The sequence below is a fragment of the Salvelinus namaycush genome, chromosome 6 (genome assembly GCF_016432855.1).
Source record: "Salvelinus namaycush isolate Seneca chromosome 6, SaNama_1.0, whole genome shotgun sequence".
Classification (NCBI taxonomy): domain Eukaryota; kingdom Metazoa; phylum Chordata; class Actinopteri; order Salmoniformes; family Salmonidae; genus Salvelinus; species Salvelinus namaycush.
Genome location: NC_052312.1, coordinates 2,472,039 through 2,544,127, shown reverse-complemented (window position 1 = coordinate 2,544,127; position 72,089 = coordinate 2,472,039). Strand labels below are relative to the sequence as shown.

At 43.7% G+C, this 72,089-nt stretch overlaps 3 protein-coding genes across 3 annotated transcripts; 2 read left to right on the top strand and 1 right to left on the bottom strand.

Moving 5' to 3' along the window:
• Positions 1 to 14,829: 14,829 nt before the first annotated feature.
• LOC120049195 (inhibitor of growth protein 2-like) lies at positions 14,830 to 17,890 on the bottom strand. Its single transcript, XM_038995430.1, has 2 exons — positions 17,620 to 17,890; positions 14,830 to 16,377 (listed from the first exon to the last, which is right to left on the bottom strand). Exons 1-2 carry the CDS (start codon positions 17,762 to 17,764, stop codon positions 15,659 to 15,661), a joined length of 864 nt encoding a protein of 287 aa, XP_038851358.1. The 5' UTR covers positions 17,765 to 17,890; the 3' UTR covers positions 14,830 to 15,658.
• Positions 17,891 to 31,454: 13,564 nt separating this feature from the next.
• On the top strand, positions 31,455 to 38,766 carry si:ch211-212k18.7 (macrosialin). The gene is made up of 6 exons (XM_038995826.1): positions 31,455 to 31,773; positions 33,266 to 33,798; positions 34,188 to 34,304; positions 35,563 to 35,632; positions 36,403 to 36,588; positions 36,935 to 38,766. Exons 1-6 carry the CDS (start codon positions 31,725 to 31,727, stop codon positions 37,075 to 37,077), a joined length of 1,098 nt encoding a protein of 365 aa, XP_038851754.1. The 5' UTR covers positions 31,455 to 31,724; the 3' UTR covers positions 37,078 to 38,766.
• A 16,493-nt stretch (positions 38,767 to 55,259) lies between these two features.
• Positions 55,260 to 56,555, top strand: LOC120049194 (bolA-like protein 2). Its single transcript, XM_038995429.1, has 3 exons — positions 55,260 to 55,436; positions 56,062 to 56,159; positions 56,283 to 56,555. Exons 1-3 carry the CDS (start codon positions 55,374 to 55,376, stop codon positions 56,380 to 56,382), a joined length of 261 nt encoding a protein of 86 aa, XP_038851357.1. The 5' UTR covers positions 55,260 to 55,373; the 3' UTR covers positions 56,383 to 56,555.
• Positions 56,556 to 72,089: the final 15,534 nt, after the last annotated feature.

Here is a 72,089-nt window from a genome sequence, read left to right as displayed (position 1 = left end):
GACTCCCTCACTCTCTGTCTGGAGGACAGGGTCCTGGTGGTTCGCATGGGACAGAGTCTGCAGGTCAGAGAGGTGGATTCTGGGAAAGTGATCTACTCCGAGAGTGACTCTTTGGACGTTCCTGTGGTAACCACCGCCTGTGACGGACAGCTGCTGGTAGCCTTCTATGATGGAAGTCACCTGGTGAAGGTATTGCAATAGTCCAATATATTATCACATCAGCATAAGCAACATAAACGCTAATTGTTTATGTTCAGGGCCTTGACATCGGATATTTGTTACCGTGGTGATTGATTGACCTCTCTGTAACCTCTCAGGTGTTCGACCTGGTCTCGTCCTGCTCTCTACTGTGCTGTGTCAACATTACCCTGGACTGTGACCCCATCCATAAAGACCATTCCGTACTGGTCTCCCACAACTCCATCAAAGACTATGTGCTTTTCGCCTACAGGTCAGAGTTTAGTCCTTGATTCAGGTCCCTGATAGTCTGTGACAACAGCTAGTCTGTCTGTGACAACAGCTAGTCTGTCTGTGACAACAGCTAGTCCGTAACAACAGCTAGTCTGTAACTGGTCCACACAAAAAACTAAACACTTAACAAACCAATTATACACATAGGGAGATTCAAGGACATTGAGACTCAGTGTTTTACACTCAACCTTGAATATTGAAGGAAAAAAAATCCATGGTCGATGTTTTTTTCCCCACATTATTCATGATATTTTGTTTGCTTTCGGTCTTTCTTATTCGTTTTTGTTTATTTTTCTTTGGGGCTAATGGTGATTGTCTCTTAGTGCCATAGAGTAATAATCAATTAGTGACAGGTGTCACTTCTCCTGGTCTGGCTCTTAAATAATATCACGTGTCCTCATTGTTAACACGCTGTGAAATCAGGCGAGCGTAGTACCTTGACAGATTTCACGGCTGCCATTTGAAAAGACCGTTGAATTATTCAAACAGACTACTTCTCAGGTGCCTATTAAAATGTAATCCGGTATGTTAGAGAACCTTTTCACACATAAGCCCCTGTCGAATAGACAGATAACGTTGGACATCAGGATATGTGTACATGACACATGAAACAATACATTTTCCAGGCAGTGTTAAATCTTAATCTTATTTCATGACTTGATTAAATGGGAGGATGGAGGAGGAGGTCGTGGATAATGTGATTGGCTGGTGGAATCCATCCTCTCACACCTGAGTGGTGTAGATGTAAAAGGAATGACAAATTGGGTCGTTGAGGTAGTTAGTAATACAAGCTGTCTGTGGATGGTTACAGTATAATAAATTGGGCTTCGGTTTCTGGTGATTACCATCTATATAGCCTGCTGCACTGCTGCTTGGATTCCACCTGGCGATCTGTTCACCGTCTGCCCTGGCCTGTTCCCCCCCCCCCCCTCTCCCGGGCCCCCTCTCTCTCTTGCTCGCCTCCAGCACACATGCACTGTTGGGGCGAGTGACTGTGAACTTACTATTTGCTAGCCCCAAGTCATTATATACAGATGAAGTCGGAAGTTTACATACACCTTAGCCAAATACATTTAAATTCAGTTTTTCACAATTCCTGACATTTAATCCAAGTAAACATTCCCTGTCTTAGGTCAGTTAGGATCACCACTTTATTTTAAGAATGTGAAATGTCTGAATAATAGTAGAGAGAATTATTATTTCTTTCAGCTTTTATTTCTTTCATCACATTCCCAGTGGGTCAGAAGTTGCCTTTAAATTGTTTAGCTTGGGTCAAACGTTTCGGGTAGCCTTCCACAAACTTCCCACAATAAGTTGGGTTAATTTTGGTCCATTCCTTCTGACAGAGCTGGTGTAACAGTCAGGTATGTAGGCCCACGCTTTTTCAGTTCTGCCCACAAATTTTCTATAGGATTGAGGTCAGGGCTTTGTGTGATGGCCACTCCAATACCTTGACTTTGTTGTCCTTAAGCCATTTTGTCACAACTTTGGAAGTATGCTTGGGGTCCTTGGCCATTTGGAAGGCCCATTTGCGACCAAGCTTTAACTTCCTGACTGATGTCTTGAGATGTTGCTTCAATATATCCACATCATTTTCCTGCCTCATGATGCCATCTTTTTTGTGACGTGTACCAGTCCCTCCTGCAGCAAAGCACCCCCACAACATGATGCTGCCACCCCCGTGCTTCACGGTTGGGATGGTGTGCTTCGGCATGCAAGCATCCCCCTTTTTCCTCCAAACATAACGATGGTCATTATGGCCAAACAGCTCTATTTTTGTTTCATCAGACCAGAGGACATTTCTCCAAAAAGTACAATCTTTGTCCCCATGTGCAGTTGCACACCGTAGTCTGGCTTTTTATGGCAGTTTTGGAGCAGTGGCTTCTTCCTTGCTGAGCAGCCTTTCAGGTTATGTCGATATAGGACTCGTTTTACTGTGGATATATATACTTTTGTACCTGTTTCCTCCAGCATCTTCACAAGGTCCTTTGCTGTTGTTCTGGGATTGATTTGAACTTTTCGCACCAAAGTACGTTCATCTCTAGGAGACAGAACGCATCTCCTTCCTGAGTGGTATGACGGCTGCATGGTCCCATGGTGTTTATACTTGCGTACTATTGTTTGTACAGATGAACGTGGTACCTTCATGTGTTTGGAAATTGCTCCCAAGGGTGAACCTGACTTGTGGAGGTCTACAATTTTTTTTAATGAGGTTTTGGCTGATTTCTTTTGATTTTCCCGTGATGTCAAGCAAAGAGGCACTGAGTTTGAAGGTAGGCCTTGAAATACATCCACAGGGACACCTTGTGTCATGCACAGAGTAAATGTCCTAACTGACTTGCCAAAAGTATAGTTTGTTAAACAAGACATTTGTGGAGTGGTTGAAAAACGAGTTTTAATGACTCCAACCTAAGTGTATGTAAACTTCCGACTTCAACTGTATTTTTTTTCTTGTGCATTTTGCTATTTTGCCTCATGACTCCTGCATGCTTTGTTGACGACGAACTTTCTTTACCCAACCGTGGAACAGACTATATTTGTTCCCACACTCAGGACTCTGACTCTCTATTGGTTACACAGACTTTTGGCCTCCCGTAATATTCTAACCACCTCTCGCCGGCTTTGTATTCATGTTACCTGATGAAATGGCTGTACAACATGATCTTGTTTCCATCTGACGCACATTCAGATGTCATAAATCAACACTGCAGAGCTCTCCCTGTCCTCTGCCGTGCCCTGATTGTATTACTGCTGATGATATCTGGAAATGTGCATGTACACCCTGGCCCATCTACTGTTGCTAGCCCCAATTCTGACTTGTGCTGTTATATCTTCCCTGATTTCTGCTCCCGTAAAAGCCTGGGTTTTCTGCATGTTAACACTAGAGACTTGTTACCTAAAATGGATCAATTGAAAGTGTGGGTTCATGTTAGTGTGGGTTCATGTAGAAAGTGTGGGTTCACCTTCCACATCTCCAGACTCAAACCTGTGGTATCCAGTCCTCTGGTTCCGGCCACTCGGCCTCCACCTCTGCCTTGCATGATAGCGCGACAGCCAGCCTACACGGTGCGACGCGTCAGATCTGGCGGAGGTCTCAGTATCTCGTGGACTGGGAGGGTTACGGTCCTGAGAAACGGTCCTGGCTTCCGGTCCGGGACATTTTGGACCCCGGACTCATTCGGGACTTCTGTCGATGTCCAGCTACCCCTGGTGGAACGTCGGGAGATGTTCCTTGAGGGGGTAGGGGGGTCCTGTCACAGGTTACAGGTCGTCATGGAGTGTTATACCTGAGGGTGCCACTGGAGGGCACCCTTATGTTTCTAGTGTACAGGTGAGCCTGATTGGGATTATTGGGTTCACCTGGTTTAGGGCTATTTAGGTTCCTCTATGGAACTGGGCCGGTTGCTCAGGTCTCTAGTCTTGTTTTGTGTTGTACTCATGTGCACTTGCTTTGTTGTTTTTCCTGTGAATACTTCAGTAAACATTCTGGATTTGCCCTCACCTCTGCCTGCTGTTTTTCTCTGCGCCTGGGTCCGAGTTCGTATTAGAGTTATTGTCACAGTTCACAGCTCCAATCCAGATGTGTTGGTCATTACTGAGACATGGTTAAGGAAGAGTGTTTTGAATACTGATGTTAACCTTTCTGGTAATAACCTTTTTCGGCAAGACAGATCTTCCAAGAGTGGGGGAGTGGCAATCTTTACCAAGGATCACCTTCAGTGCTCGGGTTGTCTCCACCAAGTCTGTCCCCAAACAATTTGATTTGCTGGTTTTAAGTATTACACTTTCAAATAGCTCTTTGTTGACTGTTGCTGGGTGCTAACGACCACCATCAGCACCGGCCTTTAGCCTACCTGCCCGAAGCTCTCTCCTGGCCCCCTATACCAAGTCTGAATTTGTCCTGCTCGGTGACCTAAACTGTGACATGCTTAAACCACTTGACCAAGTCCTAAAGAAATGGGACTCCCTAAATCTTTATCAGATTGTTACCAATCAAACAAGGTATGACTCCAAACACCCAGAAAAGGCTACTCTTCTTGATGTTATCCTCACAAATTATCCTGATAGGTATCAGTCTGGTGTTTTCTGTAATGGCCTTAGTGATCATTGTTTTACAGCCTGTGTTTGTAATGGCTGCTCAGTGAAATGATCTGTCCTGATTTGTCATATTCACTTGCTAAAAAACTAAGAAATGAGCAAGCCTTCCTTCATGAACTGGCCTCTGTAAAATGGTATAGAATCAGCTTGGACCTTCTTTTTTGATATTTTCAGTGGTATTGTTAACAAACACGCCCCCGTAAAGAAAATGAGAATAAAACCAGGTTCAGCCCCTGGTTTGACTGTGATCTTGCAAAGTTACTCCACCTCAAGACTTTCATTTGGCGAAAGGCTCGGCATGCGCATACTCAGGCTGACTGGCTCTCGTTCTGGCAAATGAGAAATAAGTGCACTCAGGCTATCCGGAAGGCCAAAGTTAGTTACTTTAAGGAGCAGTTCTCTCTCTGTGGGTCTAACCCCAAGAAGTTCTGGAAAATGGTTAAAGACCTGGAGAATAAACCCTCACAGCTGCCTATGTCCCTTAAAGTTTTTGATATGGTTGTTACTGACAAGAAGCACATGGCTAAGCTCTTTAATCGCCACTTCATTAAGTCAGGGTTCCTATTTGACTCAGCCATGCCTCCTTGCCCGTCCGACATTTCCTCATCTCCCACCCCTTCTAATGCGACTGTCCCCGATGCTTCTCCCTCTTTTTCCTCTGTCCTGCTACAAAGTTTCTCCCTGCAGGCAGTCACTGAGTCCAAGGTGCTAAAGGAGCTCCTGAAACTTGACACCCAAAAAACATCTGCGTCAGATGGTTTTGATCCTTTCATCTTTAAGTTTGCTGCCCCTATCATCGCCAAGCCTATCTCCGACCTTTTAACCTGTCTCTCCTTCCTGGGGAGGTTCCCATTGCTTGGAAGGCAGCCACGGTTCGTCCTTTATTTAAAGGGGGAGATCAAGCTGATCCTAACTGTTATAGGCCTATTTCTATTTTTGCCCTGTTTCTATTTTGCCCTATTTTGCCCAACACAAAAGTGTTGCAAAAACTTGTCAATAATCAACTGACTGGCTTTCTTGATGTCTATAGTATTCTCTCTGGTATGCAATCTGGTTTCTGCTCAGGTTATGGATGTGTCACTGTAACCTTAAAGGTCCTCAATGATGTCACCATTGCCCTTGATTCTAAGCAATATTGTGCTGTTATTTTTATTGACTTGGCCAAACCATTCCATTCTTGTGGGCCGGCTAAACAGTATTGGTGTCTCTGAGGGGTCTTTGGCCTGGTTTGCTAACTACCTCTCTCAAAAAGTGCAGTGTATAAAGTCAGAACATCTGCTGTCTCAGCCACTGCCTGTCACCAAGGGAGTCCCCTAAGGCTCAATCCTAGGCCCCACGCTCTTCTCAATTTACATCAACAACATAGCTCAGGCAGTAGGAAGCTCTCAACCATTTATATGCAAATGATACAGTCTTATGCTCAGCTGGCCCCTCCCCGGATTTTGTGTTAAATGCTCTATAACAAAGCTTTCTTTGTGTCCAACAAGCTTTCTCTACCCTTAACCTTGTTCCGAACACATCCAAAACAAAGGTCATGTGGTTTGGTAAGAAGAATGGCCCTCTCCCCACAGGTGTGATTACTACCTCTGAGGGTTTAGAGCTTGAGGTAGTCACCTCATACAAGTACTTGGGAGTATGGCTAGACGGTACACTGTCCTTCTCTCAGCACATATCAAAGCTGCAGGCTAAAGTTAAATCTAGACTTGGGTTTCCTCTATCGTAATTGCTCCTCTTTCACCCCAGCTGCCAAACTAACCCTGATTCTGATGACCATCCTACCCATGCTAGATTACGGAGACGTAATTTATAGATCGGCAGGTAAGGGTGCTCTCGAGTGGCTAGATGTTCATTACCATTCTGATATCAGATTTGCCACCAATGCTCCTTATAGGACACATCACTGCACTCTATACTCCTCTGTAAACTGGTCATCTCTGTATACCCATCGCAAGACCCACTGGTTGATGCTTATTTATAAAAGCCTCTTAGGCCTCACTCCCCCTTATCTGAGATATCTACCGCAGCCCTCATCCTCCACATACAACACCCGTTCTGCCAGTCACATTCTGTTAAAGGTCCCCAAAGCACACACATCCCTGGGTCGCTTGTCTTTTCAGTTCGCTGCAGCTAGCGACTGGAACGAGCTGCAACAAACACTCAAAGACTCAATCATGGACACTCTTACTGACAGTTGTGGCTGCTTTGCGTGATGTATTGTTGTCTCTACCTTCTTGCCCTTTGTGCTGTTGTCTGTGCCCAATAATGTTTGTACCATGTTTTGTGCTGCTACCATGTTGTTGTCATGTTGTGTTGATACCATGCTGTGTTGTCATGTGTTGCTGCCTTGCTATGTTGTTGTCTTAGGTCTCTCTTTATGTAGTGTTGTCTCTCTTGTCGTGATGTGTGTTTTGTCCTATATTTAAATGTTATATTTATATGTTATATATTCCCTGTCCCTGCATGAGGTTTTTTGCCTTTTGGTAGGCCGTCATTGTAAATAAGAATATGTTCTTAACTGACTTGCCTAGTTAAATAAAATAAATATATGGCAGGTTGCTGTATCAGGGAAAGAGTTTGACAGCTGTGTGTGCAGACCACATTTAAATTAGTGCTTCCAGATATTATTTTAGAAATACTGTCAGTGGATTGTATTTTAAATAAATACAAAATTCTTACAAATGTATGTATTTCAATATAGGAATTTGAGTACTTGAGATTACATTAAGACCATTCAGAGGTCCATATGTAGTCATGACTAACTCTACAAAGCTACCGCTGTGTTCTCACAGGACTGGCATTGTTAAGAAAAATAGCTAACAATAGCACATTTTTAAAAATAGCACATTTAAAAAAAAAAAACTGTGAAACCTCAAATAAACCCTGTTACTGTGTTTACAACCGTACAGCTCTTTGAAGTGGAGACGTGGCCAGTATCTGGAAAGCTTTATAAGGTCTGTTGGCTCTTTGAGTTAGGTGCTGGGTCTGGCTGGGTCTGGTTGAGTCTGAGTCTGGCTGGGTCTGGCTGAGTAGCCAAGGCAGTGTGTTGATGGACCTTTAATAGTCTGTGGGTTCCTCTGTGTTTTCTCACTCGCTTTTTCTGGCTTCTCTCCCTCTCTCTTTCTGTGTGCACGTGCATGTGTGTGCGTCTCGCGTTCTCTCTCTCTCTCTCTCTCTCTCTCTCTCTCTCTCTCTCTCTCTCTCTCTCTGTCTCTCTGTCTCTCTGTCTCTCTGTCTCTCTGTCTCTGTCTCTCTCTGTCTCTCTGTCTCTCTCTGTCTCCCTCTGTCTCTCTCTGTCTCCCTCTGTCTCTCTCTGTCTCTCTCTCTCTCTGTCTGTCTCTCTGTCTCTCTGTCTCTCTGTCTCTGTCTCTCTCTGTCTCTCTGTCTCCCTCTGTCTCTCTCTGTCTCTCTCTGTCTCTCTCTGTCTCTCAGGTCTGGAGGTCAGGCAGCGGTGCTTAGTGCCAGAGGAGGGGCTGTGTTGTCTGTCTTCAGAGCCCAGCATGGTGCTGCCTCCATACAAGCAGTGGAGATGACCAATCAGTACCTACTGCTCTTCTGCAGGTATCTGTTTTATATATTTAGAATGGTGTGGGCGTACCCCAAAAACAGAATGGTGTGGGCGTACCCCAAAAGCAGAATGGTGTGGGCGTACCCCAAAAGCAGAATGGTGTGGGCGTACCCCAAAAGCAGAATGGTGTGGGTGTATACTGGTCATTAAAAATATTCATAGGAGTAGACAGCTGATTGGCCAGCTCAGGCAATGAGCCAACATGTTATGTCATGAGGAAATAGCAACCAGCTTTTTTAAAAGGTCTGCTTGAGATACAAGATTGAGGTGGTTTTTTTCTTCTCTAATTTATGCTTTGGCCACAAATACGAGTAGGCCTATAGGTATGAGTTAACAGAATATCAACTTTTATATCAACCCTCCCTCCCTCCCAGGTACCCTTACAAGCGGGACAGTGAGATCATTCATATTGAGCTGTACAGCACAGCCAGTTTCAAGTACCAGCGCTCCATCCTGGGCTGCAGCCAGGACTACATCTCCCAGGTCACCGTCAACCGGATGGGGACGCACGCAGTGGCCTTCTGTCCCTCCCCCCGCACCGGCATCACTCAGGTCGTGACATGGAACCTGGAGACAGAGGACCACAAACACATCGCCCGCTTCCCCGGGATACTGACTGCAGGTTAGTAAGAGTGGTTAGGTGGAGACTTACAGGCATTGGTTGCTCTCTTGGTTGACTGATTGGAAATCGGTTAGAATGTGGTGGAGTCTGAGACTGTTCAGAAAAGGGCTTCAAGTTCATCCTGCATTATCTTGCAGTGTTTGTGTCTAACGGTGGAGAGACTCCTGTGGATTCATAAAGTAAAGCCCAGAGGATAAACATACGACCATTTAATTCACATGACATGACCTATCAATGAACTCCGAGACTAACATTGACCGATACAAAACCGTTTTACTTTTGATGCTAAATTGACATGGAGTTTCGTTCAGGAAAACCATTTCCTGTTCGTCCTCTCCCCTCCGCTGTCTATAGGTGTGTGCTTGGAACTGCGGTTCTGTGTGGGGGTGTGCAGTGGGGAGAGGTACCCAAGGCTGTGGGACCTGTCCTCCAGGGTCAACGACCAGACCCTCACCTACAATGTCCACAAGGTGAAGAGCGACGGCACAGAAGAGGTCATCCTCATGGGGAAACACCCACGGTAGGTATCTATCAGCAATCTACTATTTACCGTACTATTATCTCAATAATATTAGGATTAGTATTCTCTGTACTATTTGCTGTATTGCTTAAATAGTACTGATAGTAGTATTTTAAACATTCAGACGTTATTGGTTTCTTTTACGAAGTCATCTCAATAGGCTACATTGCGATCCTCCTCTCCTTCATATTCACTGTTCTATTTACACAGCATAGTTGAGAAGTGTACATACCCACTGGGGATTTGCTCCTCCTGCCCAGCTCTTTCACATCATTGCCAGTTGAAAGAGATGAGACAAGGAGGAAGGATGCCGCTTTAGATTATTGAGATGCACCCTCATGCATCTGCTTTGATGTCTTGCTCTTTCCTGTGTCTCATCTCCCTCTGGTGACAGCTACGCGGTGTGCAGGTCCCTACGGCCTGGCACGGTACGGGTCTGGAACCTGGCCAGATCAAGGTTCACAGGTCGACCTGTCAGAGTGGAGCACGGTCTCTATGGCAACACCGACGTGGCCTTGGCCCACGACCTGAAGCTGTACATCCTGACAGACAGAGGGACGGCCACCTTCACAGACACCCCCTCACCCATATTCCAGGTCACCAGCTTCCCTATTTCATGTATCAGTTAGCCTGGTATCCAAACTGAATCCACTCTGATCTACGCTGTTCTTTCACTTCACGGTTACACTTGAAGTCACCTCATTAGTTGACAGTAGCATACTTGTAGTGACATATGTGCTCTGCATGTTACTGCTTATAGCAGGGTTCCCCAAATGGTGTGTGGTTTTATTTGGCCCCCCAAGATTTCTGAGCAAAAAAAAAAAATATATATACAGTGGGGAGAACAAGTATTTGATACACTGCCGATTTTGCAGGTTTTCCTACTTACAAAGCATGTAGAGGTCTGTCATTTTTATCATAGGTACACTTCAACTACGAGAGACGGAATCTAAAACAAAAATCCAGAAAATCACATTGTATGATTTTTAAGTAATTAATTTGCATTTTATTGCAAGTATTTGATACATCAGAAAAGCAGAACTTAATATTTGGTACAGAAACCTTTGTTTGCAATTACAGAGATCATATGTTTCCTGTAGTTCTTGACCAGGTTTGCACACACTGCAGCAGGGATTTTGGCCCACTCCTCCATACAGATCTTCTCCAGATCCTTCAGACTTTCAGCTCCCTCCAAAGATTTTCTATTGGGTTCAGGTCTGGAGACTGGCTAGGCCACTCCAGGACCTTGAGATGCTTCTTACGGAGCCACTCCTTAGTTGCCCTGGCTGTGTGTTTCGGGTCGTTGTCATGCTGGAAGACCCAGCCACGACCCATCTTCAATGCTCTTACTGAGGGAAAGAGGTTGTTGGCCAAGATCTCGCGATACATGGCCCCATCCATCCTCCCCTCAATACGGTGCAGTCGTCCTGTCCCCTTTGCAGAAAAGCATCCCCAAAGAATTATGTTTCCACCTCCATGCTTCACGGTTGGGATGGTGTTCTTGGTGTTGTACTCATCCTTCTTCTTCCTCCAAACACGGCAAGTAGAGTTTAGACCAAAAAGCTCTATTTTTGTCTCATCAGACCACATGACCTTCTCCCATTCCTCCTCTGGATCATCCAGATGGTCATTGGGAAACTTCAGACGGGCCTGGACATGCGCTGGCTTGAGCAGGGGGACCTTGCGTTCGCTGCAGGATTTTAATCCATGACGGCGTAGTGTGTTACTAATGGTTTTCTTTGAGACTGTGGTCCCAGCTCTCTTCAGGTCATTGACCAGGTCCTGCCGTGTATTTCTGGGCTGATCCCTCACCTTCCTCATGATCATTGATGAGGTGAGATCTTGCATGGAGCCCCAGACCGAGGGTGATTGACCGTCATCTTGAACTTCTTCCATTTTCTAATAATTGCGCCAACAGTTGTTGCCTTCTCACCAAGCTGCTTGCCTATTGTCCTGTAGCCCATCCCAGCCTTGTGCAGGTCTACAATTTTATCCCTGATGTCCTTACACAGCTCTCTGGTCTTGGCCATTGTGGAGAGGTTGGAATCTGTTTGATTGAGTGTGTGGACAGGTGTCTTTTATACAGGTAACGAGTTCAAACAGGTGCAGTTAATACAGGTAATGAGTGGAGAATAGGAGGGCTTCTTAAAGAAAAACTAACAGGTCTGTGAGAGCTGGAATTCTTACTGGTTGGTAGGTGATCAAATACTTATGTCATGCAATAAAATGCAAATTAATTACTTAAAAATCATACAATGTGATTTTCTGGAAATCTGGAATTCTCTACATGCTTTGTAAGTAGGAAAACCTGCAAAATCGGCAGGTTATCAAATACTTGTTCTCCCCACTGTATATAGTTTTTTATTGTTGGACATAATAGACTATAAAGACTAGGAAATGAGCTCCAAATTATTTTAATTTAAGAAATCTGTTCCCAAGTATTCCCATGCATAAGAGAGAAACATGTGATCGTATACAAATGTAATCAAGATTTGAAATTATTATGTTTTAGTCAAACATTAAATCTGTTTGGGCTTCAATTTGCCGTCTACAAATGATTTGTAATTATGTTCCGGCCCCTCGTCCATCCGCTCTAGAAACAAATCGGCCCGTGGCTGAATCTAGTGGATGATACCTGGCCTATAGATTCTAGCCCGGGTCTCCTACATGCAACAAAACTGTGTTAGCCCACTGAGCTAAAGCCTAGTCATTCATCTTCTGTTTCACTTGACACCATAGACTCTACTGGTCTATGACCTGATCAAGAGAAGCTACGTGAGGAGACAGTCTGGTCTCTACATCGTCCCCTGTCCCCAACACGAATACAGGCTTCTGAAGGGACAGCTACTCCTGGGTTTGTCTGAGACGAGGTGAGAGCGATTCGGTTACTTGAAACAAGCACCCGCTAACTTAGTCCACTACCTGAAACACCACACCCCAAATAAAGTCCCTCTGAGCCAGTTACTCCAGATAAATAATACCTTCTAGCATCCTAATTGTCTCATAGCTTAACGTTGTTGTGTTCATTGTTGCCCCTAATAGGTTTTGCCTCATTGTTGTGAACTGCTTTTGGGATGTGGAAGGCTAGAGCTTTTTCATTGTCCATACCCTGTTTTATTTGGACTGTTGGGAGTTACAGGGATCATGACCTGTTTCATTTGGACTGTTGGGAGTTACAGGGATCATGACCTGTTTTATTTGAACTGTTGGGAGTTACAGGGATCATGACCTGTTTCACTTGGACTGTTGGGAGTTACAGGGGTCATGACCTGTTTCATTTGGACTCTTGGGATCATTTGGACAGGGATCATAACCTGTTTCATTTGGACTGTTGGGAGTTACAGGAACCATCTGATTTTGTGGGACCTGGAGTCTGGGTATATCAAAGGGAGGATGAAAGCAACCCACACAGATTCTCTCCTGTCCAGCAGCACCGTCAGAGACAGACAGTCCCAGAAACCACCACATGAGACCACAGGTAACAGTACCAGAGACCATACCAGAAAAGTTGTGCACGGGGGATCTAGCTAAGCTATTTGACTACTATTTGGTGACTATTTCCTCTAGCTCTAGTGATGCCCTGGGACAGACGGACAGAGAGCCACTCTGCTAAGTGTAGGAGGCTGGAGAAGGAGGATCAGAGGGAGGAGGAGGAGCAGCGCAGTCTAGACAGGGAGAAATACAACTCCATAGACCAGTACCTTCTCAGTGGGGACCAACAGGTAAAATGTGTGTGTGTGTGTGATGTGATGTATCTTCATTCCCCTGATCCCCTCACTACCAGGTGGTGGTGTGTTCCTATTTCTCCCACCACCTCAACGTTTTCAGCGTGGGGTCCCAGGACCACCTCCACACCCTGGAGGACAGGACGTCCCTGCTGATCCTCCACACCGCCGCCCTCACCCACCCCGGGGGACACCTGGTGCTGGCCAACTACAGCCAAGCTCAGCACATACCCTACCTCACCCTCTGGGACCTTCAGAAAGGCACGGTATGTACACTCTTAGAGAAAAGGGTTCATTGGCTGTCCCCATAGGAGAACCCTTTTATTCTAGGTAGAACCCTTTTGAGTTCCATGTTCAACCATCTGTAGAAAGGGTTGTACGTGGAACCGAAAAGGGTTCTTCAACGGGTTCTAGATATAACCTTTTCTTCTGGGTGTACAGTATAAAGCCATATTCAAATAGCTTTATTGTCCATCTGGGATCAGTGACACTATTTTACAGTACACTGGCTAAATTATTTGACCCCCCCCCCCCTAATTATTGTATTTTTTACACTTGTGAAAGGTGAGGAAAAGATTGAAGAACGAGCCAGGAGTCTGTTGTGTGGCAATCACAGATGATGCCAGCAGAGTCGCCTTTGGGGTCAGCGGATGTAACAAGTAATACGTTTCCAAATGACACGTAACTCATAACATCTCAGAGTCATCACGTTCCATATCTAAACATATGGCTCATCCCTTATGGGCTGTCACAATGACACAGCTCATGCTTACCTCTTCTCCTGATTAGGCTTAAAGTGTGGGATCCCTTCAGGAGGAATCACAAGACTATCTCTGGCTACGCCAGCCTGAGGCTAGGAGGGTCCAACCAGCTTTATATCACTGAGGGAGGAGCCAAAGCCATTCTACTAGCAGGTAGGACAGAGATCACTTTAGATTTTCAGCCGTCTTTCCCTTTGTAGAAAAGTGAGATGATTAGGTTTCTCTGTGCACAAAGATATTGGCAACCTTGCACAAGTCACTATTTCTTCTCAAAAATAGATGTGGGGGGAAAAAATACGGTTTTCAAACATGCACGGGACTCTAAACACAAAAATCTAAACTCACTTCAGTCAAAAATGATCTGGACTAAATTATTCCAAATTCAGATACATTTGGCTGGAGGAAAGTCATTCTCGACAAGTGTAATTTATCCTACTTGTGGTAAGTTGCAGGGGCCATTCAACCAGTTTTGAAAAGAGAAAACAACTTTCTTCTCCATTGACAAGTGCAAGGGTGCCACTATATTTGAGCGCATCTGTAAGGGATAGTGGTGAGTGGAACAGGGTGTTTACACTCAGGTGAAAGTTATATAGTGTTTATGTAGTGTCACACAGGTTATAGTAAAGTGACAATTCATGCTGTTTTATTCACACAGGTGAGCTGAGCGTATGGGACCTGGAGGCCTGCAACGTCCTGTCTGTCCTTTCCCCTGATGCCCACGTCCAGTGCCTGACCCTCCTTGGAGGAGACAACAGTAGCACCCTACTGTTGGGCCTTAGCCACAGCCCTGCCCTCATCGCCGTCAGGCTGACGTCACAATCACAGGGGGTCGCCGTGGCAACCAGCGCCAGAGGCGAAGACGTGTTCTCGGAGTCCAGTAGTAGCGAGGATGAAGACGAAAAGGACAGTCAGACACATGTAGGCCTGGAGTAGAGTTTGTTCAGGAACTTCATATCACGTTATGAGTATTTGGAAATATCCTGACTTAGTGAGACACCAGTCTTCGAACAGGATGACCTGATGAGTGGAAGAAGGAATGTGTATATATATTTAAGAAAAGACAAGGATTGGTCTCCGATAACTGTTTTAATGGATAAAATAAATTTTACATTCTATTACACTAGTTTGTCAAAGAATATGTAGAATGTCTTCACAAACATGAAATACCATTCTGATAGTGCCCCTGATTATCATCATTATATAGCAAATCAAAGTGCTGCACCTGAGGATGGTCAGTTGGGAACAAAATCATAAACACATTTTAGGTTAAGTATTGTGTCAAATCCAAACTCAGGTAAGCACCTCACATAAGGCAGAAACAGAGCAATCTAACCCCTCCGTCTGCAATACAAAATAAAACGTAGCACAATTAACTATTTAGCCCCACCTGGTAGTGACCAAATCAATGAATCGAGACTTGTTGATTTGGAACACATTTATTTTTTTAAACTGCATAAGAATTTAAACTTACTGAATTGAAAGAAGGGGCGAACAGAATGCATTCATTTTCACAAAAAGAGGACATCATTCAGGTACATTACATCAAGTCAAAATGGCTAGTAAGCCAAAATATGCTTTTTGAGTTACTTTAAATCCATTCCGCCAAGTGTTGAGTAACACGATAGAACCAGTAGATGGCAGCTTTAGGCTTCTTAAAGTCAACATCTGGCTTCCCAGAATAACCTTTAGGCTTCAGAGTGGGTCACCAGTATGGTAGCAGCACCAGTTCAGTATTGGTCAAATCCTTTACTCAAGAGTAGACGCTGCAGGAAATAGTGTTCCGATTTGTGCTCTCAAAACTTCACAACATTTTGTCATACCTTGAATGACTTACTTTGACAAACTCAACCCTCAGTTCGGCAATGTTCCCGAGAGGAAAGGGAGGACATGTCACTACTACCTGGACCTCCTGTCCTTTTTGTTCTTATCCAGGCTTTTGTCCATAGTCTTTTCGTTGTCCCCTCTACACTTGGGACAGAACCACTTCCCCTTGGGCTTGTAGGTGAGCCCCACGCAGGAGAAGTGGAACCACTCGATGGGGCACGCGTCGTTGTCGCAGCCAATCATCTCACCGTAGGACACCTGCTCGCACAGGCAGTAGGTGGGCTCGTTGGGGTCGATGGTGAACTCCACGGGCGAGGCGTCGCGCTCCTGCTTGGCCTTGCGCTTCTTCTTCTTGGCCGACTTTGACCTCTTCTCCCGCGGCTGCATAGGCAGCTCGTCCGCCGGGTCTTCCATCACTGTTCCGTTCCCCGAGGCGTGGTTGGCGTCACGGCTCTCGCTGTTGCGCTGGCGTCTCGGCCGGCGGGCGGAGGAGCGCTCGGCAGGTGTGGACACCGCCGCCTCCTGAACGGAACCGGAGCGCCGCTCGGTGACGACCCGCTCCCGCTCGCTGGCCTCACTGGGCTCCTGGAGACAGAGGGAGTGGGAGTCCATCTGGCGGGAACGGTTCTCTACCAGCTCAGTCATCTGGGTGACCACATGGATCTTCTCGTCGCCCAGCTCCTGGCTGCTGATGAGGGCCCGCTGCAGCTGGATCTGAAGCCTCTTACGCTGTGCCACATCCCGCTCGCCCTGGTAGCGCTCATAGACATCATCAACCTCCTTCAGGACCTCTGCGAATGACAAGAGTTCAATGTTAGGATGGGTGTCTTATGCAATTGTGGAGTTACTATTGTGTTGAGAAATTTGCATTGGGAATACAATCATATCGGACGCTGTGTCAGTCAGAGGAAACTTTTACATACTCAATGAAGCTCCTGGTAGGAACGGGGAAATTCATTACGAATTTCCCTGGTGTGCACAATTGCATGCATATTTTATTGTTACTGCAAACTGTAGGAGCACTGAAATCAGCTAATGACAATCTGACAAACTAGTGATAAGATGGAAGATTTGAATTTATAGATTCTTTACTACTTCCGCATTGGTTTTTATTCAGGAAGTGATGCCACTTTCTGCCTGATCAGGGGTCGTCACTAGCTGCCACAAAGTCATAAACCCCGCCTGTTTCTACATTGGTCTTGAAACCTAACCACGCTGCTAACATTATGCCTAACCTTAAATACTAAAAAGCGAATTTTATTTTTTATGAATTTGTACGATATTGACAATTGGCTGTGGTAACTAGTGACAGCCCTGGTCAGTGGGTTGTCCCTCTTTTCTTACTAAGTGGCTCACACACAAACGACTACAACAACACTTGGGCGTACAACTGTCAGACGAAGTAACGTTACTGGCAAAAATCACCTCGTAAATCGTAAATGGCACATTTTCATCACCGGCGGATTGCAACCACGACCATTTCGCTACTTCTCTGGCAAGCAATGATCAGTTTACTGAGCTAAGCTTGATAGCTAACGTTACGGCGCTTTGTAACGTTACTACGAATATAACATTTGCTAGCAAGCAACACCGTCGACAATAAGTCAACATCCCTTGCATAATAAACATAACGCATGCAAATGAAAAGGTTTACTAACTCTTAAGTAAGCCACTAAACGCCACAATAACACCCCTCTTGCCAAAATGGCTGATCTGTGGCTATCAATCTCATTGCTATCGAGCCAACTCGGACCTCACTTCGGAGACGTTGTTATGGATAACAAATTGAAGGCATACATAGCTACTCGATAGAAGAACCAAACGTTATATTTCAGCAAGAAAAAAAATCGCGTTCAATACTAGCTAGCTAACGTTAGCTAGCTGCTAATGTATGGAGCATTAACGTCAGCTAGTTACTGTAGCTGCCTAAAGTGACTCCGGCACTGGTCAATACAGCGCACTCATTTTTTAAACGATTTTTATCGTCAAACTCCTAAGTAAAACCACCAAAACAACGAAAGGATAAACAATACCTTGATACTTTGAGTCAATTTCTCGTAGCAGAGAGACGTTTCTTTGTATATCCAAAGGCAGGGATTCAACACATTCCAAATAATCCTCCACATAGCTGACCAGTTGTGACTTTTCTACGTTTGGGTAATGATTATGACCTAACATTGTTCCACCGATGCATCGAGACAAGAAAACATGTACATAGATTTGAGATCATAAATTTAGCTAGCTAGTATGGTTTGTAATGGGCAGTTCCATCCGCAAGCGAACTGCAGCAGTTCACTTCAAACAAAAAACTGCACCCACTGCGCATGAGCGAGTGTATTCCTTTTATGGCAATGCATCGCATTTTCACATTTTTTACTTGACGGGATGGGCCATTCATATTTCTAGCTTTTGGATTGGCTGTGAACAAGATACTGATTTTGTCGCCGCAGTGTTTTAGGCTGCAATGTTACGTTTGTCAACAACTGCTGTCACCGACGTAACCACTAGATAGAGCTATAGGCTTACTCTATCCAGCTACAACGGTAGTTTGAAACGTAAACAAATCATCTGTGGCGACAAATGAAGGATATAATCCTAACTCTTTTCCTAACGTTAACCTCATGCTCCAAACCTGCTATGTTAGTTCTCATAATCCGCCACGTTATTTCACCCAACCTGCCACGTTAATTATGCTAACCTGTCCGTTAATGATCCTAACCTGCTATGTAAACAAAAATATCTGTGGCAACAAATCAACAATATCACCACATTTGTATTATGAACTTTTCCCGAGAAAGTAAGCCATTAATTTATATTTTATTAGGATACCCATTAGCTGTTGTGAAAGCAGCAGCTACTTTTACTGGGGTCCACATGAAACATGACATAACACAGAACATAAATAGACAAGAACAGCTCAAGGACAGAACTACATACATTTTAAAATGGCACACAGTCTACAGTCGTGGCCAAAAGTTTTGAGAATGACACAAATATTAATTTTCACAAAGTCTGCTGCCTCAGTTTGCATATACTCCAGAATGTTATGAAGAGTGATCAGATGAATTGCAATTAATTGCAAAGTCCATCTTTGCTATGCAAATGCACTGAATCCCCCAAAAAAACATTTCCACTGCATTTCAGCCCTGCCACAAAAGGACCAGCTGACATCATGTCAGTGATTCTCTCGTAAACACAGGTGTGAGTGTTGACGAGATCAAGGCTGGAGATCACTCTGTCATGCTGATTGAGTTCGAATAACAGACGGGAAGCTTCAAAAGGAGGGTGGTGCTTGGAATCATTGTTCTTCCTCTGTCAAACATGGTTACCTGCAAGGAAACACATGTCGTCATCATTGCTTTGCACAAAAAGGGCTTCACAGGCAAGTATATTGCTGCCAGTAAGATTGCACCCAAATCAAACATTTATCGGATCATCAAGAACCTTAAGGAGAGCGGTTCAATTGTTGTGAAGAAGGCTTCAGAGCGCCCAAGAAAATCCAGCAAGCGCCAGGACCGTCTCCTAAAGTTGATTCAGCTGTGGGATCGGGGCACCACCAGTACAGAGCTTGCTCAGGAATGGCAGCAGGCAGGTGTGAGTTTCTCCAGGAAAAACATCAGGGACAGACTGATATTCTGCAAAAGGTACAGGGATTGGACTGTAGAGGACTGGGGTAAAGTCATTTTCTCTGATGAATCCCCTTTCCGATTGTTTGGGGCATCCGGAAAAAAGCTTGTCCGGAGAAGACAAGGTGAGTGCTACCATCAGTCCTGTGTCATGCCAACAGTAAAGCATCCTGAGACCATTCATGTGTGGGGTTGCTTCTCAGCCAAGGGAGTGGGCTCACTCACAATTTTGCCTAAGAACACAGCCATGAATAAAGAATGGTACCAACACATCCTCCGAGAGCAACTTCTCCCAACCATCCAGGAACAGTTTGGTGACAAACAATGCCTTTTCCAGCATGATGGAGCACCTTAAGGTAAAAGTGATAACTAAAACATCGATATTTTGGGTCCATGGCCAGGAAACTCCCCAGACCTTAATCCCATTGAGAACTTGTGGTCAATCCTCAAGAGGCGGGTGGACAAACAAAAACCCACAAATTCTGACAAACTCCAAGCATTGATTATGCAAGAATGGGCTGCCATCAGTCAGGATGTGGCCCAGAAGTTAATTGACAGCATGCCAGGGCGGACTGCAGAGGTCTTGAAAAAGAAGGGTCAACACTGCAAATATTGACTCTGCATCAACTTCATGTAATTGTCAATAAAAGCCTTTGACACTTATGAAGTGCTTGTAATTATACTTCAGTATTCCATAGTAATATCTGACAAAAATATCTAAAGACACTGAAGCAGCAAACTTTGTGAAAATACATTTTTGTCTCATTCTCAAAACTTTTGGCCACGACTGTACATATCAATACATACACACAAAATATCTAGGTCAAATAGGGGAGAGGCTTTGCTTTGTGCAGTGAGGTGTTGCTTTATCTGTTTTTTAAAACCAGGTTTGCTGTTCATTTAAGCAATATGAGATGGAAGGGAGTTCCAAGCAATAAGGGCTCTATAGAATACTGTACGCTTTCTTGAATTTGTTCTGTATTTGGGGACTGTGAAAAGATCCCTGGTGGCATGTCTGGTGGGCTAAGTGTGTGTGTCAGAGCTGAGCGTAAACTTAACTATGCAAACTATTTCTATTTCTTATAAAAAGAAAAAGTGACGCAGTCAGTCTCTACTCAATTCTTAGCTAAGAGACACTGGCATGCATAGTATTTATATTATCCCTCTGATTACAATGAAGAGAAAGACGTGCCTTTCTGTTCTGGGCAAGCTGCAGCTTAACTAGGTCTTTCTTTGCAGCACTTGACAACATGACTAGACAATCAAGCTAAGACTAAACTAGAGACTGCAGGACTTGCTTTTTGGAGTGTGTTGTCAAAAAAGCAGAGCATCTTATTATGGACAGACCTCTCCCCATCTTTAAAACCATTGAATCTATATCTTTTGACCATGGCAGTTTACAATCTAAGGTAACACCAAGTAATTTAGTCTCCTCAACTTGTTCAACAGCCACATCATTCATTACGAGATTCAGCTGAGGTCTAGAGCTTTGGGAATGATTTGTACCAAATACAATGCTCTTAGTTTTAGAGATGTTCAGGACCAGTTTATTTTACTGGCAACCCATTGCCAAAACAGACTGCAACTACTTGTTAATGGTTTCAGTGACTTCATAAGCTGTTGTTACTGACACGTCAGCATACATGGACACACAGGTTTTGTTTAATGCCAGTGGCATGTCCTTGGTAAAAATAGAAAAGAGTAGACAGCCTTGAGAGCTGCCCTGTGGGATGCCACACCCTGCATGTGTGACATTAGAGAAACGTCCATTAAAGAATCCACAATTCAGAGCTATCTATCTATCTAAAAAAAAACATAAAACCATTTTTTTGGTCTATAATATCAAAGGCTACACTGAAATATTTTTATTTCTTTAACCCTTATTTTACCAGGTAAGTTGACAGAGAACACATTCTCATTTACAACAACCTGGGGAGAGGAATGAGCCAATCGGAAGCTGATTAGGTGCCTGTGATGGTATGAGTTGTCACGTTCTGACCTTAGTTCCTTTTTTATGTCTTTATTTTAGTTTGGTCAGGGCGTGAGTTGGGGTGGGCATTCTATGTTGTTTTTCTATGTTTTGTTCTGTTGTTATATTTCTATGTGTTTGGCCTAGTATGGTTCTCAATCAGAGGCAGGTGTCAGTCGTTGTCTCTGATTGGGAGCCATATTTAGGTAGCCTGTTTTCTATTGTGTTTTGTGGGTGATTGTTTCCTGTTTCCTGTGTTAGTGTTTGCACCATACGGGACTGTTTCGGTTGTTTGTTTGTACTTTTGTTATTTTGTTCAGTGTTCTGTGGATTTATTAAATATCTCATTATGGACACTTACCACGCTGCACATTGGTCCGATCCTTGCTACTCCTCTTCAGATGAAGAGGAGAACCGTTACATGAGTGCCGGCAGTTCTCTAGGCCAAGTCATGCATTCTAAGAGCAAGTCAAGTCCAGTCACAAGTTTTCAAGTTTCAAGTCAAGTAAAAAAAAATATATATATATATATACATGCAACCACTTGTTCAACTACAAATCTTTGTCTATTTATTGAGGCTACCAGACAGTTATTTTCATTATTTTGTCTACAACATATTTTTATTAGCCTATGTAATAGTAAAATAGGGACCTTGTAAATGTTGTGTGCATAAGTTCAGTAGAAGCCAAGGCAGGTTGACGTGCTCAGAGTGTAGATTTATTTACAGGTCTTGGTGATCCAATGTGGAAAGCACCATATCATACAAAATATACATGTAGATTTACCAAATATACATAGGCAATAGCCCCAAAAGCAATAGCCTCTGTATCAGGCTTAACCTGTTCTATCTGAACGGACACTGGTAGAGGACAAGACCAAAGAACGTCCCATTGAGAAACCACATCTAATCTGTCTAACAGGAGCTCAAACAGGTAGGCCTACATAAGAACCTGGCCCTCAGGACCATACAATTAGCCTGCCCAATTGGCAATTACAACCGATAAACTGATTCTACAATGTTAAAAACATTTTCCATTGTTACATCGGTACATTCGTCTTAAATCAGACGTAATAATTATGAATGATATTTCAACACAATGAATACATGGAACAATAATTTTCTCTTATCCAACGTTCTGACTCCAAAGCGTGGAGCGCAGGCTACCTAGCCTATGCGCTCCTATTACAGACAACAAAAATGACAGATATCACGACACACGGAACTCGGACATAACCCGTGAAATATGAACAAAGGAACCCATACATTGAATTAAATAAACAGAATTTCTGAGTCTTGCAAACGTTCATGTGCACTATAAACATCGCTCCCGTTCAGAGCAGGGTAAGAAATAGTTGGCTATAAAATTAAAATGTATCGAAGACCTATCAAACATGAAGAAACAGAAATATCTACGTGTTGCTATAAACGGTACTGGGATGAAATGATGAAACGCTAGCAATTATTGTAGTATTAGATGGAATATAGATTTACCACATAGGGCCTATGCATTGAAATGTGTGAAAGCAACAGCAAACATTTTTGCAAGATTTTTTTAAAGGAGTCTCCACTGGCGGGAGCCGAGCCTACGGTGTAACTTCGCCACAGTAATAATTCATTAGAATAACAAATTTCAAATGCACGCTTCATAAGTAAATGATCAATGTCAAGCAATTGTTAAATGCCAAAAGACCAGTAGGGCTATGCTAGTAATTGTTGCTCCGTTGCTGGTAAGCTTGCGGAGTAAACAGTTCATATTCTTAATCTGCACATTGTTTTTGGAGCTGCATATTTTTTTTTCATGGCAATCAAGGGCGCAACTTTGGTTTTAGAAGTGAGGGGACATTATATATAATATTATTATTATTTTCCCCAGTTGGATAAACACTCCAAATAGCCTACCCGACCGCTCGGAGGCGTCCGCAGGGTCCTAAAACACAACGTTACCTCATTTTGTATCACATTCCAACGATAAAACTGGGGGTGACAAAATGTTTATTTCAGAATGTGGGGGACATGTCCCCCCTGTCCCCAGTGAAAGTTGCGCCCCTGATGGAAATCCTCTCTCCCTACAATTTGACGTATGCATTGCACCGGATACCATCTGTACAGCAAATCATCAATCTGTTCGCTAGCTCACCCAGCCTGTGTTGATTGACAGTTTGCTGGTCAAATCAGAGTGCCGAGAGTGGTGGTTTCACTTGCAATTATTTTTTTGCAAGGGCGATGCTGCGGATACTGTCTCTGGCTGTGTGTAGAGTAATCCGGTAGACTCCTGTGCCACAAAATGAGTGACAAAACATTTCAAACACTGACAATTTCAAGTCATCAGTCTCAAATCAAAGTCGAGTTTTCAGACTCCAAGTCGAAGTCAAGTCTCAAGTTATTTTATTTTCTATCAAGTCGAGTCTCAAATCATCAAATTCGTAACTTGAGTCAGTCCAGTCCGAGTCATGTGACTCGAGTCCACAACTGCTATTTTCAGCCCTTTCCTGGGTAGCTTCTCAGAGTACTTTTAACTCGTTATTAGAAGATGTTACTCCTTTGTTCCACAATAGTTAATCACTGGTCTTTTCTGGTATAATGCTTTTTAATGAAAGAGTTGTATAGAAAAGGATTGCCATTCACAGTGTAGCAGCACCCAAAGTGCTCATTTCCCTAACTTCCCTTTCCATTATAATACAAAAGATGTGGGTTTGTCCAGTCAAAATGTAGCACATTGTGTGTGTGTGTGTGTGTGTGTGTGTGTGTGTGTGTGTGTGTGTGTGTGTGTGTGTGTGTGTGTGTGTGTGTGTGTGTGTGTGTGTGTGTGTGTGTGTGTGTGTGTAGTAGTAGTAGTAGTAGTAGTGAGTTCTGCCGAGGCACATTAAAACACTTGATATCATCTTGTGACCATTTTCAGCAAACCCTGTGTGTTTTTATCACCTCTCTTCCTCATAACCTAGAGAACAAGATATACAAGTTCTGACAGGAAACAGCAAAAAGCTAAATCCCTCCCTCTCAATTCAATTTGTAGGGCTTTATTGGCGTGTGAAACGTATGTTTACATTGGCAAAGCAAGTGAAATAGATAATAAACAAAAGTGAAATAAACAATAAAAAATAAACAGTAAATATTACACTCACAAAAGTTTTAAAGGAATAGAGACATTTCAAATGTCATTATAGGGTTATGTACAGTGTTATAATGATGTTAAACAGTTAAAGTACAAAAGGGAAAATAAAGAAACAAAAATATGGGTCGTATTTACAATGGTGTTTGTTACTCAATGATTGCCCTTTTCTTGTGTCACACATCTTGCTGCTGTGATGGCACACTGTGGTATTTCACCCAATAGATATGGGAGTTTATCAAAATGTGATTTGTTTTCAAATTCTTTGTGGGTCTGTGTAATCTGAGGGAGAAATGTGTGTAAAATGGCCATACATTTGGCAGGAGGTTAGGAAGTGCAGCTCAGATTCCACCTCATTTTCTGGGCAGTGTGCACATAGCCTGTCAATCTTGAGAGCCAAGTCTGCCTACGGCGGCCTCTCTGAGTAGCAAGTCACAGTGCTCAGGTATTCTGCCACGGTGTACTCTCTGTTTAGGGCCAAATAGCATTCCAGTTTGCTCTTTGTTTGGTAAATTCTTTCCAATGTGTCAAGTGATTAACTTTTTGTTTTCTCATGATTTGGTTGGGTCTAATTGTGTTGCTGTCCTGGGGCTCTGTGGGGACTGTTTGTGTTTGTGAACAGAGCTCCAGAACCTGTTTGCTTAGGTTAATCTCTATGTAGGTGATGGCTTTGTTATGGAAGGTTTGGGAATCGCTTCCTTTTAGGTGGTTTTATAATTGAACAGCTCTTTTCAGGATTTTGATCATTCCCGGGTATTGGCCTAATTCTGCTCTGCATACATTATTTGGTGTTCTACGTTATACACAGGATTTTTTTTGCAGAATTCTGCATGCAGAGTCTCAATTTGGTGTTTGTCCCATTTTGTGAGTTCTTGGTTGGTGAGCGGACCCCAGACCTCACAACAAGAAAGGTGTAACGATCGTCGTCATATTCCTCCTCCTCGGATGAGGAGGAGCATGGATCAGACCAACACGCAGCGAGGTATGTAGACATAATGAATTTATTAGACACGACGAACACTGACACGAACTATACTTGAATATTTACAAAATAACAAACAAACAACGTAGACTGACCTGAACATGCAAACTACATATAACGAATCACGCATGAACAGGAAAGAACGAACGAGACGAGACAGTACCGTGTGGTGCAATAAACACAGACACAGCGACAATCACCCACAAACAAACAGTGTGAACACACCTACCTTAATATGGCTCTCAATCAGAGGAAATGAAAACCACCTGCCTCTAATTGAGAGCCATATCAGGTCACCCTATTAACCAACATAGAAACACATAACATAGACTACCCACCCAAACTCACGCCCTGACCGTCAAACACATACAAAATAACAGAAAACAGGTCAGGAACGTGACAGAACCCCCCCCCTCAAGGTGCGAACTCCGGGCGCACCCCTAAAACTCAAGGGGAGGGTCTGGGTGGGCATCTGTCCGCGGTGGCGGCTCCGGCGGTGGACGAGGACACCACTCCACCACTGTCTTTGTCCCCCTCCTTAGCGTCCTTTGAGTGGCGACCCTCACCCCCGACCATGGTCCAGGAACCTTCACTAAGGCCCCTCCAACATAGAGGAGACAACTCAGGAACGAGAGGTAGCTCAGGCCAGAGAGGTAGCTCAGGACAGAGAGGTAGCTCAGGACAGAGAGGTAGCTCCGGACAGAGAGGTAGCTCCGGACAGAGAGGTAGCTCCGGACAGAGAGGTAGCTCCGGACAGAGGGACAACTCTGTACTAATGGCAGCTCCGGACTGGGTGGCAGCTCCGGACTGGGTGGCAGCTCCGGACTGGGTGGCAGCTCCGGACTGGGTGGCAGCTCCGGACTGGGTGGCAGCTCATGACTGTAGGGCAGCTCATGACTGTAGGGCAGCTCATGACTGTAGGGCAGCTCATGACTGGAGGGCAGCTCATGACTGGAGGGCAGCTCATGACTGGAGGGCAGCTCATGACTGGAGGGCAGCTCATGACTGTAGGGCAGCTCATGACTGTAGGGCAGCTCATGACTGTAGGGCAGCTCATGACTGTAGGGCAGCTCTGGCAGCTCCTGACTGGCTGGCGGTTCTGGCAGCTCCTGACTGGCTGGCGGCTCTGGCAGCTCCTGACTGGCTGGCGGCTCTGGCAGCTCCTGACTGGCTGGCTCTAGCGGCTCCTGACTGACGGACGGCTCTAATGGCTCGGGACAGACGGGCGGCTCTAATGGCTCGTGGCAGACGGATGGCTCAGAAGGCGCTGGGCAGACGGATGGCTCAGAAGGCGCTGGGCAGACGGATGGCTCAGAAGGCGCTGGGCAGACGGATGGCTCAGAAGGCGCTGGGCAGACGGATGGCTCAGAAGGCGCTGGGCAGACGGATGGCTCAGACGGCGCTGGACAGACGGATGGTTCAGACGGCGCTGGGCAGACAGATGGCTCAGACGGCGCTGGGCAGACAGATGGCTCAGACGGCGCTGGGCAGACAGATGGCTCAGACGGCGCTGGGCAGACAGATGGCTCAGACGGCGCTGGGCAGACAGATGGCTCAGACGGCGCTGGGCAGACAGATGGCTCAGACGGCGCTGGGCAGACAGATGGCTCAGACGGCGCTGAGCTTGAGACACGCACCACAGGGAGAGTGCGTGGAGGAGGAACAGGGCTCTGGAGACGCACTGGAAGCCTGATGCGTGGTGTAGGCACTGGTGGTACTGAGCTGGGGCGGGAAGGTGGCGCCGGATATACCGGACCGTGCAGGCGTACTGGCTCCTTTGAGCACTGAGCCTGCCCAACCTTACCTGGTTGCATGCTCCCCGTAGCCCGTCCAGTGCGGGGAGGTGGAATAACCCGCACTGGGCTGTGTTGGCGAACCGGGGACACCATGCGTAAGGCTGGTGCCATGTACACCGGCCCGAGGAGACGTACTGGAGGCCAGATATGTTGAGCCGGCTTCATGGCACTTGGCTCAATGCTCACTCTAGCCCGGCTAGTGCGGGGAGGTGGAATAACCCGCACCGGGCTATGAACACGTACAGGAGACACCATGCGCTCTACTGCGTAACACGGTGTCTGCCCGTACTCTCGCTCTCCACGGTAAGCCCGGGAAGTTGGCGCAGGTCTCCTACCTGACTTCGCCACACTACCCTTTAGCCCCCCCCCCCCCCAAGAAATTTTTGGGTTGTACTTGCGGGCTTCCAGCCTTGCTTCCGTGCTGCCTCCTCATATCGTCGCCTCTCCGCTTTAGATGCCTCCAGCTCCGCCTTGGGACGGCGACACTCCTCTGGCTCTGCCCAGGGTCCTTCTCCGTCCAGAATCTCTTCCCATGTCCAATCCTCCTTGACCCACTGCTGCTGTCGTTGCTGTCCGTTAACCCGCTGCTTGATCTGGGTTTGGTGGGTGGTTCTGTAACGATCGTCGTCATATTCCTCCTCCTCGGATGAGGAGGAGCATGGATCAGACCAACACGCAGCGAGGTATGTAGACATAATGAATTTATTAGACACGACGAACACTGACACGAACTATACTTGAATATTTACAAAATAACAAACAAACAACGTAGACTGACCTGAACATGCAAACTACATATAACGAATCACGCATGAACAGGAAAGAACGAACGAGACGAGACAGTACCGTGTGGTGCAATAAACACAGACACAGCGACAATCACCCACAAACAAACAGTGTGAACACACCTACCTTAATATGGCTCTCAATCAGAGGAAATGAAAACCACCTGCCTCTAATTGAGAGCCATATCAGGTCACCCTATTAACCAACATAGAAACACATAACATAGACTACCCACCCAAACTCACGCCCTGACCGTCAAACACATACAAAATAACAGAAAACAGGTCAGGAACGTGACAAAAGGGCAATAGGTTTTATAACCAATTCAAGTATTTTTAGCCAGATCCTAATTGGGATGTTGAATTTTATGTTCCTTTTGATGGTGTAGAAGACCCTGCTGCGTTGCTGTACAGCTTTTTTCAGGTCTCTCCAGAGATGTTCGATCGGGTTCAAATCTGGGCTCTGGCTGGGCCACTCAAGAACATTCAGAGACTTGTCCCGAAGCCATTTCTGCTTTGTCTTGGCTGTGTGCTTAGGGTTGTTGTCCTGTTTGAATGTGAACCTTCGTCCCAGTCTGAGGTCCTGAGCATTCTGGAGCAGGTTTTCATTAAGGATCTCTCTGTACTCTGCTCCGTTTATCTTTTCCTCGATCCTGACTAGTCTCCCAGTCCCTGCAGCTGAAAAACAAACAGGCAAAGAGTTTAATCTTGGTTTTATCAGACCAGAGAATCTTGTTTCTCATGGTATGAGAGTCCTTTAGTTGCTTTTTGGCAAACTCCAAGCGGGCTGTCATGTGCCTTTATCCAGGAGTAGCTTCCGTCTGGCCATTGATTGGTGGAGTGCTGCAGAGATGGTTGTCCTTCTGGAAGGTTCTCCCATCTCCACAGAGGAACTCTGGAGCTCAGTCAGAGTGACCATTGGGTTCTTGGTCACCTCCCTGACCAAGGCCCTTCTCCGTCAATTGCTCAGTTTGGACAGGCAGACAGCTCTAGGAAGAGTCTTGGTGGTTCCAAACTTCTTCCATTTAAGAATGATGGAGGCCACTGTGTTCTTAAGACCGTCAATGCTGCAGACATTTTTTGGTACCTTTCCCTAGGTCTGTGCGTCGACACAATCCTGTCTCTGAGCGCTACGGACAATTCCTTCAAACTCATGGCTTGGTTTTTGCTCTGACATGCACTGTCAACTGTGGGACCTTATATGGACAGGTGTGTGCCTTTCCAAATCATGTCCAATCAATTAGGTTTTCTGACTTTACAACAGGTGGACTCCAATCAAGTTGTAGAAACATCTAAAGGATGATCAATGGAAACAGGATGCACCTGATCCCAATTTCAAATCTCAAAGCAAAGGGTCTGAATACTTCTGTAAATAATGTATTTCTGTGTTTTTATTTTGAGTAAATTTGCACAAAAAAAAATCTATAAACCTGTTTTCCCTTTGTCATTATGGGGTATGGTGTATAGATTAATGAGGAGGAAAAATATGTAATCCATTTTAGAATAAGGCTGTAACGTAACAAAATGTGGAAAAGAGGAAGTGGTCTGAATACTTGCCGAATGCCCTGTATATGTTGAAGAGGATGGGGCTCAAGCTGTGTCCCTGTCTCACACCACAGCCCTATGCACACTTGTCGTTTGTGTACATGGATTTTATGTCGTATATTTTCACCCCAACACCGCTTTCCATCAATTTGTATAGCGGACCCTTATGCCAAATTGAGTCAAAAGCTTTTTTGAAATCAACAAAGCATGAGAAGACATTGACTTTGATTTGTTTTGTTTGTTTGTTAATTAGGGTGTGCAGAGTGACTACGTGGTATGTCATACGGTAATTTGGTAAAAAGCCAATTTGACATTTGCTCAGGATTTTCCAAAGGTTGCTGTTGACGCATATCCAACTGTAGTCATTGGGGTAAAATTTGTCTCCACATTTGTGGATTGGGGTGATCAGTCCTTAGTTCCAAATATTGGGGAAGATGCCAGAGCTGAGGATGATGTTAAAGAGTTTAAGTATAGCGAATTGGATATTGTGGTCTGCATATTTTATAATTTCATTTGGGATACTATCAACACCACAGGCCTTTTTGGGTTGGAGGGTTTGTATTTGCAGTGTATTTGTAATGTATTTCAATGTATTGCAGAATCCAGTGGGTTCTGGTAGTCTTTAATAGCTGATTCTAAGATTTGTAATTGATCAAGTATATGTTTTAGCTGTTTGTCCTTTGTTATAGAGCCAAAAAGATTGGAGAATTTGTTTATCCATACATCTCTGTTTTGGATAGATAACTCTTTGTGTCCTTGTTTGTTTAGTGTGTTCTATGGATTCTTCAATTACATTGAGCTGATTTCTGAGGTGCTGTTCCTTTTTTTCCAATAGTGTATTTAATCATTGTTTAAGTGATTCACTTTAGTGAAGGCTCAGGTTTTCTGGGCTTCTATGTTTTTGGTTGTATTGGTTTCTCAATTTCTTTCTTAGGTTTTTGGATTCTTCCTCAAACCGTTTGTCAATATTTTTGTCACGACTTCTACCGAAGTCGTTGCCTCTCCTTGTTCGGGCGGTGCTCGGCGGTCGACGTCACCGGTCTTCTAGCCATCATCGATCCATTTTTCATTTTCCATTGGTTTTGCCTTGTCTTCCCACACACCTGTTTTCAATCCCATCCATTACCTCTTGTGTATTTAACCCTCTGTTTCCCCTCATGTCTTTGTCAGGGATTGTTTGTTGTCAGTGTAGTGTTTATTTTTGTATAGGTGCGCGACGGGTCTTCGTACCCATATTTGTTTATTATTCAGTTTCTTATTAGTGTTATGGAGCATGTTTCTTGGACATTTATTAAAAGACTCCATTTTACACTCCGTTTGACTCTCCTGCGCCTGACTTCCCTGCCACCTATACACACGTCTCTGACAATTTTTAAGTTTCTTAGGTTGTCTGCTCTACATTTTTAGATTTGGTAGAGTAGTTGAAAGGTCAAATATACTGTTTAGACTTTCTACTGCCAAGTTTACACGTTCACTATTACAGCGAAATGTTTTCTCCAGGAAGTTATCCAAAAGGGATTTAGTTTGTAGTTGCCTAATTGTTTTTTTTGTAGTTTTCTACACTACTCCCCCCCCCCCCTCTCTCTCTGTGTGCGTGTGTGCGCGCGCCATTTAGAGGTGTGACTTATTTCCTGTTTTTTTGTCACATGATTTTGACCCCAGCAGCTGTAAAACTCAAGACCATTGCATGATTTGTGGTTGAGACTTTCCAAACCTAATGCCTATTGAAGTCCCCGAAATTATAGATTTGTTTCTGTCTAACATAACGCAATCCAAATTCAGAACTCAATGTCATATCGTCTTCATCAAAACACGAGCCAAGGACTGTTTGTTCTTAACACAATTAAAGGAAATAGTTATAATGTTAGCCCAACTTTCGTCTTCTTGCTTTCTGCTTCATATCCTATTCCTACTGTATCAGTTTGATCACTGCTATCTGGGATCCTTGGGACGTCCCTCCCCTAACCCGAACCCGTATTTAACCCCTACCCGAACCCTTACCATTTTACATTTCAACTTCAATAGGAGTAGGGACGTCCCATGGTTTCCGGTTAGCACGGACCCTATCAGTTTATTGAGCAATATCTACGTCAACCTCAACGCTCGTGGTCTGACTGTGCAGTGACTGTGGAATAGTTCCAACTTCCTCGAACTTGTTGGTTTAGTTTCGTTTCCTTCGTATAACGCAGCTGCTGATCGACACATTTCTCCATTTTGCTGGAGTCGTTTGTCTGGCTAGCTTACATCTCCGGGATAAAGAGTTTGGGTCAGACACATTGTAGGCTATTATATTGGTTTGAACGGCGAATAGTAGAATCAGTCAAAATGAAGAAGGTACTTCTGTTCGTGTTTATACTCTGCGCTATTGTCTCAGGTAAGTTCCCCCGATTTTCCTAAATAGAATAGATTTGTTGGTCAATCTGCTACTCATCTCAAACGGAATGTTTTCAGGTTAAAAAAAACTAAAATATTCCCCAAAATGTCATGATATGGTTTAGATAATTTTGATTATGTAAGAAGGGATCCACCTATTTTTCTGTTTCAGAGGTTGAAAAAGCTTTCATTTCTCTGATGTTAAATTCCCTGCAAATCAATAACCATGTGTTATTTCTCATCATTATATTACATGACTATAATAGCCTATTTCTTTCCATATATTTTTTCATATTCCATACCCCTAATCACGTTACGGAGTAGTAGCCTATGTGTTTTGTTTTCCACGAGTTAGTCGAGGTATGGTCATGTGAGTTTCGATTTGTTGTCTAATAAATCATTATGAAATGTTCATTCTGATTAGCTTTTTTTTATTTTTATTGTTTTATTCTTTCTGATGATCGTTCTGTTACGGCCGCGTTAGGACAGAGATTTCACAGAATTTTTTTTATTTTTTTTATAAAATATATATATATATATATTATATATATATATATAATAATACATATGGGGGAGGGACAGAATTTGTTTTCATGCATTCTGGTATGATGTTAGCTATATATTTATTAGTTTTTATCAACTTTATCGTTCACCTTTTATTATTTGATTGGCTAAATATATACCACGTTCAAGTTGTCGTCGGAACTAGGAAACTCGGAAATGTCCGACTTGCTAGCTGGTTGAACGCGGCACGTGTATAACTACAACCAGTTAGCAAGTCTGACATTTCCGAGTTTCTTATAGTTCCGACTACAAAGCGAACGCGGTATATATTTAGCCAATCAAATAATAAAAAGTGAACGATAAAGTTGATTAAAACGAACACATACATGGCTAACATCATACCAGAATGCATGAATACTAATTCTGTCCCTCCCCCAAATGTATTATAGCACGTGAATGCGGCATTAAGTCGAGGTTGTTGTTGCAGCCTACACGGAAAGCGTTGAAATATTTTATTCTGCACTTCCGGATAAACCCATACCAAGTTGCAGGTTTCATGTTTCAGGCTACATGCTTAGAAAAAACGGTTCCAAAAGGGTTCTTCAGCTGTCCTCATGGTAGAACCCTTTTGGCTTCCAGGTAGAACCCTCGGTGAAACGGGTTCTCCAAAGAACCCCAAAAGGTTCTACCTGGAACCAAAAAGGTTATTCAAAGGGTTATCCTATAGGGACAGCTGAAGAACCTGTTTAAGTTTTAGATAGCAAGATTTTTCTAAGATTGTAGTCACATGTATTTTAGGGCAGGGTTCATGGACTAAAGCCAACACCTAATTCTCCAAATCAAGATTTGAAAAAGTTACTTCACCATTCGTCCTGGTTTATGGAATCCTCAATTCAAAAGATTTGATTTACATCTAATGATAATGCTGGAGAATATCTAATTATCAAACAAGAATAAAGTTTAACTATTGGTTCTTTCTCCCCCTGAAGCGCTGGCATCTGCTCAAGAGGACACCAAAAGAACCAAACCGTCTGCAACTGTCTTCCCACCCTCTGAGTTTGACGCCACGTCCAACACTGCCAATACCACAACCTCTACTACAACTTCGCCTGCATTATCCACCACAGAACCCCCGACTAATACCACCACAGCTGCCTCCACAACAGCCAATACCACCACAGCTGCCTCCACAACAGCCAATACCACCACAGCTGCCTCCACAACAGCCAATACCACCACAGCTGCCTCCACAACAGCCAATACCACCACAGCTGCCGCCACAACAGCCAATGCCACCACAGCTGCCTCCACAACAGCCAATGCCACCACAGCTGCCTCCACAACAGCCAATGCCACCACAGCCAATGCCACCACACATGCTCCCACCACTACTGCCACTACAAAACCGGAGCCCACCCCTGCTGCTAACCTGACCGTGGGAAACTACACTCTCAAGTCGGACAAGAGTCTGTGTGTGATGGCTCAGCTGGCCCTACAGATCAGAGTGGAAGACACTGGAAAGGTACAGCACCGTGTGAGCCTCATGACAAACACCAAGAACACCTTGGCTGATTATGTGACGGTCAAATTGGGGCCAACTAAGACTTACTGAAAGTGCGTTGCCCATGAGAGTGCATCATACGAGGCTTGCAAAACAGGGAAAAATGCCCAGTGTCACCGTAGTTATTACATGTTTATTACATGTTTATTACATGTATTGAGCCACTGAGTTACCGAATCTTTCAGTTGATGTTTTGTAGGTCCAGGATATTTTTACCATCCTCCATCTTATTGACACGTGGTAGGCCATAAGCCACCTCTGTGTTTTAATGTTCTGTTTCCTCAACATTACATCGATTGGGTGTGTATGACATGTGTACGTACAACTAATGTCATCTGTTCATTTTCCAGACGGGAGTATTCATCGTTCAACCGTTGAAGACAAGTGTTGCGGGGGGTTGTGAGAAATCCACGGCCAACTTAACCCTCACGTTCAAGGAGGGCTTCATCACCTTCATATTTAATAAGGTAAGAAAGGCTTCGACACTCCTATCACCACTATCCACTGAGAAAAAGAACAACCATCCCAGGGTATTATTCATTAGGCACCAAACAGAAGAAAATGTACTGAAACAGAGAGAGACTACCTGAACTTGTCCAATAAGAATCGTTCATTTTTTGCTTTCTGTTGGAAAACGTTTTTTTTCTTTCTACTGTGAGCCTTAATGAATATGACCCGGGTTTACAACATGTTTAGAGATTAGCCTGCTGTTTGTTGACCCTTTATTACATTTATGGAGATCTATAATGATTAATCGAACACTGTTTGTAAAATGTTGAATAATAGTTATTTGTATATGGGGAGACAAGACATGCATGGAAATAAGGTTATTCTACATGTGCCAGTGTTTTTAAGAAATTGGATCAAAGGGCCAGGAGGTTTTCCTTGCATTGGGACCTGGACAAACTCCGGGCCCTATATCTCTATATGCCACATATGGTCCCAAGTTTTTCCTAGTCAGGTCACATGGCCCTGACCTTAGATAAAGCTCACCTTTTCACATCACTTTGACGTCCTGTGTATCAAGCTCCACAGTAACTATCCTGGGCTGTATCAAAACCGGCCGTGATCGGGTGTCCCATAGGGCGGCACACAATATGCATTTCGCTGTAAGGTCTACCTACACCTGTTGTATTCGGCTCATGTGACAAATACAATTTGATTTGGCCCAGTGTCATCCTGGTTAGGGGAGGGTTTGGCCGGGGTAGGCCATCATTGTAAATAAGAATTTGTTCTTAACTGACTTGCCTAGTTAAATAAAGTTTAAATAAAAAAATATTTCAATCTACACAGTTATGATCAATTGCAGAATTGTTTGACTGTGTTCAAAAGGGAACATTGGCTTGTAAAGGGGAACTAGGGTGGCAGAAGACATGTTTTTTACATCCTGTTAGGGAAACTTTAGCAACCTTGTGTGGAAAAAGTGATGAATTAGTGGACTGGGTTAGATTGCAACGTTGTAATTTCTCTAGCCACTGTCTAGTGGTACTGTGAAATCATCATATTGTCATATTGTTTTAGCGTTGATGTTACTAGGAGAGTCATAAAATATATGATGGTAGAGTAAACATTGCTTTAATGCCATTGTGACACAATACAAACTTTTGACTAGGTGATTCCTTTGTGTGTGTGTGTGTGTGTGTGTGTGTGTGTGTGTGTGTGTGTGTGTGTGTGTGTGTGTGTGTGTGTGTGTGTGAAAATAAATCCTTCTCTTGTCTTTTTCAGAACACCACCCAAAACGCTGTCTATGTCGACACTGTTTCTTTCTATCTTTCCTACCCGTTAACATCTGGAGGTAAAGTTATATGTCATCTGGTCACAGAGATTCTTATTCCCAACCTGTCTGTCAGTGCAGTGGACCACATATTATAGAACGATGAACGTATTAGCCCTAGCCAGTGTTATTCATGCAGTAAATGTGTTCTCCACCAAAAGTTCCTGTTGTGGGTTGACACTTTGGACTTTTTCAATAGGCCCACATCAGTTGCTCGTTTGCATTGATATGTCAGTCTCTGGAAGAGATTGTGTAATATAAGGGTAAATATTAACACGGCTTTGCTTAACAACCAACCACCAACACATCTACAGATGTAGGATCTTGATTTGATCGCTCTTTTGTTACGGATAATTTTCCTGCATGCAGGAAATGCAAACTTGTAGTGTATTTGACATTTAAAAATGCTTCTACCGTTTGTAATTTCCACTTTGAAATTTCATGCTTGATTTGCACTAAAGAAAAATGTATCAACCCTTTACAAAAATGTCCATTAATTATAATCCACATAAGAATTCACATTTCCTGTTGCTGCGGGATTATTTTCCTGCTGAAGCAAACTGGCTCAAATTAAGATCCAACATCTGTATGTGTGTCTGCATCATATGATTGAAACAAAGCCTTATCTTTGAATAGGGAATTTACAGTAGCGCACCTGTTCCCAGAATAAACAAACACCTTTTAATGCCATGTAGACTAACAAGTTTTAATGTTTTTTTCACCAACACTTCCCCGTGGTCAGAGACAAAAATGCTACATTTGTGATGGTGATATTGGTTTTTATGCTGCAGACAACGGCAAAATGTCTCCATCCTACGCCGCCAAAAACGGGTCACTGGATCTCTTCCTCGCTAAGGTTGGCCACTCCTACTCCTGCAAGAGCGAATCAGTTTTCATGGGAAACGGGCTCTATCTGGATGTCACCCAGGACAGGATACAGGCCTTCAACATCACCAAGGAGTGGGACTTTGGCACATGTATGTATCCCATTACATTGTAATGTTGAACATACTAAACTTCAGGGCAAACGTGTTAAATGTCTTCTGACATTTTGCATTGCCAGTATGTGTTCACAGGTTTTAGATTACTACAAAAATAAAACAAACATGTTTCATCTGTTCATGTCATTGTTCCTACCTGGTCCTCGGTGGTTGATTCACCGAACCGATCCAAACCAAATACTCTTAACAATTGAGTAATAGCTTCAATTGTCTAGATTAGATATGTAGACTAACTAGTATAGTTAGTGAATGCGGAAAATGTCCCCCTGCAGATTCCATCCAGCCTTAGCTCTGACCCTAAACCCATTTGTCTGTGTTCCAGCTGACCCCTGCTCAGCCGACAGACCTGCCGACTACCGCGTGGCCATTGCTGTGGGGATTGTCCTCCTTATCCTCATCATCATCGTGGTGGTGGCCTATCTCCTGAGCAGGCGAAAAAGATCAGATGGCTACCAGTCCCTCTAAAGAGCCACTCAGGTGTCAAAGGGCACACTGTATCAACTCACAGTCTCAATCCACCCACCATTGTGTTTTTATCACTTACTGTTAACACTGCTGTAACCCCAACTGCTCACAAACTAACTAATTGTACCGCTCACACACAAACTAACTAACTCTACCGCTCACACACAAACTAACTATATGGATAAGATGAGGGAATATTTCAGCGTTGTAGACCGGCAGTTCCATTTCAGTTGATTTATACATTCATTAATTGAGGTGGATAAAATGTATTGGATCAGATACTAGGATTAAAATATACTGACTTTGAATTGACTCACTCTGAACTCTTTGGCTGCTGAACATTTTAGATTGTGTTGTTTGTGCTACTGTGACCAGTGCTACTGTGACATCCAGTGCTACTGTGACATCCAGTGCTACTGTGACATCCAGTGCTACTGTGACATCCAGTGCTACTGTGACATCTAGTGCTACTGTGACATCTAGTGCTACTGTGACATCCAGTGCTACTGTGACATCCAGTGCTACTGTGACATCTAGTGCTACTGTGACATCCAGTGCTACTGTGACATCCAGTGCTACTGTGACATCTAGTGCTACTGTGACATCCAGTGCTACTGTGACATCCAGTGCTACTGTGACATCCAGTGCTACTGTGACATCTAGTGCTAGTGTGACATCCAGTGCTACTGTGACATCCAGTGCTACTGTGACATCCAGTGCTACTGTGACATCCAGTGCTACTGTGACATCCAGTGCTACTGTGACATCCAGTGCTACTGTGACATCCAGTGCTCGACAAACCATGAACTATTGTGTCTGTATTTGTGTTACCTTCTATTGCAGAAACTTTCAGTGCAGTATTTCACAATGTGCTTTCTACTATAGCTGAATTTTGAATCTATGCTGTTTTGATTTCTTCTTATTAATTTCTTTGTGTTTGTACCACTGCCCTCAACCCTTTAGAACGGCCTATTAGGCTGTTTGATTTCTGAATCGTAATCTAGATGATGTTATCATGGGCCTTTTTTATGTATTCCACTCAGTTAATTAAAGGGAATGTTTCAGGTTTTAAATGTAAAGTTTTGTAAAAGGGAGGCATACTTTTGAATGTAAACCGCAATTTGTGTTTTCAATTTCTTTTGTCTTATTTGTCTCAAGTGTTTTGTTAACCATTATTTGCTATTACACACTCTTTCCCTTATGATGTGGTAATAATTTGGTATGTAAACATGTTTGAGAACATTTTATTAGTCGAATGTGACAACCATAAGTAATTGCAGGACCACTGATTGTTTATCTTGTCAACTTTGACAGTGGTCAAATAGCTTGAGGTAGAAGTTGCCTTTAACCACAGATATAGAATCAGATGACCTAAACCTGCCAATCATAAGGAGGAAAAAAGGAATACAGATATTTGACTCTGGGGCAAATTGCATTATAAGGGATTACATTTGGGATCAGAAAGCACATTGAACAAGTTCTGACTCATGTAAACATGAGGTAACGTTACTGTTCTATGTTGCCACAGTTACAGGTTCCTAATGTTGATTATGGCCTATATTACTATTCTTTAAATTTAATTTAGGAAAAATTTATTTTGATTTGTTTACATGTTGTTATGTGCCATGTATCATCTTGAAAAAAATGTTGAAAATGAAAACATCCCAAATAAAGTTGTATTAATTTGTATAATGTGGTTTTGGAGTTTATTTGGAGTATTGAATCTGGCAAAACACTAAAGATCAGGGTTGGGGAGTAACGGATTACATGTAATCTGTTACATGTAAGGGATTACAAAAAACGGTACCTGTAATCCGTTAAATTACCAGCTAAAATATTGTAATCGGACTACAGATACTTTTGAAAAACTAGATGATTGCTTTGAGAATTACTTTTTAAATTCAGAAAGGATGTTTGCGGAAAAAAAAAAATCTTTGATCCTTGTCTGTTTTCACAATGACATTCAAATCAGCATTGAAAAAAGGCGCAAGTTTAAACATTGTTCCACCTGAGGAAGCCTACATAACCAACCCATAAAGTAACATTTATCATCCATATATGTCCAGCTATGTAAACTTTAACATTGATTTATCCTGCAATAGATGTCGTTCAATTGGTAACATATATTTTTGTCTTCTTCTAATGTCTCTTAAGGGGAAAGTAATCTAAAAGTAACGGAATGTAATCAGATTACGTTACTGAGTTCAGGTAATCCAAAAGTTACATTACTGATTACAATTTTGGACAGTAACTGTAACGGATTACATTTAGGAAGTAACCTATCCAACCCTGCCAAAGATATACTGTAGGGGCTTTTAATTGAGCCAAGTTATTTGGAATACATTAATTGTGGGAATGTCTTATTGTATAAACACTGATATAGTTATTGATGTTCATCGTATTCTCCCATAATGTAGATCAGGGATGGACCACTGGCTGTCTGCGACCCCCCTATTTGAAGGCCCTCGGATCAATTTCCACCCTTTTTTTAACGAACTCAGCAAGGGTCTCAACCTATTGTTTCGAGTTTGAATAGTAGAATACACAAAACGCAATTTCGAAATTCAGTTTTGCATCTGCAGTTTCTCTCTTGTGATGTCAGTCACTGATAGTCAGTCAATTAGCCCATGTCAGCTAACATTTTTAAGATTTGCAAAGTTAGTTTAGCGGCCAGCTATCTAAACTTGTTATCAACTGCGGCCCCTCATGATGAGTTTAGATTTGTTGTTGCCCATCCCAGTTTGTAGCCTATGACACAACACACAGATCAATATCATAGGGCAACCTGGTCCCAGCGAAAAACGTATTATATTTTTTACAAAATTCCACAACACTCCATTTGGTATGATATGTTACTTTAAGTTAGGTTACATTACATTGGCCTAACGATATAATAGCAGTCATACAATATAAAACTAATTGTAGGACATATATATCATCCTATTATCCTCTGGGACGACAGGAAGCCTAGTGGTTAGAGTGTTGGGCCAGTAACCGAAAGGTTGCTAGATTGAATCCCCGAGCTAATAAGGTAAAAATCTGTCTTTCTGCCCCTGAACAAGGCAGTTAACCCACTGTTCCTAGGATGTCATTGTAAATAAGAATTTGTTCTTAACCTTAACCCTAACCCTTATGTAATGTAACCTAACCTAATGTAGCATATCGTACTAAAGCAGTTGAAAGTAATGTATCATACTAAATGGATTAAAGCAAACTGGTGCGATTAAGACATATTGAAAACAAATGTTTAACCTTTATTTAACTTGGCAAGTCAGTTAACATCTACAGGATCGGTGTTTCCCCCACAGGACAGTTAAGCTAACGTAGGCTAATGTGATTAGCATGAGGTTGTGAGTAACATGAACATTTCCCAGGACATAGACATATCTGATATGGGCAGAAAGCTTAAATTCTTGTTAATCTAACTGCACTGTCCAATTTAAGGTAGCTATTACAGTGAAATAATACAATGCTAATGTTTGAGGAGAGTGCACAATTACAGACTTGAAAATGTATTAATAAACTAATTAGTTACATTTGGGAAGTCTTGATACAATATTTTGAACAGATATGCAATCGTTCATTGGATCAGTCTAAAATTTCATACATAAACTGCTAAATTGCACCTAGTCTAAATTGCACCTGGGCTAGAATAATACATTATGGCCTTTCTCTTGCATTTCAAAGATGATGAATTAAAAAAACAAAAACAAACATGTTTTTTTCATTGTATTATCTTTTACCATATCTAATGTGTTGTATTCTCCTACATTAATTTCACATTTCCACAAACTTCAAAGTGTTTCCTTTCAAATGGTATCAATAATTTGCATATCCTTGCTTCAAGGTCCTGAGTTACAGGCAGTTATATTTGGGTATGTAATTTTAGACGAAAATTGGGGGGAAAAAGGGGCGGATCCTTAATTAAGAGTTCTAAAGTTAGGGGGAAGGATTTACCTAACATGTTAAATAGTTGCGAAGTAGCTTTAAGTTGTCCATGATGAGATTGAAACACTGCAACCAGGGGTGAAAGTAAGGCGGTACGACAAAATAAATAGCAGGGGTACGCTGTACAGGTAAAACATGAGGCTTTCGCAATAATTCAAACAACATGTCCAGAGAACTGTAGGCTATTACACCACTATTACTCATTACCACATGTCAGAGGCATGAACAAATCGGCCGGTACAGCCTACGCTCCAAAATGCGCTGTGGTTCAACGAGAACATAGCCATTTTGTCAAGATGTGTAGCCCGAGACGAGCGGGGACACCAGTGGACGCATATATTCTGGCCTAATGACAATTGACAAATTAGACTTTTGTTTGAACGAATGTCTCTTTCCACTGTTTGGAGGCTGGAAACGGGTTGTGAGTGGATGAACGTGTGCGGGTAGCCTAGGAAAGGAGCCCTTTGAAGCGATTGTTTGACAAGCACTTGCACACATAGGTCCCGTACCAGGAATAAATCAATTCTACTTTCCCCCCTGCACGGAACTTTTGGGTTGCTAGATGTTCGAGTTAATAAGTAGTTTGTGAAGTTGCTAATTTGGTAAAATGCTAAAGTTGTCAGTGATGAGATTCGTGTCATAGGCCCAGCCATCCAACCCAACCAACCACCCTCCTTTCATTTTGACGTTAAGTAACCTATTGTCTTATGTAACCATCCTAAACGTAACATATCATACTAATTTGAGTGTCCCAGATATACATTTACTATGTTATGTCTAGTAATGTAACCTTATGTAAAGTAACACATCATACTAAATGGAGTGGTGTGAATTTGCGGTCAAATATAATACGTTTTGCTCTGAGACCATGCTGTGCAAACGGGTCTTTAGGTATTTCCATGACTAGCGAATCAATCCAGTTGTTTGCAGAAAGATCAGAAGTTGGTCTATTGTATGTTTAGCATTTCTTCATAGAAAATATTTTGTTGGTCAAGGGTTTCTCTTAAGGTAACATAGTCCTCCTCAGATCAATGCTGGGCGACGACATAGTGATGATAGGAATGGAATACACGTTATCTCACTTATGTCGCAATCACACATACACACAGTAGCCTACCTTTATATACTATCTGGAGAAAAAAGCAACACGGTAGTAAATACTGCGGTAAAGTCTGCAAAATCACAACAGTTTTTTAAGTATAGTAAATACCACAGAATTCAATTTGTATACTTTTTTGTATTTATTTAACCTTTATTTAACTAGGCAAGTCAGTTAAGAACAAATTCTTATTTACAATGACGGCCTACCCCGGACGACCCTGGACCAATTGTGTGCCGCCCTACGGGACTCCCAATCACGGCTGGATGTGATACAGCCTGGATTCAAACCAGGGACTGTAGTGACGCCGCTTACACTGAGATGCAGTGCCTTAGACCGCTGCGCCACTCGGGAGTATATACCCTGACCATTCCCCTCCCCATATTACAGTAAATACCCTGACCATTCCCCTCCCCATATTACAGTAAATACCCTGACCATTCCCCTCCCCATATTACAGTAAATACCCTGACCATTCCTCTCCCCATATTACAGTAAATACCCTGACCATTCCCCTCCCCATATTACAGTAAATACCCTGACCATTTCCCTCCCCATATTACAGTAAATACCCTGACCATTCCCCTCCCCATATTACAGTAAATAGCCTGACTATTCCCCTCCCCCATATTACAGTAAATACCCTGACCATTCCCCTCCCCCATATTACAGTAAATACCCTGACCATTCCCCTCCCCATATTACAGTAAATACCCTGACCATTCCCCTCCCCATATTACAGTAAATACCCTGACCATTCCCCTCCCCCATATTACAGTATACACCCTGACCATTCCCCTCCCCATATTACAGTAAATACCCTTACCATTCCCCTCCCCATATTACAGTAAATACCCTGACCATTTCCCTCCGATATATTACAGTAAATACCCTGACCATTCCCCTCCCCATATTACAGTAAATACCCTGACCATTCCCCTCCCCATATTACAGTAAATACCCTGACCATTCCCGTACCCCATATTACAGTAAATACCCTGACCATTCCCCTTCCCCATATTACAGTAAATACCCTGACCATTCCCCTCCCCCATATTACAGTAAATACCCTGACCATTCCCCTTCCCCATATTACAGTAAATACCCTGACCATTCCCCTCCCCATATTACAGTAAACTAACTAGTTGATGACTAACTATACCCCCCACACATCAACTAACTATACCCCCCACACATCAACTAACTATACCCCTCACACCTCAACTAACTAACTATACCCTTCACACCTCAACTAACTAACTGTATCCCTCACAGATCAACTAACTAACTGTACCCTTCACACCTCAACTAACTAACTGTACCCCTCACACCTCAACTAACTAACTATACCCCTCACACAACTAACTATACCCCTCACACCTCAACTAACTAACTATACCCCTCACACCTCAACTAACTAACCATACCCCCCACACCTCAACTAACTAACTATACCCCTCACACCTCAACTAACTAACTATACCCCTCACACCTCAACTAACTAACTATACCCCTCACACCTCAACCAACTAACTGTACCCCTCACATATCAACTAACTAACTATACCCCTCACACCTCAATTAACTAACTGTACCCCTCACACATCAACTAACTAACTGTACCCCTCACACATCAACTAACTAACTAACTATACCCCTCACACATCAACTAACTAACTATACCCCTCACACATCAACTAACTAACTATACCCCTCACACATCAACTAACTAACTATACCCCTCACACATCAACTAACTAACTATACCCCTCACACATCAACTAACTAACTACCTGTACCCTTCACACATCAACTAACTAACTATACCCCTCACACATCAACTAACTAACTATACCCCTCACACATCAACTAACTAACTATACCCCTCACACATCAACTAACTAACTAACTATACCCCTCACACCTCAACTAACTAACTGTACCCCCCACACATCAACTAACTAACTGTACCCCTCACACATCAACTAACTAACTAACTGTACCCTTCACACATCAACTAACTAACTATACCCCTCACACATCAACTAACTAACTATACCCCTCACACATCAACTAACTAACTATACCCCTCACACATCAACTAACTAACTGTACACCTCACACCTCAACTAACTAACTATACCCCTCACACCTCAACTAACTAACTGTACCCTTCACAGACGATTGACATCTGGAACGCACTGTCTGTGCAGTAGGCCAATGTAATGTAACCATAACATAAAGTAACATATCATACCAAATGGAGTGTTCTGGATTTGTTGTAAAAAATATAATAAGTTTTTCGCTGGGACCAGGTTGCCCTATGATATTGATCTGTGTGTTGTGTCATAGGCTACAAGCTGGGATGGGCAACAACAAATCTGAACTCATCATGAGGGGACGCAGTTGATAACAAGTTTAGATAGCTGGCCGCTAAACTAACTTTGCAAATCTAAAATATGTTAGCTGACATGGGCTAATTGACTGACTATCAGTGACTGACATCACAAGAGAGAAACTGCTGATGCAAAACTGAATTTCGAAATTGCGTTTTGTGTAGTCTACTATTCAAACTCGAAACAATAGGTTGAGACCCTTGCTGAGTTCGTTAAAAAAAGGGTGGAAATTGATCCGAGGGCCTTCAAATAGGGGGGTCGCAGGCAGCCAGTGGTCCATCCCTGATCTACATTATGGGAGAATACAATGAACATCAATAACTATATCAGTGTTTATACAATAAGACATTCCCACAATTAATGTATTCCAAATAACTTGTATGCCTGAATTAAAAACTCCTATATCTTTAGTGTTTTGCCAGATTCAATACTCCAAATAAACTCCAAAACCACATTTACAAAGTAAATTAACTTTATTTGGGATGTTTTCATTTGTCAACCTTTTTTCAAGATAATATATGGCACATAACATGTAAACAAATCAAAATAAATGTTTCCTAAATTAAACTTAAAGAATAGTAATATAGGCCATAATCAACATTAGGAACCTGTAACTGTGGCAACATAGAACAGTAACGTTACCTCATGTTTACATGAGTCAGAACTTGTTCAATGTGCTTTCTGATCCCAAATGTAATCCCTTATAATGCAATTTGCCCCAGAGTCAAATATCTGTATTCCTTTTTTCCTCCTTATGATTGGCAGGTGTAGGTCCTCTGTTTCTACACTACCGTTCAAAAATTTGGGGTCACTTAGAAATGTCCTTGTTTTTGAAAGAAAAGCACATTTGTAGTCCATCTCCATATTTTGGGCCATCTTCGAGGTTAATGTCTTTATGTGTGGTTTCCATGACAATTCATCATCAATCAAAACACCAAGAAAGCGGGTCGTCCATGTATATCATCAATATGGACCCCTGTATTTTATGTACTTTGGACCAAGTAATTAAAAAAAAAAAATGTTTTTTGATTCAGTGACAATTTGTTGATTTTAAACCACTTTGAGAAAGGACACAGTTCATCATTAACAACATTAATAAGGTAAATGAGATCTCTGTGAGAGTACAACACACTTGTACCATCAGCAAACCATATCTGCTAGAGTTTGTTTCTGTATGTTTTGAATCTCTCATGGTTATATGGAATGGGTTTTGAGAGATACTTTTTGAATCAGTTGTTATTGAAAGAAAGGGATTTAATAATACTCTAATGTACTTGATCAGCCTTTCACTTCTTTAGGCTGTGCTTTACTAGTTTACATTTTTTTCAGGGAAGTCAAGATTGTAGGATCCGGATATTTCACTAAAACACTGGGTGTACAGAGTACTGAGTAAATAGCTGTGCAGCGGCGCTCCCCATCCATCCTGAGAGAGCTTGAAAGGATCTGCAGAGAAGAACGGGAGACACTCCCCAAATACAGGTGTTCCCAAGCTTGTATCCTCATACCCAAGAAGACTCTAGGCTGTAATCACTGTAAAAGGTGCTTCAACAAAGTACTGAGTAAAGGGTCTGAATACTTATGTAAATGTAAATGTGATATTTCTGTTTCTTTCTTTTTAAATATAAATTAGCAAACATTTATAAAAACTTGTCATGATGGGGTATTGTGTGTAGATTGATGAGGGGGAAAAAACTATTAAATCAATTTTAGAATAAGGCTGTAATGTAACAAAATGTGGAAAAAGTCAAGGGGTCTGAATACTTTCCGAAGGCTCTGTAGGCTTGCTGAGGATAACCAACTATCTAAAGCTGGGATGGTCAACTTTGAAGGGGTGGGGGCCACAAAGAATCTGACCTCATCAAGAGGGGCCACAGTGGCTCGTGACCCCCCACCCCACATTGAGAGCAGAACATTTGGTTTTGTTTTCATTTTCTTGAAAGCGAAGACACATTTTTAAGTTTTAGAGTTCATTTCATGCAATTCTACACATTTTGCCATGGGGTGTAGATTAAATGTTGCCATTTTAAAGAAAGTTTGCTTCAATTCCACACACATTTTCCCATGGGGTGGAGAGGTAAATGAGCTGTTTTATAGCTAATTTCCTGAAATTCTACACATTTTTGCCATAGGGGGGGAGAGAAATGCTTGCAGTTTTAATATGATATCTGAGTGAGACTGACTAACAAAATCAATGGGGGCCACCCAGCTGGTAATTCGACCATGATAAGAAGTTTAGATAGCTGGCCGCTAAATGAATTTAGCAATCTAAAAATGTTTTGATGACATGGGCTAATTGACTGACTATCAGTGACTGACATAAGATTAAAAACTGCTGATGCAAAACCACGTTTCGATAATTACATCTTTTGTATTCTACTATTCAAACTTGCAACAGTAAGTTGAGACCACAACTTTGGGGGGAAATTGATCCGAGGGCCTTCAAAAGGGGAGCACGCCCACGGGCAGCCAGTTTTACATCTCTGATCTAAAGTACAGTGGTGGAAAAAGTACCCAATTGTCATACTTGAGTAAAAGTAAAGATACGTTAATAGAAAATGACTCAAGTTAAAGTGAAAGTCACCCAGTAAAATATTACTTGAGTAAAAGTCTAAAAGTATTTGGTTTTAAATATACTTAAGTATCAAAAGTAAAAGTATAAATAATTTCAAATTCCTTATATTAAACAAACCAGACGGCCGCATGTTCCTGTTTTTGTGTATTTATGGATAGCCAGGGGCGCACTCCAACAGTCAGACATCATTTACAAACAATGCATTTGTGTTTAGTGAGTCCTCCAGATCAAAGGCAGTAGGGATGACCAGAGATGTTCTCTTGATAAGCTCGTGAATTGGACCGTTTTCCTGTCCTGCTAAGCATTCAAAATGTAACGAGTACTTTTGGCTGTCAGGGAAAATGTATGGAGTAAAAAGTACATTATTTTCTTTAGGAATGTGGTGAAGTAAAAGTAAAAGTTGTCAAAAAATAGTAAAGTACAGATACAAAAAAAAAACTACTTAAGTAGTACTTGAAAGTATTTTTACTTAAGTATTTTACACCACCGCTGAAGTATCGTTGCAAATTCTAAAAATGATTGATTGTATGCTGGTTGACTATCCTATAACTTTGTTGACTGATGTCATTGTTACGTTCCCCAGCAAGAAAACCAAAAATGTTGCTTAAACAGAAGGGGGAGGTAACAAAGAGTCACTGACAACAACCAAAACGAGACAGGAGGGGTTCTATGAGGGGTTCTAAAAGACACTCATGGGGGTGTCCACTGAATGTTGCCTAGCAACAACACCTGGAACCTGAAAGACACCCACCATGAGCGAGGGCCAATTTAAGGTGTTAACCCTCCACATCTCTCAAACTAACTGGAGCACTGGGCCACACTTAAATATCACCTGGACCAACACAGGTGAAACGCCTTCTGACTAACGAGATGACAAACCATCCCAGGTGTTACACATTCTGACTAACGAGGTGACACCAATCGGTGCAGGCCAACGTGCTAACGTCCAACCTCAAAATATAAAGCAAAAAAAATCTAAACCTGTAACAGTCATTAAACTGTCTCCTCTCTGACATCAATGTCATTAGGAATATGGGAAGAAGATCAGAAATATTGATGCAAAGGATACCAGAAGGTCATTTCTTATGAAAAACGTGTAAATATGTTTATAAATCAAAGTTGCTGAGTTTTCTGTCATTCCAGCTGGTTTGAAAATTACAGGATAAAAACAATGTGAACACACATGATATCCAAAAACACATGAGTAATATTATGATTGGCAGAGTTTATGATATAAATATTGAAGTCTCCCATGATATAACAGTTCTTTCCCTCCCTAGTTCCTATAGCAAGTGTGTCTGCCAAGCGGAGGTTGAATTGTTTTCTGCTATAGTTAGGTCTGTAAATTCACCCAATGATTTTGGTTATCACTGGTTTTACACAAACATAGATTCTCCAGACAAAAAAAAAACTATCTTCAATATCATTCCTTTGAGAGTATTCTTATGTCGTCATCAAAGAGACATCCACCGGTTCAGCCTTCTCTACACCTGCAAACGTGATTATCGTTTACAGTTAGACAAAATACTTTGCTTTATACCAGAAAAGCTCATTTATGTCAGGATCACATTTTCCTCTTATCAAATCACTCTCAAATTGGTCAATTGGAATGTGTAGCATTAAGTATTATAGTCCAGCTAGATGTTTCAGACAGTGCTGTACCAAGCTCTTTGTCACTGAGATGATTAAATGGAAAATGGCTCAATACACATAGATTGTATAAAAATGAACGATCAATCATATCATTACTGGGAAGAGATAGGCAGCGATTTGTCAGACGGGATAAATAGTTCATGCTGTGGACATCAGTCATGATGAAATGAAGTGACTGATACATTCACTGAGAATGTAGATAGCCCGTCAGAATACACAGTCATGTTTTAATGATCACTGTTGAGATGGACTCATGATCTCTCCAATCTCTGTGATTCCTCATCATTCCTGGGCCTCACAACAAGTCGATCATAGCTGACGACAGCGTATTCACCCCGTGCCCTATCCTCCGTCATAAGCAAAGAGCACCTCCGCTCTCTTCTTATGCAGTCTGTCAGAGAAGTCCTTGATGTATAGAGCCCACAGTGGAGGTGTCATAATACCCATAAAACCTAGCTGTTAAACAGGGAAATGGTTCCAATCGTTTTTACACAATTCAATTTTCCCAAAGGGGATTTTAGAAACACTTAAAATAAGGGCTGTGTTTCATGTAGGCTTACCCTGGCTTGACGTTTTGATAACCATGTAAATCTCTCTAGGACAAGGTGGATTTTATCAATATATTTGGCTGTATTTACTCTCATATTCATATGGTTTGATTTACACAAATACATGTCCCACAATACAGCACTTTGGCAGTTTACAATGAAGATAATTTATATTTATAAGTTATATTTTTCAAGAATATATGGGTATATATAATTTATTTAAAAGTCAAAAAATTGATGTAGCAACTGCAGATTGTCCCTTTAACTTCAAATGCTATTTTCAGAGAAAGAGGGTAACCCTGGAGACAGGGGCAGATCGTCTAGCCACACACAGGCCAGAAGGTTCCCTTGTCGCAGTGACATTTTAGAGGAAGAGGGTAACCCTGGAGACAGGGGCAGATCGTCTAGCCACACACAGGCCAGAAGGTTCCCTTGTCGCAGTGACATTTTAGAGGAAGAGGGTAACCCTGGAGACATGGGCAGTTCCATCCAGCCGCACACAGGCCAGAAGGTTCCCTTGTCGCAGTGACGTTTCAGAGGAACCCTCACCATAAAAATATGTTTCTGGAGTCTGAACCCTTGGCGTTGGGTGTACACACGCCTAATCAATAGTTCATTAATCAATACAAAACATTACTTAAATCAAGAATCTCCTCTCCTCTCCTCTCCTCTCCTCTCCTCTCCTCTCCTCTCCTCTCCTTGGTTCTAAATTAATTAACTGACTTGATTTAATAAAGTTTAAAATGAACCATTCAAATGTTCTGCATCTATCCTATAGGGATTCTGACCTTGTGGATATTTCCTCTCCACATATCACTCAGATCACTCTGGGACTGTTTGTACTCAACTCTGTTAAAGTCAGTGTCGCATAACTGATTGGACAAGAGAAATGAAGAAAATAACCAGAGCCATAGGCTCCCTGTCTGTGAGTTGGCTACCCTAATATGCATATCCTTAACCTGGAAATAAAAACAACTATTAGTTTTATTAGTATGGTAAATAAATTCATGAGGTTATTGAAAAAGCAAAGATTGCTAAGATTTGTTCTAGTTTAGCCTTGTTGTGTCTTCAACATGGAACGAGTGATTTTCAGCTAACACACAGTTAACGTTCCCAGCATGCTCACTACCTTCCCGGTGGCCAGCCTCCACTTCACTGGCATGCGGTGTGCAACATGCTCTGGGTGGCCAGCCTCCACTTCACTGGCATGCGGTGTGCAACATGCTCTGGGTGGCGCCTCCACTTCACTGGCATGCGGTGTGCAACATGCTCTGGGTGGCCAGCCTCCACTTCACTGGCATGCGGTGTGCAACATGCTCTGGGTGGCCAGCCTCCACTTCACTGGCATGCGGTGTGCAACATGCTCTGGGTGGCGCCTCCACTTCACTGGCATGCGGTGTGCAACATGCTCTGGGTGGCGCCTCCACTTCACTGGCATGCGGTGTGCAACATGCTCTGGGTGGCCAGCCTCCACTTCACTGGCATGCGGTGTGCAACATGCTCTGGGTGGCCAGCCTCCACTTCACTGGCATGCGGTGTGCAACATGCTCTGGGTGGCCAGCCTCCACTTCACTGGCATGCGGTGTGCAACATGCTCTGGGTGGCCAGCCTCCACTTCACTGGCATGCGGTGTGCAACATGCTCTGGGTGGCCAGCCTCCACTTCACTGGCATGCGGTGTGCAACATGCTCTGGGTGGCCAGCCTCCACTTCACTGGCATGCGGTGTGCAACATGCTCTGGGTGGCCAGCCTCCACTTCACTGGCATGCGGTGTGCAACATGCTCTGGGTGGCCAGCCTCCACTTCACTGGCATGCGGTGTGCAACATGCTCTGGGTGGCCAGCCTCCACTTCAATGGCATGCGGTGTGCAACATGCTCTGGGTGGCGCCTCCACTTCACTGGCATGCGGTGTGCAACATGCTCTGGGTGGCCAGCCTCCACTTCACTGGCATGCGGTGTGCAACATGCTCTGGGTGGCCAGCCTCCACTTCACTGGCATGCGGTGTGCAACATGCTCTGGGTGGCGCCTCCACTTCACTGGCATGCGGTGTGCAACATGCTCTGGGTGGCCAGCCTCCACTTCACTGGCATGCGGTGTGCAACATGCTCTGGGTGGCCAGCCTCCACTTCACTGGCATGCGGTGTGCAACATGCTCTGGGTGGCGCCTCCACTTCACTGGCATGCGGTATGCAACATGCTCTGGGTGGCGCCGTGTAGCCACATCCCCCACACCACCCGCTGGCTGAAGTAGAAGTAAAATATGGATGGTTGAGCAAGGCCTTCAGCCGCCGCTGTACGTCCCTGTAGACTTTGGCAGCGTCAGGGCCAAGAAACAGAAGGAAGTGGAGGAGGAGGGGACAGATAGATGCCTCTTAAATCTAATGTCGGTTTATAGTAAAGCTGTACAGCAGTGGCCATCAACCCTGGGCCTGAATCGCTACAGGGCAAAAAAAGAGGAATTAAAATGCGGGGTTTCGTTCCAACCCTGCATCAAAACATCTAATTTACCTAAGTGACTGTTCATCAGGACTTTGGTTAATTGAATCCTTGAGTAGATTAGAAGGAGTGCAAGGGCGAATAGAGTTATCACACACATCACATAGTAGGCGTTCCCTAATGGGAAATATGCAAAATACATGCTTGAACGTGCCAATAGGATCTCGCTTACTCGTACTTGGCTCTGCCCCCCTCCTTGCTAGTTCTGCCCACCAGGGTGCAACTTTCACAGGTACGGGAGGGACATGTCCCCCTCCCACATTCTGAAATTGCATTTTTTGTCCCACCCAGTTTTATCATTGGAATGTGATACAAAACCGAGGCCCTGGGGTGCTTTAGGACCCTGCAGACGTCTCTGATCGGTCGGGTAGGCTGTTTGTAGCGTTTACCCAACTGGATAAAACAAATATAAATATATATATTATGTCCAGCCCACTTCTAAAAACAAAGTTGCTTCCCTGCTGCCCACCATGAATAATGTGTTACCAATGGAAACAACAGGTTATGGTCTATCTTTGATTAGTTAGAAAAATCTTTGCTACTAGCCTCAATAAGAGAGAGCGAGATCTAACTCGGCACTGCATCTTAGTGCAAGAGGTGTCACTGCAGTCCCTGGTTCGAATCCAGGCTGTATCACATCCGGAGGTGATTGGGAGTCCCATAGGGCAGCGCACAATTGGCCCAGCGTCATCCGGGTTTGGCCGGGGTAGGCCATCATTGTAAATAAGAATTTGTTCTTAACTGACTTGTCTAGTTAAATAAAGGTTAAATAAAATAATAATAATAACTAGTAACACAAACATAGGCACACAAACATACAGAGGTGGAAAAAGTATTAAATTGTCATACTTGAGTAAAAGTAAAGATAACTTAATATAAAATGACTCAAGTGAAAGTAACCCAGTAAAATACTACTTGAGTAGTAAAAATGTACTTAAGTACAGTGGTGGAAAAAGTACTCAAATGCCATACTTGAGTAAAAGTAAATACTACATGTCAAATTCTTTATACTACACATCAAAAACCAGACGGCACCGTTTCCTTTTTTAGTACTTGTTTTGACAGCCAGGGGCAACTCCAACACAATTTAGATAAGGAAGCATTTGTGTTGAGTGAGTCCACCAGATCAGAGGCAGTAGGGATGACCAGGGATGTTCTCTGTTTAGTGAGTCCACCAGATCAGAGGCAGTAGGGATGACCAGGGATGTTCTCTGTTTAGTGAGTCCACCAGATCAGAGGCAGTAGGGATGACCAGGGATGTTCTCTTGATAAGTGTGTGAATTGGACCAGTTCTCTGTCCTGCTAAGCATTCAAAATATAACTAGTACTTTTGGGTGTCAGGGAAAATGTATGGAGTAAAAAGTACATAATTTTATTTAGGAAGTAGTCAAAAATATAAATAGTGAAGTACAGATACTCCAAAAAAATACTTAAAAAAAAAATACTACTTAAGTACTTTACACCACTGCAAACATAGGCACAGACACATGCATACACACACACGATATCATACGCACTATACACACATGCACATGGATTTTGTGTTGTAGATATGTGGTAGTGGAGTATGGGCCTGAGGGCACACAATTAGTGTGTTGTGAATTCTGTAATGAATGTATTGTAATGTTTTTAAAATTGTATAACTGCCTTAATTCTGCCGGACCATAAGAAGAGTAAATACAAAATACAAATTACATTAATATGCATAGCCATCTCGTGACAACTCGATACAAAGTATTTTTTCTCCGTTGCAGGGATGTCACGTGTCCTACTTATATAAGTACACTCGTAACAACTTAAGCATTAAGAAACTTCCATTCGATCAAATAAACCTCACGTAGGAAACATGCCATTCATTTTTTTGTCGACCAAATTCGACACTCATTGACCCACATACAAAAACTCCATGCTTGGTGGGCGAAACAACGCCACCTGCTGGAGGGATACAGAGTTTCCGCCAAGTTGGGTGTCTCGCTTTCTCTTCCTCTGTTAATCATAAACCACATGTTCTACATTATTTTTCTGACGTGAAATTGTTTGGTTCAAATCCAATCCTTGTACTGTACATGAAAATAAGGATCTGGCAATTTGTAGGCTAATTAAAAATGAAAATAATGTGCCATGGGGAGCGTTGTAATTCTACATCGCGTATTTGCGGAGAATGATTTTAGAATACAGAGACAAAATCAGAAGGACAATGGCATGGAGGAGGATTGATGGTGTGTAAAGACAGATTTGCACGACAATGTTTGCAAGTCAAAACCACAATTTACTTTGCCCAAAGTACCCATCCATGTGTATGTAGGCCTATGTATTTTACAGGAAGTGAGCTAATCATCAATGTCATGACACCAGTATAATGAAAGAGACATATACTTTAATATGAGAATCATAACGTTAAAATACCATTATCCAATTGGTAACATATTACAATGCGAAATGCATACGTACTGTATCATTTACAATATTATAATGCATGTTACTGGTGATTTATATCCTTTGGTGGGCTAATTTCACAATTTAATTTACTCAACACATTCACAAATGGTGGCTTTGAACAGTTTTGAGGTTTAGGTTGTTTGATGTTCATAGTTAGCTAGCAGCCAATCAAATGGTATTGGGTCACATACACATGGTTAGCGAAATGCAAACATTGTGGTGCACATTTTTCTTCACCCACCATCAACACCAACCATCTCTGCAAACCTCCTCCATACCTTTGACCTTATGATTTTGTCTCTGTATTCTAGCGATGCAAAATCATATAGAATTGAAAACCAGACAGGGATGATTTGCTTTCGTCCATTTTTTGGGGGGGGCTGTGCTTGCCCGGAACTAATGACAGGCGGAACTATGTTTCATGAACTGAAGATTTTCAAGCAAACATCTGCTCCTCACCGAAGACCGCGTGCAATTTGCATAAAGTAGAGCGGAGCAGAAATTTTTTCTACCGCTCCCCTAGCAGCTCTTCTTCCCACAATCCCTTGCGCCCCTTGCGCCTATTGAAAATGAATGGGGGCGGGCCTTCGTCTGAAGAATTCGGAAGTGGTAGAAAACCCTACATGAGAAAAATATGTTGTAAACTTAACGTTTTATGTGTTTCAAATTAATAGGTGTTTAACCTGGTGCCTAATACACATTTCAAAATGTGCATTTACGAAAAATATCAAAAATCGCCCAATTTTGTATCTAGGTCATGTGGGTCATGTGAGGGGATACATACATTTTTTAAAATATATTTTGTTCAGGCAAAAAAATGTAACAGAAGAACCATCCCCACATATCGCATTTGATGTTAACTCTGAGATTGGCCAATTCTAGTGGTCATTGGTGTGAAAATATGAATCCAGTATAATATAAAGTATAATATAATCTAGTATAATATAAAGCAAGCTTCTGGTTGGTTAAAAATTCTGATTCAATAGTTGTGATTGGATACGTTTATATTTCCTGAGTATCTAATCCCGCCTCTCAATACATTCACCAGTAGTAGACCCGCTTTCGTTATCTGTAGAACAAAATAACCCACCGTAACGTTTTGGATCATAAAGGGACAACAGTGGGCGCCTTGTTTCCAAAAGTATGGATGTAACAACTGATCACATTCGTGACAAACTAATCAAGGAGATCGGAGCGATACATGTGGTATGTATCGTTTTTCCCCATTCTCCAATGAATGCGCACACGTATGCTACACCCCATAAACGTTAGTGGGCTACGTTAGCCACATCTATTTAGGCCATTTTGTATTTAACATTTACACGGCTACTGGGTGTTCAAGCTTTTGCACACTCTCAGGGGTGGGCAACACCAATCATTGAGGGCCTGATTGGTGTCACACTTTTTATCCATCCCTAGCAGTAGCCTGATTCTACTAATCAATTGCTCATGATCAGTGTAGTGTGTTAGCGACACCTAGTGGTGCAACACCAGCGGGGCACTAGGAGTCGAGTCGATACATTTACAATCAGAACCTTCAAGTTTTATTGTCACATACACAGGATACAGCAGGTGTAAAACACTACAGTGAAATACTTAACTTGCGAGCTCTTTCCCAACAATGCACAATACAGGTAATAATGTAGAGAGGAAGAAAAACTGGATATATGAGAGAAGATGAAAAAATAAGACAAGCACTAGAATGCAGTTGAATCGTGTGTTAGTGCAGGACTGGAGCAAAAACATGCACCCCTCCCCCAGTGGTTTTGGCCACTCCTGGGCTGATGTATGACCTCACCAATGACCTGTTCTACTGGCTTTCTCTCGACAGGAAGTTGAAGACACATCCTCTAACCGATGCGCTGCCAGCTTCAAGGTTCTAGTAGTGTCGCCCCAGTTCGAGGGGAAACCACTGCTGGCGAGACACAGGTAGGCTAAAGTGAAGTACACGGTGGGCAGGCAGGGCTGATAAGGGTTATGAGCCAACTTTGAATGGGTAAGAAGTAGACCCGTCGTTGACATACTCTCGTTTCTGATTTTTGGTTTTGTCAGGATGGTGAACACCTGCTTGGCTGATGAGCTGAAAGAGATCCACGCATTTGAACAGAAGACGCTGACTCCGGAACAGTGGGAGAAACAGAAAGCACAGTGATGAACACACACTTTGACTTCCAAATTCTGTTACTTCACCCCACTATTATTTGTAAATAAGAAACATATGCTCACAACAGTTTGACCTACACACCTGACATATTTCATTGAAGTCAATGATACAAATTGAAATGAAATAGTAAACATGATGACAATAAAACAATCCTGGTCAGACTTCCTTATTGGTTGAATGAGTGCACAAATGAATGAACTTTCAGTTTTGGTTGTGGAGGTACGTGACTACCAACATTACAGTTGTCATTATGAATGGGACAATGCATAGCATGGAGCAGACTGAAAAACTGTCACATGAAATGTCAAGGGTTGTAATCAGAGTAAATGGTAAATAATGTCTAATAAGCAAGGGACTAACACGAAGCCTACTTCTCTGGATACCAGGGTTGACCAAATCATTCTGCCTGGGGTGGCAGGTAGCCTAGTGGTTAGAGAGTTGGACTAGGACTACTTCTCTGGATACCAGGGTTGACCAAATCATTCTGCCTGGGGTGGCAGGTAGCCTAGTGGTTAGAGAGTTGGACTAGAACTACTTCTCTGGATACCAGGGTTGACCAAATCATTCTGCCTGGGGTGGCAGGTAGCCTAGTGGTTAGAGAGTTGGACTAGGACTACTTCTCTGGATACCAGGGTTGACCAAATCATTCTGCCTGGGGTGGCAGGTAGCCTAGAGGTTAGAGAGTTGGACTAGGACTACTTCTCTGGATACCAGGGTTGACCAAATCATTCTGCCTGGGGTGGCAGGTAGCCTAGTGGTTAGAGAGTTGGACTAGGACTACTTCTCTGGATACCAGGGTTGACCAAATCATTCTGCCTGGGGTGGCAGGTAGCCTAGTGGTTAGAGAGTTGGACTAGAACTACTTCTCTGGATACCAGGGTTGACCAAATCATTCTGCCTGGGGTGGCAGGTAGCCTAGTGGTTAGAGAGTTGGACTAGGACTACTTCTCTGGATACCAGGGTTGACCAAATCATTCTGCCTGGGGTGGCAGGTAGCCTAGAGGTTAGAGAGTTGGACTAGGACTACTTCTCTGGATACCAGGGTTGACCAAATCATTCTGCCTACGGTGGCAGGTAGCCTAGTGGTTAGAGAGTTGGACTAGGACTACTTCTCTGGATACCAGGGTTGACCAAATCATTCTGCCTGGGGTGGCAGGTAGCCTAGTGGTTAGAGAGTTGGACTAGGACTACTTCTCTGGATACCAGGGTTGACCAAATCATTCTGCCTGGGGTGGCAGGTAGCCTAGTGGTTAGAGAGTTGGACTAGGACTACTTCTCTGGATACCAGGGTTGACCAAATCATTCTGCCTGGGGTGGCAGGTAGCCTGGTGGTTAGAGAGTTGGACTAGGACTACTTCTCTGGATACCAGGGTTGACCAAATCATTCTGCCTGGGGTGGCAGGTAGCCTAGTGGTTAGAGAGTTGGACTAGGACTACTTCTCTGGATACCAGGGTTGACAAAATCATTCTGCCTTGGGTGGCAGGTAGCCTAGTGGTTAGAGAGTTGGACTAGGACTACTTCTCTGGATACCAGGGTTTACCAAATCATTCTGCCTGGGGTGGCAGGTAGCATAGAGGTTAGAGAGTTGGACTAGGACTACTTCTCTGGATACCAGGGTTGACCAAATCATTCTGCCTGGGGTGGCAGGTAGCCTAGTGGTTAGAGAGTTGGACTAGGACTACTTCTCTGGATACCAGGGTTGACCAAATCATTCTGCCTGGGGTGGCAGGTAGCCTAGTGGTTAGAGAGTTGGACTAGGCCTACTTCTCTGGATACCAGGGTTGACCAAATCATTCTGCCTGGGGTGGCAGGTAGCCTAGTGGTTAGAGAGTTGGACTAGGACTACTTCTCTGGATACCAGGGTTGACCAAATCATTCTGCCTGGGGTGGCAGGTAGCCTAGTGGTTAGAGAGTTGGACTAGGACTACTTCTCTGGATACCAGGGTTGACCAAATCATTCTGCCTGGGGTGGCAGGTAGCCTAGTGGTGAGAGAGTTGGACTAGGACTACTTCTCTGGATACCAGGGTTGACCAAATCATTCTGCTGGGGTGGCAGGTAGCCTAGTGGTTAGAGATTTGGACTAGGACTACTTCTCTGGATACCAGGGTTGACCAAATCATTCTGCCTGGCGTGGCAGGTAGCCTAGTGGTTAGAGAGTTGGACTAGGACTACTTCTCTGGATACCAGGGTTGACCAAATCATTCTGCCTGGGGTGGCAGGTAGCCTGGTGGTTAGAGAGTTGGACTAGGACTACTTCTCTGGATACCAGGGTTGACCAAATCATTCTGCCTGGGGTGGCAGGTAGCCTAGTGGTTAGAGAGTTGGACTAGGACTACTTCTCTGGATTCCAGGGTTGACCAAATCATTCTGCCTGGGGTGGCAGGTAGCCTAGTGGTTAGAGAGTTGGACTAGGACTACTTCTCTGGATACCAGGGTTGACCAAATCATTCTGCCTGGGGTGGCAGGTAGCCTAGTGGTTAGAGAGTTGGACTAGGACTACTTCTCTGGATACCAGGGTTGACCAAATCATTCTGCCTGGGGTGGCAGGTAGCCTAGTGGTTAGAGAGTTGGACTAGGACTACTTCTCTGGATACCAGGGTTGACCAAATCATTCTGCCTGGGGTGGCAGGTAGCCTAGTGGTTAGAGAGTTGGACTAGGACTACTTCTCTGGATACCAGGGTTGACCAAATCATTCTGCCTGGGGTGGCAGGGAGCCTAGTGGTTAGAGAGTTGGACTAGACCTACTTCTCTGGATACCAGGGTTGACCAAATCATTCTGCCTGGGGTGGCAGGTAGCTTAGTGGTTAGAGAGTTGGACTAGGACTACTTCTCTGGATACCAGGGTTGACCAAATTCCTGCTGGGGTGGCAGGTAGCCTGGTGGTTAGAGAGTTGGACTAGGACTACTTCTCTGGATACCAGGGTTGACCAAATCATTCTGCTGGGGTGGCAGGTAGCCTGGTGGTTAGAGAGTTGGACTAGGACTACTTCTCTGGATACCAGGGTTGACCAAATCATTCTGCCTGGGGTGGCAGGTAGCCTGGTGGTTAGAGAGTTGGACTAGGACTACTTCTCTGGATACCAGGGTTGACCAAATCATTATGCCTGGGCTGGCAGGTAGCCTAGTGGTTAGAGAGTTGGACTAGGACTACTTCTCTGGATACCAGGGTTGACCAAATCATTCTGCCTGGGGTGGCAGGTAGCCTAGTGGTTAGAGAGTTGGACTAGGACTACTTCTCTGGATACCAGGGTTGACCAAATCATTCTGCCTGGGGTGGCAGGTAGCCTAGTGGTTAGAGAGTTGGACTAGGCCTACTTCTCTGGATACCAGGGTTGACCAAATCATTCTGCCTGGGGTGGCAGGTAGCCTAGTGGTTAGAGAGTTGGACTAGGACTACTTCTCTGGATACCAGGGTTGACCAAATCATTCTGCCTGGGGTGGCAGGTAGCCTAGTGGTTAGAGAGTTGGACTAGGACTACTTCTCTGGATACCAGGGTTGACCAAATCATTCTGCCTGGGGTGGCAGGTAGCCTGGTGGTTAGAGAGTTGGACTAGGACTACTTCTCTGGATACCAGGGTTGACCAAATCATTCTGCCTGGGGTGGCAGGTAGCCTGGTGGTTAGAGAGTTGGACTAGGACTACTTCTCTGGATACCAGGGTTGACCAAATCATTCTGCCTGGGGTGGCAGGTAGCCTAGTGGTTAGAGAGTTGAACTAGGACTACTTCTCTGGATACCAGGGTTGACCAAATCATTCTGCCTGCGGTGGCAGGTAGCCTAGTGGTTAGAGAGTTGGACTAGGACTACTTCTCTGGATACCAGGGTTGACCAAATCATTCTGCTGGGGTGGCAGGTAGCCTAGTGGTTAGAGAGTTGGACTAGGACTACTTCTCTGGATACCAGGGTTGACCAAATCATTCTGCCTGGGGTGGCAGGTAGCCTAGTGGTTAGAGAGTTGGACTAGGACTACTTCTCTGGATACCAGGGTTGACCAAATCATTCTGCCTGGGGTGGCAGGTAGCCTAGTGGTTAGAGAGTTGGACTAGGACTACTTCTCTGGATACCAGGGTTGACCAAATCATTCTGCCTGGGGTGGCAGGGAGCCTAGTGGTTAGAGAGTTGGACTAGAACTACTTCTCTGGATACCAGGGTTGACCAAATCATTCTGCCTGGGGTGGCAGGTAGCCTAGTGGTTAGAGAGTTGGACTAGGACTACTTCTCTGGATACCAGGGTTGACCAAATCATTCTGCCTGGGGTGGCAGGTAGCCTAGAGGTTAGAGAGTTGGACTAGGACTACTTCTCTGGATACCAGGGTTGACCAAATCATTCTGCCTACGGTGGCAGGTAGCCTAGTGGTTAGAGAGTTGGACTAGGACTACTTCTCTGGATACCAGGGTTGACCAAATCATTCTGCCTGGGGTGGCAGGTAGCCTAGTGGTTAGAGAGTTGGACTAGGACTACTTCTCTGGATACCAGGGTTGACCAAATCATTCTGCCTGGGGTGGCAGGTAGCCTGGTGGTTAGAGAGTTGGACTAGGACTACTTCTCTGGATACCAGGGTTGACCAAATCATTCTGCCTACGGTGGCAGGTAGCCTAGTGGTTAGAGAGTTGAACTAGGACTACTTCTCTGGATACCAGGGTTGACCAAATCATTCTGCCTGCGGTGGCAGGTAGCCTAGTGGTTAGAGAGTTGGACTAGGACTACTTCTCTGGATACCAGGGTTGACCAAATCATTCTGCTGGGGTGGCAGGTAGCCTAGTGGTTAGAGAGTTGGACTAGGACTACTTCTCTGGATACCAGGGTTGACCAAATCATTCTGCCTGGGGTGGCAGGTAGCCTAGTGGTTAGAGAGTTGGACTAGGACTACTTCTCTGGATACCAGGGTTGACCAAATCATTCTGCCTGGGGTGGCAGGTAGCCTAGTGGTTAGAGAGTTGGACTAGGACTACTTCTCTGGATACCAGGGTTGACCAAATCATTCTGCCTGGGGTGGCAGGGAGCCTAGTGGTTAGAGAGTTGGACTAGAACTACTTCTCTGGATACCAGGGTTGACCAAATCATTCTGCCTGGGGTGGCAGGTAGCCTAGTGGTTAGAGAGTTGGACTAGGACTACTTCTCTGGATACCAGGGTTGACCAAATCATTCTGCCTGGGGTGGCAGGTAGCCTGGTGGTTAGAGAGTTGGACTAGGACTACTTCTCTGGATACCAGGGTTGACAAAATCATTCTGCCTTGGGTGGCAGGTAGCCTAGTGGTTAGAGAGTTGGACTAGGACTACTTCTCTGGATACCAGGGTTGACCAAATCATTCTGCCTGGGGTGGCAGGTAGCCTGGTGGTTAGAGAGTTGGACTAGGACTACTTCTCTGGATACCAGGGTTGACCAAATCATTCTGCCTGGGGTGGCAGGTAGCCTAGTGGTTAGAGAGTTGGACTAGGACTACTTCTCTGGATACCAGGGTTGACCAAATCATTCTGCCTGGGGTGGCAGGTAGCCTAGTGGTTAGAGAGTTGGACTAGGCCTACTTCTCTGGATACCAGGGTTGACCAAATCATTCTGCCTGGGGTGGCAGGTAGCCTAGTGGTTAGAGAGTTGGACTAGGACTACTTCTCTGGATACCAGGGTTGACCAAATCATTCTGCCTGGGGTGGCAGGTAGCCTAGTGGTTAGAGAGTTGGACTAGGACTACTTCTCTGGATACCAGGGTTGACCAAATCATTCTGCCTGGGGTGGCAGGTAGCCTAGTGGTGAGAGAGTTGGACTAGGACTACTTCTCTGGATACCAGGGTTGACCAAATCATTCTGCTGGGGTGGCAGGTAGCCTAGTGGTTAGAGATTTGGACTAGGACTACTTCTCTGGATACCAGGGTTGACCAAATCATTCTGCCTGGCGTGGCAGGTAGCCTAGTGGTTAGAGAGTTGGACTAGGACTACTTCTCTGGATACCAGGGTTGACCAAATCATTCTGCCTGGGGTGGCAGGTAGCCTGGTGGTTAGAGAGTTGGACTAGGACTACTTCTCTGGATACCAGGGTTGACCAAATCATTCTGCCTGGGGTGGCAGGTAGCCTAGTGGTTAGAGAGTTGGACTAGGACTACTTCTCTGGATTCCAGGGTTGACCAAATCATTCTGCCTGGGGTGGCAGGTAGCCTAGTGGTTAGAGAGTTGGACTAGGACTACTTCTCTGGATACCAGGGTTGACCAAATCATTCTGCCTGGGGTGGCAGGTAGCCTAGTGGTTAGAGAGTTGGACTAGGACTACTTCTCTGGATACCAGGGTTGACCAAATCATTCTGCCTGGGGTGGCAGGTAGCCTAGTGGTTAGAGAGTTGGACTAGGACTACTTCTCTGGATACCAGGGTTGACCAAATCATTCTGCCTGGGGTGGCAGGTAGCCTAGTGGTTAGAGAGTTGGACTAGGACTACTTCTCTGGATACCAGGGTTGACCAAATCATTCTGCCTGGGGTGGCAGGGAGCCTAGTGGTTAGAGAGTTGGACTAGACCTACTTCTCTGGATACCAGGGTTGACCAAATCATTCTGCCTGGGGTGGCAGGTAGCTTAGTGGTTAGAGAGTTGGACTAGGACTACTTCTCTGGATACCAGGGTTTACCAAATTCCTGCTGGGGTGGCAGGTAGCCTGGTGGTTAGAGAGTTGGACTAGGACTACTTCTCTGGATACCAGGGTTGACCAAATCATTCTGCTGGGGTGGCAGGTAGCCTGGTGGTTAGAGAGTTGGACTAGGACTACTTCTCTGGATACCAGGGTTGACCAAATCATTCTGCCTGGGGTGGCAGGTAGCCTGGTGGTTAGAGAGTTGGACTAGGACTACTTCTCTGGATACCAGGGTTGACCAAATCATTATGCCTGGGCTGGCAGGTAGCCTAGTGGTTAGAGAGTTGGACTAGGACTACTTCTCTGGATACCAGGGTTGACCAAATCATTCTGCCTGGGGTGGCAGGTAGCCTAGTGGTTAGAGAGTTGGACTAGGACTACTTCTCTGGATACCAGGGTTGACCAAATCATTCTGCCTGGGGTGGCAGGTAGCCTAGTGGTTAGAGAGTTGGACTAGGCCTACTTCTCTGGATACCAGGGTTGACCAAATCATTCTGCCTGGGGTGGCAGGTAGCCTAGTGGTTAGAGAGTTGGACTAGGACTACTTCTCTGGATACCAGGGTTGACCAAATCATTCTGCCTGGGGTGGCAGGTAGCCTAGTGGTTAGAGAGTTGGACTAGGACTACTTCTCTGGATACCAGGGTTGACCAAATCATTCTGCCTGGGGTGGCAGGTAGCCTGGTGGTTAGAGAGTTGGACTAGGACTACTTCTCTGGATACCAGGGTTGACCAAATCATTCTGCCTGGGGTGGCAGGTAGCCTGGTGGTTAGAGAGTTGGACTAGGACTACTTCTCTGGATACCAGGGTTGACCAAATCATTCTGCCTGCGGTGGCAGGTAGCCTGGTGGTTAGAGAGTTGGACTAGGACTACTTCTCTGGATACCAGGGTTGACCAAATCATTCTGCCTGGGGTGGCAGGTAGCCTAGTGGTTAGAGAGTTGGACTAGGACTACTTCTCTGGATACCAGGGTTGACCAAATCATTCTGCCTGGGGTGGCAGGTAGCCTGGTGGTTAGAGAGTTGGACTAGGACTACTTCTCTGGATACCAGGGTTGACCAAATCATTCTGCCTGGGGTGGCAGGTAGCCTGGTGGTTAGAGAGTTGGACTAGGACTACTTCTCTGGATACCAGGGTTGACCAAATCATTCTGCCTGGGGTGGCAGGTAGCCTAGTGGTTAGAGAGTTGAACTAGGACTACTTCTCTGGATACCAGGGTTGACCAAATCATTCTGCCTGCGGTGGCAGGTAGCCTAGTGGTTAGAGAGTTGGACTAGGACTACTTCTCTGGATACCAGGGTTGACCAAATCATTCTGCTGGGGTGGCAGGTAGCCTAGTGGTTAGAGAGTTGGACTAGGACTACTTCTCTGGATACCAGGGTTGACCAAATCATTCTGCCTGGGGTGGCAGGTAGCCTAGTGGTTAGAGAGTTGGACTAGGACTACTTCTCTGGATACCAGGGTTGACCAAATCATTCTGCCTGGGGTGGCAGGTAGCCTAGAGGTTAAAGAGTTGGACTAGGACTACTTCTCTGGATACCAGGGTTGACCAAATCATTCTGCCTGGGGTGGCAGGGAGCCTAGTGGTTAGAGAGTTGGACTAGGACTACTTCTCTGGATACCAGGGTTGACCAAATCATTCTGCCTGGGGTGGCAGGTAGCCTAGTGGTTAGAGAGTTGGACTAGGACTACTTCTCTGGATACCAGGGTTGACCAAATCATTCTGCCTGGGGTGGCAGGTAGCCTAGTGGTTAGAGAGTTGGACTAGGACTACTTCTCTGGATACCAGGGTTGACCAAATCATTCTGCTGGGGTGGCAGGTAGCCTAGAGGTTAAAGAGTTGGACTAGGACTACTTCTCTGGATACCAGGGTTGACCAAATCATTCTGCCTGGGGTGGCAGGGAGCCTAGTGGTTAGAGAGTTGGACTAGGACTACTTCTCTGGATACCAGGGTTGACCAAATCATTCTGCCTGGGGTGGCAGGTAGCCTAGTGGTTAGAGAGTTGGACTAGGACTACTTCTCTGGATACCAGGGTTGACCAAATCATTCTGCCTGGGGTGGCAGGTAGCCTAGTGGTTAGAGAGTTGGACTAGGACTACTTCTCTGGATACCAGGGTTGACCAAATCATTCTGCTGGGGTGGCAGGTAGCCTAGAGGTTAAAGAGTTGGACTAGGACTACTTCTCTGGATACCAGGGTTGACCAAATCATTCTGCCTGGGGTGGCAGGGAGCCTAGTGGTTAGAGAGTTGGACTAGGACTACTTCTCTGGATACCAGGGTTGACCAAATCATTCTGCCTGGGGTGGCAGGTAGCCTAGTGGTTAGAGAGTTGGACTAGGACTACTTCTCTGGATACCAGGGTTGACCAAATCATTCTGCCTGGGGTGGCAGGTAGCCTAGTGGTTAGAGAGTTGGACTAGTAACCGCAAGATCAAATCCCTGAGCTGATGAGGTTAAAATCTATCATTCTGCCCCTGAACAAGGCAGTTAACCCACTGTTCCTAGGCTGTCATTGAAAATAATAATTTGTTCTTAACGGACTTGCCTAATGAAATAAATTCAAGATCTTCCTGGAAAAATACAAGCAAGTGAGCAGGTCAAAAATCTAATTGTTGCAAGACTCAAATGAAAATGCTTTCCGATAAGTGTGAGATCAAGTGTAACCGAATAAAATGGACTGGCACAGCTTTGAATATTAATAATATGACTCTGGCTCTTCGTGTGTAGTGAGTGAGCAGCAATTGATTTTTCACACCGAATTAACAACCTATAGTTCTGCTCTGATCTGGAACATTAGTCAGACTCGCCAAAAGGGAATATAATAAATATTACCAGGTCGTCCCCCCCCACCCCCCAAATTGAAACAGTATCTGCCAACTCTGTTCCTCCAGTATCCCCAATAGTACATATTGTTGTTGTGGTCCCAGACAAGCAAACCTGATTCTACTTGTCAGCTAATCATCAAGCCCATGGCAAGTGGAATCAGGTGTTCGCTACAACAACAATGTGTGCTGTTGGGAGTACTGGAGGACCGGATTTGGGGAAACACTGGTCTAGGCAGTGCTATGACTTTTTAAGGTCTGTATTCAAAATGTGTATCTGACCATAAATGTCACCAACTGGAAGGGATCACAGTTTGCATTTCAAAATGCTCACAAGGCAGACCCGTTATTAATTATAATTAAAAGAAAATGTAACTAGGCAAGTCAGTTATGAACAAATTCTTATTTACAATGACGGCCTAACAGGGAACAGTGGGTTAACTGCCTTGTTCAGGGGCAGAACGACAGATTTTTACCTCATCAGCTCGGAGATTCAATCCAGCAATCTTTCGGTTACTGGCCCAACGCTCTAACCACTAGGCTATTAAGCATGAGGCATTGCATTATCAGTGGGTGTTTGCTCATCAAGTGGATGTAGTGAATAGTGTATATTGTAGCAACCTTAACACAACACCTAGCGACCTATTCAAAGGGGTTCAGACCTCTTGGCATAACGGTTAAGGCATTGGCTTGACAGTCATTGGACCTGGGTTTGAGTCCCAGTTGGGGCTACCCCATGAATTTGCCACAATATATGAATAAATTACAATGTCATTATTTGTAAACATCTCCCTCCCTGTTCTAGCGCCCAGCCTGCTCCCACATTGTTAGGCGTCTGCTGGCCAGCCACGTCGCCCCCAGATCTCACTGCTTGTGATGTTTCTGCCTTTTCCCCTGGTCAATCTCAGAGGCCAGTACCAGGTCCTGTGGGCTGGTAGCCACCCTGCTGACCTGTGGGACAGTGACCGACCCTGTTCTGGGCTGCCAGGTCTTCATGCCTGTTCCTAGCCTGTTCCCAGTGCTACTGTCTCATCAAACACACAGCAGAAGGGTGCAAGTATCCTTTTTTTAATGCATCTTGTGTGTCCACCCTGCGATCATTAATTCTGCTACATTCTTAGAAACAAAGGCGCTATCTAGAACACCAATCAGGCTCCCTGAGGACTGGAATTGCCCAGGCCTGTGACCTATTGGGACAGCCGAAAACCCCTTTGGAACCCTTTTTTCCTAAGAGTGTACGTCTGTTTGAGGAAGGGTGAGGAATGCCCAATGGGTAAACATCTGGAGTATAGACTCTATCTGGAGTCCGGTAAGGAGCAAGGATGTCTAACAGGCTGAGGTTTGTAGCATAACTCAGTTGAGGTTTGCCCTGACTGTGAGATTAGTCACGCCCTGGGTATCTTGGTTCAATCATAGTAATTATAGGCCCCTTGGCTACGTTTACACATGCAGACAAATTATGATATTTTGCCTAATTATTGCTCTTTTGACCAATCAGATCAGATCTTTTGCCAATAAGTGGAAAACAGATCAGAATTGGGCTCCGTGTGTAAATGCAGCCCCTGTGTTTCCCAAATGTGCAATGTGACATTTTTTTTTTTTTTTTTACTCGTGATTAAATTAACAGCTTTATTCTGCCGTCCTGCTTTGCATTTGTGACTCACCTGCACAGTCATTGACTGAGAGCCGAGTGGGAGAAAGCAAAAGCGGTCGGAGACAAAGACATGAGCCCGTCTCTCTGAGGATGTGAGGATTACTTCCGCCACTTTTCTCTTCACGCCCAGGCTCCCATGCAGTCAACGGAAGGAACAGCATGGGAGAAGGAGAGATGGAGGAGACAGGGGGGGGGGGAAACGGTGCTCACGTTGTATCCATTTCACTGACTACCACTCTCTTCTTCTGAGGGGGTTGAGATGTTTTAAGCCCCTACACTTAGTGGCTCAAAATGGAATATGATGTTCATGATCAGGGTTGGGTAGGTTACTTCCTAAATGTAATCCGTTACAGTTACTGTCCAAAATTGTAATCAGTAACGTAACTTTTGGAATACCTAAACTCAGTAACGTAATATGATTACATTCAGTTACTTTTAGATTACTTTCCCCTTAAGAGGCATTAGAAGAAGACAAAAATATGTTACCAATTGAACGACATCTATTGCAGGATAAACCAATGTTAAAGTTTACATAGCTGGCCATATATGGATGATAAATGTTACTTTATGGGTTGGTTATGTAGGCTTCCTCTAACCCATTGCTTTCTACTGCATATAAGAATATGATTAAATTATATCTTTACATTAATATACAGTATATCATTTATAAGTCCAAAAATGTATGTAGCAACTACAGAATTACCCTTTAAGTCTATCAAATGTGTGCAAGTTTGACCATGTGTCCATTAGGCCTATGGATTTTCTTTTTATATCAGCATGAATTAGATTGAGCAATAAAAGCCCCACTTTTATTCCATAGGCTGGGATTCGCACTATGCAGCTGTTGCAAGAGTGCATTTTTCACTGGCTGTCCACTGGTTTCAAAAACAATGATTTGATAGGCAGCTTAAACTTCTTGAAATCAACCATTATTGGGTTGAAATACACCTTTAGATTTGTGAACAGCCATCCACAACAACCACAATCCATAAGGAGCAGATAGCTAAATGAGAGAGCAGCAGTGTGATTCACATCAATGCGCTATGTAGATATCAATAATAAGTTATATCCATATCACCGTAGACTAAACCACTGCTGTCATCCTTACCTCCAAGCGTTTATTCAAGTTGGATAATCTTTGGATGCCGACAGCAGTCGTACCATTGGAAGACATCGCTTGGACTGTAGACTACAAAAGCCCATTCCTGCTCTTTTCCTGCAATCAATCAAACACATTTGGTGTGTCATCATAGTGTCATAGTGGTCTCTGACATCATAGTGGTCTCTGACATCATAGTGGTCTCTGACTTGTGGTCAGACTCCCTCAGGTGGATTACATTTAAATTTGCGCCTTTTTTTCAATGCTGAATTGAATGTCATTGTGAAAACAGAGAAGGGTCAAAGATTTTAAAAAAATCTCGCAAACATCCTTTCTGAATTTAAAAGTAATCATCTAGTTTCTTAAAAGTATCTGTAGTCTGATTACAATATTTTAGCTGGTAATTTAACGGATTATAGTTAACCGTTAATCTTTTACAAAAGCCAACCCTGCTCATGATACTCATTGTGGAAGGTGGACAAGATGACTTGAAAAGCCTCGTTTCCCATTTGGTTATACGGTACATAACACAAGTGGTCAGCTGCACTGGGCTTGGTTTGTTTTGAGGAAGTCGGGCTTTAGGGGCGCATCATAACAATAAGAACTAAACTTCCGTAACTCTGTTTGCTTTGACGTGTTGGATTTACACCAATAGGAGAAGAGTCCACTCACACTGTCACCCAGGTCTAATATCTGCAATTCAGTTCCTGACAGAAAATGAAGTAGGCTAAAATAAACAGATACTATTTGGCCAAAAGAACTGGAAATAAGTACTCCAGCTGTTAGTGGGCTCAGGCAGCCAATTAATAGGGAGGTGGAGCATTAGAGATGAAAATAGAACAGAGAGAGGGCCAGTGTTATTAGCACTGCTTGAGTCCTTTCTCCACAAGGTCCAGCTATTACACACACACACACACACACACACACACCTGCTACCCTTGACTTGATTTGGTGAGCAAGAGTGCACCTCTCATTTAGGTTCCATTAGTGCAACTTGTGTCTGTGTCAACCCCCCCCCCCCAATCATGTCTCAAAACACAGCATAGATTATTTTATAAACAGACAGATCATATGATTTTTAACCACTTTTTATTTGCTAAAACCTGTAAAACTGACAAACTGTTGACCAATAAGATCCATGTTGCTAAAGATGGTTGATAAAAGACTGAGATATACAGCACCTATATGCCTTCAGAAAGGTTTCACTTCCCTTGACTTCCTACACATTTTATTGTTACAGCCTGAACTTAAAATGGATTCAATTAGGATTTTTTGGTAACTGGTCTACACACAATAACACGTAATGTCAAAGTGGAACGATGTTTTTTAATACATTTTTACAAATTAATAAAAAAATGAAAAGCTGAAATGTCAACCCTTTTGTTATGACAAGCGGTAATTAGTTCAGGAGTAAAAATCTACGTAAGTCACATAATAAATTGCATGAACTTACTCTGTGTGCAATAATAGTGTTTTACATGATTTTTGAATGCCTACCTAATCTCTGTACCCAACACATACAATTATCTGTAAGGTCCCTCAGTCGAGCAGTGAATTTCAAACACAGATTCAACCCCAAAGACTCGCAAAGGGCACCTATTGGTAGATGGGTACAAGTAAAAAAGCAGTCATTGAATATCCCTTTGAGCATAGTGAAGCTATTAATTACACTTTTGATGGTGTATCAATACACCCAGTCACTACAAAGATACAGGCGTCCTTCCTAACTCAGTTGCTGGAGAGGAAGGAAACCACTTTAAGGGCTGTGACCGGAGAAAAGTGAGGATGGATCAACAACATTGTAGTTACTCCACAATACTAACCTAAATGACAGAGTGGAAAAAAAGGAAGCCTGTACAGAATACAAATATTCCAAAACATGCATCCTGTTTGCAACAAGGCACTTAAGTAAAATTGCTAAAAAATGTGGCAAATAAGTGAACTTTATGTCCTGAATACAAAGTGTTATGTTTGGAGCAAATCCAACACAACACATCACTGAGTACCACTTCATATTTTCAAGCATGATGGCGGCTGCATCGTGTTATCGGTATGCTTGTCATCAGCAAGGTTTTTTTTAGGATAAAAATAAATGGAATAGAGTTAAGCACAGGCAAAATCCTAGAGGGAAACCTGGTTCAGTCTGCTTTCCAACAGACACTGGGAGACCAATTCAACTTTCAGCAGGACAATAACCTAAAACACAAGGCCAAATATACACTGGAGTTGCTTACCAAGATGACATTGAATGTTCCTGAGTGGCCTAGTTACAGTTTTGACTTAAATTGTCTTGAAAATCTATGGCAAGACTTGAAATCGGCTGTCTAGCAATGATCAACAACAAACTTGACAGAGCTTGAAGAATTTTTAAAAGAATAATGTGCAAATGTTGTCATCCAGATGCGCAAAGCTCTTAGAGACTTACCCAGAAAGACTCACAGCTCTCAGAGACTTACCCAGAAAGACTCACAGCTCTCAGAGACTTACCCAGAAAGACTCACAGCTCTTAGAGACTTACCCAGAAAGACTTATATCTCTCAGAGACTTACCCAGAAAGACTCACAGCTCTCAGAGACTTATCCAGAAAGACTCACAGCTCTCAGAGACTTATCCAGAAAGACTCACAGCTCTTAGAGACTTACCCAGAAAGACTCATAGCTCTTAGAGACTTACCCAGAGAGACTCACAGCTCTTAGAGACTTACCCAGAAAGACTCACAGCTCTCAGAGACCTGCCCAGAAAGACTCACAGCTCTTAGAGACTTACCCAGAAAGACTCACAGCTCTGAGACCTACCCAGAAAGACTCACAGCTCTCAGAGACTTACCCAGAAAGACTCACAGCTCTTAGAGACTTACCCAGAAAGACTCACAGCTCTTAGAGACTTACCCAGAGACTCACAGCTCTCAGAGACTTACCCAGAAAGACTCACAGCTCTCAGAGACTTATCCAGAAAGACTCACAGCTCTCAGAGACTTGCCCAGAAAGACTCACAGCTCTCAGAGACTTGCCCAGAAAGACTCACAGCTCTCAGAGACTTACCCAGAAAGACTCACAGCTCTCAGAGACTTACCCAGAAAGACTCACAGCTCTCAGAGACTTACCCAGAAAGACTCACAGCTCTCAGAGACTTACCCAGAAAGACTCACAGCTCTCAGAGACTTACCCAGAAAGACTCACAGCTCTTAGAGACTTACCCAGAGAGACTCACAGCTCTCAGATACTTACCCAGAAAGACTCACAGCTCTCAGAGACCTACCCAGAAAGACTCACAGCTCTCAGAGACCTGCCCAGAAAGACTCACAGCTCTTAGAGACTTACCCAGAAAGACTCACAGCTCTCAGAGACCTACCCAGAAAGACTCACAGCTCTCAGAGACTTACCCAGAAAGACTCACAGCTCTTAGAGACTTAACCAGAAAGACTCACAGCTCTTAGAGACTTACCCAGAAAGACTCACAGCTCTTAGAGACTTACCCAGAAAGACTCACAGCTCTCAG

Bases quoted from the DNA above. Each gene is read 5' to 3' on its own strand.
- LOC120049195 (XM_038995430.1), bottom strand. From the start codon at position 17,764: ATGTTAGGTCATAATCATTACCCAAACGTAGAAAAGTCACAACTGGTC. The intron at 16,378-17,619 runs GTATTGTTTATC...TGTCATTCGCAG, and splicing joins AATTGACTCAAAGTATCAAG to AGGTCCTGAAGGAGGTTGAT.
- si:ch211-212k18.7 (XM_038995826.1), top strand. From the start codon at position 31,725: ATGAAGAAGGTACTTCTGTTCGTGTTTATACTCTGCGCTATTGTCTCA. The intron at 35,633-36,402 runs GTAAAGTTATAT...TTTATGCTGCAG, and splicing joins CTACCCGTTAACATCTGGAG to ACAACGGCAAAATGTCTCCA. The intron at 36,589-36,934 runs GTATGTATCCCA...TCTGTGTTCCAG, and splicing joins GGAGTGGGACTTTGGCACAT to CTGACCCCTGCTCAGCCGAC.
- LOC120049194 (XM_038995429.1), top strand. From the start codon at position 55,374: ATGGATGTAACAACTGATCACATTCGTGACAAACTAATCAAGGAGATC. The intron at 55,437-56,061 runs GTATGTATCGTT...TTCTCTCGACAG, and splicing joins AGATCGGAGCGATACATGTG to GAAGTTGAAGACACATCCTC. The intron at 56,160-56,282 runs GTAGGCTAAAGT...TGGTTTTGTCAG, and splicing joins CCACTGCTGGCGAGACACAG to GATGGTGAACACCTGCTTGG.